The 72089-nt window shown below is 37.6% G+C and overlaps 2 protein-coding genes across 10 annotated transcripts; one reads left to right on the forward strand and one right to left on the reverse strand.

Moving 5' to 3' along the window:
- Window positions 1-16712: 16712 nt before the first annotated feature.
- Window positions 16713-32594, reverse strand: CEP44 (centrosomal protein 44). Of its 6 annotated transcripts, XM_075028274.1 has the most exons (12): window positions 32288-32429; window positions 30974-31108; window positions 28948-29094; window positions 28186-28333; window positions 27050-27196; window positions 25984-26091; window positions 24415-24546; window positions 23829-24038; window positions 20136-20205; window positions 18063-18190; window positions 17766-17803; window positions 16714-16966 (listed from the first exon to the last, which is right to left on the reverse strand). In XM_075028274.1, exons 3-12 carry the CDS (start codon window positions 29034-29036, stop codon window positions 16909-16911), a joined length of 1128 nt encoding a protein of 375 aa, XP_074884375.1. In that variant the 5' UTR covers window positions 29037-29094; window positions 30974-31108; window positions 32288-32429; the 3' UTR covers window positions 16714-16908. The 6 variants fall into 6 exon arrangements, with proteins under 6 accessions (XP_074884393.1, XP_074884375.1, XP_074884384.1 ...); XM_075028292.1 differs by lacking the exon at window positions 30974-31108 and having other exon boundaries at window positions 16713-16966; window positions 24415-24543; window positions 32288-32443; XM_075028283.1 differs by lacking the exons at window positions 30974-31108; window positions 32288-32429 and adding an exon at window positions 32487-32594.
- Window positions 32507-51178, forward strand: FBXO8 (F-box protein 8). 4 transcript variants are annotated; one of them, XM_075028324.1, is made up of 6 exons: window positions 32507-32670; window positions 37595-37934; window positions 40175-40301; window positions 47840-47958; window positions 49572-49768; window positions 50530-51178. In XM_075028324.1, exons 2-6 carry the CDS (start codon window positions 37606-37608, stop codon window positions 50715-50717), a joined length of 960 nt encoding a protein of 319 aa, XP_074884425.1. In that variant the 5' UTR covers window positions 32507-32670; window positions 37595-37605; the 3' UTR covers window positions 50718-51178. The 4 variants fall into 4 exon arrangements, with proteins under 4 accessions (XP_074884425.1, XP_074884433.1, XP_074884452.1 ...); XM_075028332.1 differs by having other exon boundaries at window positions 37598-37934; XM_075028351.1 differs by lacking the exon at window positions 32507-32670 and adding an exon at window positions 32878-33257.
- Window positions 51179-72089: the final 20911 nt, after the last annotated feature.

Raw genomic sequence — 72089 nt, forward strand, 5'->3', positions numbered from 1 at the left:
ATATAACTTTATTAACATGTGTGAGGAAGATGACAAAACTTACATGTTACTAAACTTAGGTACTGTGCATCAGCAAATATAACTGCACCATCTATAGGAACAGCCAGTCAAAAAAGAAGTTTGCCAGACACATCCCAGTTGTGAACTATTTTATTTTCTGAATATAAGGGAGACATGCAGTAGCTTTTATGTCGTTAGGAAGCAAGTCAGTGAATGCTAGCAAATTTTTAACAACAACCCAGTATAAGAGGTCACTGTTTAAGTAAGGGTTGGCATAGTTCAAACTACTTCATCAATAGCACAACATTGCAAAGCCCCTCAGCACACAGAAGTACAATTTGTATGTAGTTGAAATCTCATGTAGCTTTCAAGAACAAAAGCCATACAGAAAACCTAATTAAAATTACAGTGAAGCCAAAAGCCTACATAAAATCCAGGGGTTTTTTTAAACAATTTTAGAATTCGTTAAAAACAACAAACAAACAAAAAAAAAAACCACAGACCAACCACAACTTGGGTACATCTTACAGTGTACCTCAGGTTGTTACCAGAAGTCATAGTCACACATGCTAAGAAGGGTTAAGATAACGTAAAACAATACCTGGAGATATGAAAAAAGGAATGTAGAGTTAAAGGCATTGAAAAAAAAAAATAATCATCTATCTACACACAGTTAAGTCAACAATTCTTAGGGTCACTTCTGCATCAGGGCTTCAGAACCAAGAATATGGCCCTGCTGTAGCCAACTGCCCTTCAAACATGGAAGAAACATCTTAATGTGGATACACATTTAAAAAAATCCTTGGAATGGTCAGGTATTACTCAGTGTTACACAAGATCTTCCACACCAACTAACCACTCTCCACCTACAAAAACTTTCTACACCTTCATGAGGAAAATGACAGTTTTATTTAAGACAGCTAATCCTGATTCTAGTTTCATCAGGATTTCTCACTACAAGGTTGAAAAATTAAGGACTCCGGTTGTATATACGCACTTTCCAAAAAATATCCTGCCTTGTGATACCACAGGAGATTCACTCCTTGAACTGTTCTCAACAGTTTCTAGAGTTTGAAACAAAGAACCAGGGATCCCTACAGGAAGGCTACAAAAGAGAAAATGCAGAGGTTTTTTGCCATGTAAGAAATCCATAAAAGTCAAATTTGAACAGTAAAATGAATAGCAGTGTAAAAAATATCTTCATGTTCAGCAATAGCTTTAACTATTAGGTATTTAAGCTTAACAGTAAGACCATTTAAAAGTAGGAAAAAAAAAAAGAGGAGACAGATCCTGTTCTCTGTGGGATTCAGACTTTCTGCCGCCCCCCTCCCCCCCCAGACAACACTAAGCTTCAGGTTAATTACTACTATTCTACTAGTAACTATAAGATGCTGTCTTGTTAATGGCCTTTCTTATGCTTTTTCCAAGTAAATGAACTATCCCATCTCTAGTCGGCAGCAGCAGTTAAACTCTCTACTGAAGTGACAACGATTATCCACTGTTTTGTTAAAAACAGCCTTTCACCTTCCCCCTTTTACCCCATTTGGAAATGCAATGTGAAATCTTAGTTTTATTTAGCTCTCAACTTTCAGATGACCCTGAGCTTTGAAAAACCTCTGGAAGCATCCGAGTACCTAAAAAGAAGGTGAATCTAAAGGAAACAAACACAGCCCTTTGATATGAGGTTGGAATAGCAAGTACGCACATTAAAACAAAGCAGAGGAAGAAGCCACAGGGAATATTATGGATACATAGTGGAATATTTAGCATTTTATAAAAGGAAGTGGGTTCTGCTGTCTTGCTTACAGGACAGGGATATGGAAAGGAGATCAGAAGGCTTCTGCTTATCTCAGAAGTTATGAAATACTTCATTGTTTTACAAGTAAAAACTAGCACAGCAAGTTTGAGCAGTTTTAAAGAAAGACACAATACATTTGGATGCAGAGCATTTTAAGAATCTGAAGATAAATAACAAAGTAGCATAATGAAGAAAAGTTAAACAGATTGCATAAATTATGTTGGACAGATTATTTCTAGAAAACTATATTGTCACAAATGTGACCTACCTATACATCAAAGAAGTGCTGAAGCCTCACTTAAGCAGAAGCAGTTTGGACCAGCTGTCCTTCATTATGGGTTTCTAGCTTAGCTGAGGGTTAGAACCTCAAGTCTCTGCTGACAGATGTTTGAGTAATACTTTATTTGGTTGCTTTTGCAAGAAAGGGCTGAAATGATTGCCTTTGCTGACAGGAATCTTAACAGTAACTTGAATTTGCAGCGGTACCTGTTTCTCACAGGTCATCTGATGCAATTTTAGCTATGTAAGTAAGTAGCTTTGAATCTTCCTCAATTTCATCGGAGACTTCTGAGTAGCCTTAAGGTCTCAGGCAGACAAGTTGTTAAAGCTTAGTACCAGAGGGCCTCAGAAACCCAAAAGAGGAAAAAATGCATAAAGTCTTTCATACTAAACAGACACCATGGTTAAGTGAGCTGAGTGGTCAGTTTAAAGGTATTTATCTTTTTAATGGGAGTTTAAATGTAAAATCATTACCCCTAAGTTAAAGTTGTTATTAAGTACCAAGCAATAAGTTATGTTACACCACTGACAGTATGAAATTAAGTTCCCTTTGAAGGGTGCTGCACTCAGTTTAAAGTTGCAGTTTCTGCAATTATGCGAGAGGTACACCCATTCCTGAGAATCCATCAAGTTTATCTATATTGTCTTTTTGCACTTTTCCATGACAAATGTCTAATTTTCTTCACATCATATAAACATTAGATATGAAATGCCCTCAAAGGACTCAAAAGGAGAAGCAGAAGCCTTCTTCAGCATCTTAATTTTAAAAGGATATTTAGGTGAGAATTTCTGTGTAATACTATGCTTCCAATATTCTCCATTAAGGAGTTCACATAGAGCTAACATGCCAAAAAGAACCCAATGTTTGACCTAAGAAAGGTAAAAAGGAAGTGAAAAGATAAAATTGTTTTGCCTAAATCAGGGGGAACAGGTAAAGAAATAGAAATATATGGATATACAAGGCTGTAGTTTGGAAAAGATTCTGAAGATAATAGACATTCCTGAATTTGGAGAATTTTTCTTTCAGACAATTCTCTGAAATTTCTAGAATGACATTTTGTTAAGGGTCAGACAACAAAAAGCTGAAGTAAACTTATAAGGCTGTTAGGACTGTTCTTTTCACAGAGTTAACTGAGCAGCTACAGCTAGAAAGAAGAAATATCAAATGCAAATCTATTCACAGATGTTCTGGAAGAGGTGATTATCTTGTGATAAGGTAATTTTTGCTGATAATATTCAGGTTGTTAAGATTAGAAATAATCAAAGAAATATTTACTAAAAATACTGCCTGAGTGAAAAAAATTGCTGACAAATTTCAATGCTGACAAACATAAGATATATGACAACTCTAACTTTGCAGTGAAGGGTTCTGTGTTGATTATTCCTATCCAAAAGTGAGATACTGGATGTACAGATGGGTCTAAGATGCAAAATAGCCCCTTTTAAAAACCTCCGAGACATTACATTTTGCTTTGAAGAATCCAGGTCTCAAAGAAAAATTGAAGATGAGAATATGATTTATACAGAATCCCAGACTAACACTTACCTCTTCAAATAACACTGGAAATACTCATGCTAGTTTCCCACTGACCTATTTATGTTTACACAAGCATTGTTTTCATACTTCAAGTTTATTGTCTATGTATTTTGTCTCTACTGTTTCTCTCCAGTCATGCAATTTATACAAACATAGTCACAATTTTACTAGTATGCTTAACTACAGCTTCTCTGGGATATTTCCCAGCTTTACCTTTTCTAGACCATCATGTCTCTCATGGTTCACATTCTGCAAGAGCCTGCAGAAAGTCCATAGCAGTCTCCCTTTTCTGAAGTATATCCTAAGTGATGTAGAATCTCTACCAATACAATAGGATGAGGTAACAAGAGCAGCACTTTTGCCATGGTACTTGACTGATCCTGTTTATTAACTCCCTGTATTTCTTGTAGATTCACTGGAACAAAAAACCCATCACAGTAACAGCTGTCTCATTCTGAAATTCAAGGCATAAAAGAAAGTATTGGCAAGCAAAATAATCACACATTCACCTCATACAGTAATAAACACCACTAATTTCTTCCTTACTGAAGTAGAGAAAAATGGATCAGCTTAAGTGCAATGTTATTCTGAGATGATAATGCAAGGGCTTAAAGGAATAGGTATGCTCAAAGCCATATTAGAATAACATGGCTGGAAACAGTATTTCTGGCATTTCTTAAAGCTCTTGCTTTTGGATTCTTTTTCTTTCAAATAATCACAGAGTAAGTTCTGTTTATCCTAAAATATGGGCAGTGTTCATCTTTCTTTTTTCATTTTCAACCACAGGAAATATGAAGATAAAACTAGAAAGGAGAATCAGCTTTAGTATTGGTAGCAGAAGCAATAAGCTTGCTCTTCTCTCTTCTCCCAGATATGTATTCCAGGCATTAAATGCAAGAAGCACTTTCTGAAACAGAAAAGCATAGCTTCAATTTGTAAAGAAGGAAAACATCAGCAGGCCGGGAATGAAGAAAGTAGAGGAACTATGGAGAGAGGGGAGTAAAACTTCCTTTCAGCTACAAAAATAGTTCTAACTGAACTTACGATATGGACTACGTGACGTACTTGCTAATAATGATAAGAGAGCTGGAACTAACTGGGCCTATCCACAGTTATGTGCCATTATGTATTTGTCATTGACATCATGAAAATCTTATTGAAGGAGTAGGTATGCATTTAGAGATGCGAGAAATGCAAAACAGCAATTTCTATAGAGATTTTTTAAAATATTCTTGAGTATCTTCTCTTAAAAGTTAGAAAAAATAGATTATAGGGATTATATCTGCAACACAGGCTCAGTGTTACAAATAAGGGCTCACATGAAGGATAAAAAGTGAACATAAAATTGAATTTCTCTTAAAAAGAAAACCACACGATTTTGAAATATTCTCTATATTGCAGACAGCTTTATGGTTTTAAAGTTTAAGAACTAAAGCTTTTTAAAATAACCTGTATAATTTAACATGTTTATCTGAAGTTCACATTTCTAAGCTATTGAGAATTTTTATGCAGAAAAAAGGGCTGATTTTGTCAGCCTATAGGGAAGTTCTTCAGTCTTTAATCTTTTCCCAAACACAAAGGCCTTGCTGTGAACTCGTACCATCGCTCCATTATTCAAAGCTGTTCTTATCTTCTCTATGACTTACAGAACTGCAGCTAACCTTTTTCCTGATAAGACAACATTGGCTACTGTTATCTGGAAAAAGCAGCAAATGTCAATCTTTTATGAAAAAAACATAGCTTAAAGACTAAACTGTTTATATTATAGTAGACAAGTCTGTCTACATTTGCCAATACACTAAACTGAAATAGAAAATATGTATCATAATGCATATGCTTTATTTAGATGACCATGCTACAGGTTCTAACTGCAGTAAGAGTCAACTTTTTATTTTGTATAATGACTAACACTGGAGCAACAAAAAAGGAATGATCTCCTAGTAAATTATCTGACTTAAAGTTCAGATCTAAAAGCATTATTTTTGCATGAAGTGCAGGTTTACTTTACATGGAACAGGATATTATTCCTTAAATCACTCCAAATACAACTTCAATTTTTAACAGGAAAGCACTGACCCCATTTTAAAATAGAAATCTTGAGTTCAGGTAACTTCAAGCTTAGCAAAAACTTGTTAGTTTTAAGGTGTTATGAAAAAACCTCAAAGGTAAGCAAGGATTATTCGTTACTCGATTTTACCATTTCTGTTAAAAACTAATATTAACTAAGTTATGTTTTGAACCTTTTTATTAATATTTTTAAACATATTTTTCCCTTTAGTTCCCACAAGAAAGCACATTAAAATACACATAATAACAATCATTGTGGGATACATGGGATATCACAACTGCGTAACATGAACTACTGAGAACACCATTTAACTTTAGATCCCACATTCAGTTAATGATGTATATGTTGCTGTCCAAGTTGTTAAGACTAGAGTTATCAAATTAGCCTGGTTATCAGCAGGAGCACAGTTAGTGCAACAGAGATTGGTGTGTTCTGCCCAACAGACTTCCTGGGTCTCACAGTCTGTGCTGACCTCGACATTATAGCCCTGGTAACAAGTCAGGACCTGAGCTACTCAATTCACTGATAACTTAGGTATGCTTACATAGGCTACAGTTACAATTTTATTTAAATGGATTTAGAGTGAAAAGACCAAAGATTACCTGAGCGAGCTTACGCTGCTGAGTACACCTGGGGTTTAAGGGTCCACATTAAAGCTCGCTCAGGTAGACAACAAAAAACCTCCAATCATTCTTCCCCACCCTTCAAACATTAAATACATAAGCATAACAGAAATAAATAGTCAGCATACCTGATGGGACTCACACTGTGAGAAAAATGCAGAGGAGACTGCAAAAGAAGAAAGAGCTAAATGAGTAATCAAGACAAATTAACTGAGGTAGATTTCTTTAAAGTTAGCCATGTGCTAAAGTGTGCTGCTGGAAGTCAGCAGAGGTCTGAAAGGTCTATTACCTAAAGCCCAAAAATCCTCTCTGACATCTATGCAATTTTAAATAACCTGTCAAATTAAATCGAGTCCTCTCATTTACAGGTCTGCGACTTGTACAAGATTCAAGATACCAGCTGTCACATTCTGTCCTCACATAGACTAAAGGTCTATGAATCATTTGCTGAAGCAATATTACTATCTTAGTACTGGGACAGTACATGTTAAATAACCTGTAGCACTTCAAAAGCCTGCAATACAGAAACAGACTTACACAGTAGATAAGGTTGGAGTAGAATAAAGTATACAAACAATGATATCTGATAACGAGAAGACACACAACAGGTTCACTGAGAAGCTGCAGCAATGTAGTTTGACTATCTAGTAAAGCAATCTGGTCCTGGTCCTGCTGCTTTTCTCAGGGAACTCCTGCCATTCCTGCATAGGTGCTTGGCCGTAATGGTTCCCTGTAGGGTCAAAACACTTGCTTTAAAGATGAAACATGGAACTCTGGAACAGTTCTCCTGTGGTGAGAAAATGCTTAGGAGAGTGAGTGAAATCTCTTGGGAGACTGAGTGAAAGCTTGAAGTCAACAGTGGGGAAAGCACTAGGATCTTTAAGCATCAGTTCAACCATACAGCCACAAGCACCTAAATAAGGAATGGCTGGAACTCCTTTTACTGTACTTCAGAGGCTTGAAAATAATTCATTTTGTGTACTACTCACTATTTTAGCTGTGAGCTTCTTACTGTGCCAGTGTTTGGTTTTCCTTAACAATCTGTTTATTTCTCCTTTTTCACCCCATTACAAAATGAAATAGTTTAGAAAGCATCGGAAGGTATTTAAAGACTAATGAAAGTAACCAAATGTTACTAATTCACTGATCAAAGGAGAGTGTTTTGTGTCCTTTATAGAGCTAGGAACAATGACAGTATTTATTAATTGTTACAGTTACTACTACAATGTTTTATCATTACACAGCCATGTAGTCATGGCTGTCATCTTAAGAGAGGGAAAAAAAAAAAAATATAGACATATACTGGAACACACAACTCCAGCTAGCCAGCAACACCTAAAAAACCCAACCACCACACCCCACACCCCCAAACCCAAACAATACCTTAGTTTTCACTATATTCAAGGTGACTGTGATATCTGTGCTACTAGGCCTGACCTCACATATATCCTAAATGTTACAGCACTCGAAAAATCACCATAGCAGACCTAAAGTAGGCTGGGAAGAGCTTCTCTGAGGAGATACTATAATAGGAGACAACGTACCGAAGTATTCACTCACCTCATAAATCGTCTATCTAATGAAGCAATCTAATAAGAAGACAGACCTTAGTAGTGAAAGGATTTTTAGTCCCCAGAAAACCAAGGGTGATGTACAACAAATATCATAATGCAACAATATCATGGCCTGTTACTGCCAAAGAGGATACTTACCCCAAGCTCACTTCTGGGTACCCCCAACTGCTTACTCCTGTCTTCATCTGGTGTTGCCATGACTTTGTGCCTAACCAACTCAGTTTGACTGAAATCTGCTTCTCTTGCATCTGATCTCCCTCCAGCTGAACTGATCCAGTACACGCTGTTCTGTGTGCACAGCTTCCTGACAGATAAGCCAATTCACTAAGAGGGACAGACACAGGGTCAGGGCAGAACCTCATGGGAAAGAGGAGGGCTGCTGCTTTTGGCTTATCAGAAATTATGTGCCTCCAACAAGCTTCTACAATGGTGGTTGTCTGATTATCTGAGATATGCCCAAACAAGGCTAGAAAGCAAAAATCAACTTCATGCAGCGGAGAAAGTAAAGTTCCCAAGAACTTTGACACTCCATCTGTGAGTCAGAGGGGACCCAGACCCTGAATAGCTGTCCATATGGCTGTCAAGGGAGGAAAAACATACCAATATAGAATTTATATTAAATTTTGCATTAAATTTGTATTGAAATATTAGCATAAATTAATATTAGCAATGAACATTCAATCATATATTTTTTTAGACAAACAAAAATCCCATTCCATCCCCCACTAGCCCTCGATACACCTCAACAATCATGTATGCACTGGACACAAATTCCTCTTGACCTTGATGACTATATTCTGAAGCATGAGATTGATATTTTTGTTTTAACAGACAGTCAAAAGTGTTCTGATGAAAACATGGAGAATGCAGAGGGGATTACCTAAATCCTGGAAGCAGAACAACAACAAAAGGGCTTTGAACAGAAACACCAATTCAGATTCCAAGACGAACCACCTCCCTCCAGAGGGATAAAACCTCATTTTTTTTCCTCAAGTACAAAACAGAACTATGACAAACATTTTCATTTTTACACCACTGTTCACCACTCTCCCAGTTTCAGAGGGGCTCCTAGGAGGAAAGTTTTCTGAACTTCTGAGGAGTCTAAGAGTCTGAACTATCTCTTCTCTTTCTGCACATCAACTTTGAAGATTAAAAAAAAATTGTAATCATCATGTTGCCTTCATCATGAAAGTGCTATTCCATTGTATTATCAGTATGACCATAGTACTACAGTGAATTTCCCTACTCGTTTGAGATGCTTTAATTTCAAATGGTTCTCAATTATTAGTATACTTTTAGTTAAATGCACCCCCTTTTTATTTCATGTTGCTTGATTGTCAGACACATTACATTATGAACCTAACTTTTTAAGCATTATTTAAAAATATGTCCTGCTGACACCTGTTTTTGGTTCATCCAGAGCCTTTTTCGTGCTTCCCTTGTAGTTCCTTTTTTATCTCATCCAGAACAATCTCCTGGTATGTGGACCTCATTACAATAACCAGAAAAGACCTCCATATTCTGGGCATACACTTTTCAAGGCCACAAACGTCTCTAGGACTTGAGTTTGCTCTTTACTCAACACAGCTTCTCTCCTTAAGAAGTGATTCATGGATCATGATTATTTATCTAATTTGTTGCTAAGGTGAAACTGTACCTGTACAGCAAACCTCACAAACTTTCCCAGAACACCTACAGAACATCACAGCTTCCTGTTTTTCTAGATCAGTATTAGTTAGTACATATATACATCAGTCTTCTAAGTTGGGGGCAAGACAATCAGAAAGCTCACTAAATCAAAGCCATGCCTGTAAAAAATACTTTCACTCAAGGCCAAAGTCATGAAATCAACTGTGAAATAACTAAAGACATTAATCTCTTTCAGTGCCTCCCAATCACTAGAACAATTGGGTTTTTTTCTGTGCTAAAATAACATAACAATTGTTATCCCTTCCCTCTGTAGAGGTAAGAAGATATTTTATACTGAAGACAGTTTATGATCAGTGCATCAACACAGTATTATGCAAGTCAAAGTCAGCTTCAAATGAAAAGTTTTAACAGTTTTTAATATGATATTCAATCACAAAATACTTAGAGCAATAAATGTTTGTTGGTACATCTTCATTAAAAAGTCTATGTAATACAGAGAATACAGAAATGTTCCAACAGTGATGCATGAAAAAACCTACAGAAAACTTGAGTCACTGGTCTTAAATTGTTATATCACAGCTTAAAAAGGAATTTGATGAAGTATTCAGGCTAGCAATCTCCCACAATATCAGCACCTATTTTTCTGTAGTTCACACAAGAGCACAACTACTTTATCTGAAATTATCACAGCTGTCAACTACTTTTATAACTACAAGAAGCTGGAGCTTAAGTTACTACTAATACATAAGCTCAAGTAAGTTCATGAACTTACCCTTTAGTTCCTTCCATAGGTTCCAATGGAATGGTTTCAATTAAGAGAACTCTTAAAACCAGACTACGTTTTTTTCCATCAGCTTTTTTCCTAGCAATTCTTAAAGTGGGCATACACAATGAACCAAACCGCATAATACTCTCAGGAGGAAAACAAAGAGAATCACTTAATTTTACAGTTGGAGAAAGCAGACATAAAGAAGTTACTATGACTTATGCAACAACATAGGGATAAAGACTCTATGTAATCCCAGATCGTAAGTCAGTATGACAGGAAAGGCATAGCACGTTCAACTTGATCACCTGTGAAACAAATGAACATGCACTGTTAAAAATAACTGGAGTCTTCAAGTGTATTAAAACTCACTTATATTGATAGTAATGAAATGCTGTGAACTACATTAATTATATTGTCTAGCTTCTCACTTTACAGTTAAACTAAGGTTGAAAGGAGGACTTGTTTCACATTTTTATAATAAAGTGTGATCACCAATACGAAATACTATTTTAAATGCCTTACATGTGCATACATGTTTATAACACAATACGAAAGGTTTCCAAACACGTTCCCTGAGGACTGGGTTTGCATTTGCCTGTACAGTTTATGGTCATTTTACATAGCCACAGGGACAAATATATTTATTTATTTATATTTTAGAACACATTAAAAATATGCCTCTAAATCCACAAAAATAGGCTGGGGGGGGGGGGGGGAATGGGGGGGAATGGGGAGAAATCAGAAGCACGTGTAATAAATAGAGCTATTTTAACACATGAAAACTGACCCAATTCCAAAATTATGTAGATTCCCCTGAATCCTATTTTCCATGTTTTTTCAGACACACATTTGCCCTTTCACTCAGTCAATTCAAAATAAATTAAACAAACATGCAATAAAAAAGTTTTCATGAATACATACGTTGGGACTTTGCATAGGACCTTCACTTCTAGCTCACTATGGGCTCAGAGAAAAAAAAATTCTTCAGCAGTAAAACATTAACTTGACCCATTCTCCTGCTGTCCAGTTACTTGTTGACACCATAGCATGCTGCTCCAACTTAAAGTTCAGACACAACTGTTTGTATGCTATGTCATAAGCTGGATCACAGAGCTGATGTGGATGGAAAAAAAAAAAAAAAAACAAAAAAACCTCCCAACCAATACCCCTCACAATGTATTTTCAGAAGAGTATACTTAGGTCACACCAGTTACAAAATGCAGTTCATAGCATAGTCAGATGGGAATGAACAGCAGTGGGAGGAAATCCCTTAAGCTGCCAAAAACTTCAGCTTTGTGATAGTATCCTCAGCATTCATGGAAAGTATTCAAGGCTCTCTAACTGCAGTTCTCTTAATCCTAGTTCATATTTCAACATGCACTCAATGAAGTGCAGCAACAACAGTTGATGAGAATAGATATACAAGTGTGAAAGTTTCTGAAGACCTTGCAGTATGTTTTAGAAATATAATTGTGTCTTTGATTATAATACCCTAAGGCATAACATTCTTTGGTATAGCTTATGATAAACATTAATCATTATAAACCTAACATTGGCAAAATTATATTTCTGCTGATTTCAGAGCCTATCATCAAAAGTTATTTTGCTTTATGGCATATGACTCTTCCTTTACAATAACTGGAAAGGTAAAGTGGAAGGGAAAACCAACACACATCGCTGTATTAGAACATCAGTGCTCCATACTACTGCTTATTGTTGTTAACCTATAATTAGAGCAGTTTTCTCCCAGATAGTAAAAAGCCTCACTACTTCCAAATCAAGCATCTGCTCTGGATAGAGTCTAAACAGGATGAGTTTCATAACCATAGATATAGCATCTTTCTCTCTTAGATAAGGCCACATTGCATAAACAGAGCTACTAAGTTTACTACACCCCATGAAATAAGCTGTAGGATGCTCAAAGGAAGGAGTATCACAGTTTTAGTATGACTTTTCCCCATATGGAACACTCAAGTCACAAGTGTTTTAACTTGTACCCTTGTATTGATTGCTTGTCTGACATAGCTGACAGACTGCATCAACCAAAGTATCCTACTAAGAACACAACACAGACCTCCATCACAGAGAAATCTGCCTAGATACAACAGAAGCAATATACTATCTTTAAACAATTTTTGCAGATTTAATACCTTTCCTGAAGAAGCATATTCTGCTGTCTGAGGATTGTAAGTGAACTACTTAGGATTTTCACCACAGAGTTAAAAAAAGATCCTAGAAAGAAACTGAGAAGAAACTATAGGTGGCACAAAGTGTTTGGAAAGATAACTGTAATGCCAAATAAATAATTTTACAGTGGAATATATTACAACTGCGACTGTTCAAAATGATGGCTAACTTCCAATGTCAAAACAAGCAGCTGAGAGAAAAAGCTGTTTTAACCCCTGTTCACTGATGATTAGTAAAGAATTTTAAGCATCTCTAAGAAAAAGTAACTAAGTAAATTCCACAAATATTAGTAGCTTCTCACACATTTTGATTATCTTACTTTTCTCTTTCTCCAGAAAAACTAACCTTTAAAAGAATGTACTTCTCAAACTTCACTATGTCCATATCCTTGATTTTAGCTTTTCATTACTATAATAAAATAAAAATAGATAAAATAGATCAAACACAAAAATCAATGAGCAAAGAAGGGGAAAAAAAAGAAAAAAAAAGGAACAATATAACCATTAGAAAAAAATTGGGTTTAGTATGAGCAATAGGCTTATAGGCTGGTTCTATCAGAGGCTGTAATAGCAACTTCAGCAACACATAAAATTTGCTGTGAAGCCATATGGGCACCAGACAGCTATCCCCACAACTCAACACATACTCTTGTTTAAGAAATTAAAAAGAACAGCTTATTTGAAAGAACTATCACCCATCTTCCATGGGGAGAGAAGAAAACTGCCACTTTTGTCAGGAATAGCTAAATTGAAGTCACAACACTACATGCTAACAGCAGCTTAAGCAAAAAAAAAAAAAAAATTAATAATTTAATATATATGCAATATTTTTCACATTGGAATATTTCTTAAAAACACTATAATAAATATGCCACACTACAAGAAAAAAGGAGCAACAAAATTATTTTTATATTAGAATTCAAACGAGGTGGCTCTATTAATCACTAGACTGACAGGGAAGGAAAAACAAGAAACCTCCTTCCCCACAGAGTCTAGACTGCAGTTCTGCAAATTCCATGAGAGATTTTCTCCTTAATGGAACTGATTTCAAGACAGCAAGTATTCTGTATCAGGCAAATTTAAAAGAAAGTAAAACTTTAACAAACATTTTCAGTCCAGGTTTCTTCTGCACCCTGTTTACTGTTGGACTAGAAATTGAATTGAGCCTGACATGGGATACAAGAATAAACCATGACAGAAACACATAAAAGAATTCCCAAGAATAAGCATAAGAAAATTGGATATACGTACAAGGAAAAAGGACACACTTAGTAATTAAGGCTTTGAATACACTTCTGATGATGCAAAACAATTCCAAGTTAGGCATAAACACCAGGATATAACCAGAGACTGTCTTGTACTTAGGTACAACCAAACTTGAGTGATCTACAATATAATTTAAGTATCAGGTCTGAAGCATCAAAAGTAACATCATAAAGAATATATTCTAGTGTCATAACTGCAATAATTTTCTTAGTATTTATGACTCAGAGCACTAGAATTCCACAACATGTAGCAGTATATACACAAACTGAAAATATAACTAAAAGAGGTTATCAGACTGCTTTTCAATATTACAGATTTGGGGTGAGAGGATTCTTATGTTTTCTATAGCATGTTTTCATTTCAATAAATGAATTAAAGTGCATACTGATGTTAGATAAGGCAGAGTAAAAACAATAAAAAATCTTAATGGAAATCCTGTAAATTTTAATAGATTTAGAATCTTGCTAAAAAAATTAAGTTTAAAAGTATATTTTTTTGTAGAAGCTTCAGTTTTAGCATTCTACTTTAATGCAATTATGCTTCATTATCCCACATATGCATAAATACTTTCAGTTATATAAGGTGGAATTGTTCTATTGATGTTTAAGAAAACAGAGTTGTCAAAACAATTCTTAAGTATAAAATTAATAATATATATTCTTAAACTAATAATTATATTCAGTAACTTTAAGAAACAGCAGTAGTTAAATTAATGATTTATAATCATAGAACACATATCTTTAACAGCAGCAATTTTTTCCAAGTCACTGTAGAGAGCCAGGCATGATAGAAACTATAGTGAGGAATATTCTCTGGATTTATTTAATATGTGTTTAGGAAAGTATCTAACATTTCCTGTCACTCAGCAAGATCCACCCATGCAACTGTTTGCACATGTACAATGTCAACTCTGACTGTCGTGACAGTGCTCAAAGCACTGCATCAGTAATTATTCAAAAACTGTTGCTATTTTCAGTCATTACATGTATTTCCTAGCATTGCACTGCTTTGGTGAAGTTTTACTGTGACATATACCATTACTAGTACTGTTTCCACTGATAGAACAGAATAAAATAAAAAAAAACAAACAAGCAAAAAAAACCCCAAATCAAACATGTAAAGAGGGTTTGAATGCACTATGAATATTTCCCTTTCAGAAGATGGCACTATCCTCCAAAACCAAGTTTCATTTAAAAAAAGAACGCAAATGTCAGAGAAAGACCTTTAGAAAAACAGCTCCACTGCCCTAACAGTGAAACACCCTTGGCTTCAGTTTGATCAAAGTGAGCCCCTGCTTGGTCCTGAAAAACAGGAGAAGCAAAGCCTTTAATTACAAAGGCTAAATCCCATTGTGCAAAGTACTGCATTTAAGCTTCTGGAAAAAGGAAATAGTTGAACAACTCTGGACTTTCAATTTTGCAATACTAAATAGAGATGATATTAAATTGCACAGTTACAGAAAGACCTTTTTTAACACTTCCTGCATCAATCAGATGCATTCAATGATAAATCCCTGTAACTTGAATCATTTATATTGACTAACACTTCTCATCTTTGTCATAACATGAACAAACAAGATTCATTGTTCTGGTTCTTGCCACACACTATCAATATTATACAGAATAATTATCTTACTTAACATAAAAGCCTCTGATTCCAAGGTACTGAGGAAAAATTCAAGAAAGGTAATACTTCAAAATATTATCATTATAGGTTTAAAGCCATAACTTTAACTATAGGAATATACCTTTTTCCTCCTTTTGTAATTACTTCGTGTAAAGATTTCCACAAGATGGCGCTGTAGTCCCATTTTAGAAAATATCACCTATTTTCTGTTGAATTGGTCTAACGTTTAGAAGAAAAACTCATTTCATTGTCAGGATAATGAACAGTGATTTGCAAGATCTATTTTCACTTAAGGAGCAAAACATGTTCAGGTCATCTAACTTTCCAGATTTTTTAATTTTTTTTTTTTTTTTTTGAAACAACTGGAAAAGTAAGTTCTATTGCAAAAGTCCAGTTTAGCCCAGCTAAAGTTTATATAACATAATGGATCACTGTATGTTCTTCTGTTTGCATGTAAAATAAAGTCAACTTATATTCCATATGGTTATAGAAAAAAATCATAATTATTGTTAAAACATATAAATCACTTTTAACAGCATAATGTCAAACAGCTGCTTTCACCTTCATTTGCAAACTCTGCCAAAAAAAATCCACTGGTTTCACGATATCAAACTCCAAAAATCTTTTAAAGTGAAGTGAGTATTATAGCACAAAGAGACCTTGATATCATAGGCTACCAATTTACAAAGAGTAATAAATAAATCTATCAATCTTATCAAACCTCACACATCTTTGGTTTGATTACATAATGGTTTTGGAAGTCTTACATCTACTTACGTCTCTGAAGAGAAATTTTAATACAGCTTCAAATCATAAAAAAGTTGTGTATCTTTGTATACTGGATGGTCTCCATCTGTGCTGCTGGTCTTAAAATGTGTTGGGTAAGAGCTCTAAAACACTCAACACATCTCTTGCAGTCAAGTCTGTGGACTTAGTTGCACATTTTAGTGTTTAGGATCAAACTGACCCTCACTTTGTCAGTGTTAATGGAAACCATAATGTGTTGGTGCTCTCTGGCTCAGCATGAAAATTTATATTAAAAAAAAAAAACAGCAAAAAAGGTACATATTTGAAATTGTGTATTTAAGTTTTCATTAAGACTTATTCAACAGTACAGATGGTAAGATGGTATGTAAGAAAGCCTCTTGGGTGTAATATGCAAGTCCCAGCTGGAATGTTTCCAACAGGATGTAAACCACAGTCCTCAAGCCTGCACTTTAAAACACATATTACTTAGCACACTGCTAACAAATGTCAACACAAAAATACACTGCTGTAATTACTTCACTTTACAAAAGCAAGGGGAGGGGGGCAGAGAAGAAGCTATTCGAACAGTTTTTAAAATAAAAAATTGGGGCCAGGGGGAGGAAAATCAATACACAGATGCATTAGAGAAAAATATTTATTCAAAGGAATAAAAGGACTGGTGATCATAACAAATTTGATATATTAAAAATTTAACGCTGTACAAACATACATATTAGTTCTGATATCCATAAGTCTACAGGGACCAGGTCTGAAAACCTGTGCTTTCAGGTCTTCTCAGAGGTGTTGCTTGATGTTTTCAACAATTCTGAGGTTTCTTCAATTCTGAAAATAAATTTTGTTTACACACACACACTTACTAAAATACAGTAAGAAATAGCTGACTTGCCTTTAACTTTCTAATGAATCCAAAATACTAACAAGCAGCATGAAACCTTAAGCTTCCTCTCATCCCCCCTTTTCCTCTGCAATTGGTTTGCATTTTAAACGTCTACCACATATCAAAAAACCCATATCAAGTAACCCACACAACAGAATTAAATCACAAAAAAGACTACAGCTTTTTTCAGACCAGGTACTTATGAAATAGAAATCTCTTGCTAAAGAAACATTATACAGGAATGCATTTCTCTTCAAGTGTAATAAAAATATTTCTTACATAAAAAACTTTCATTACAGATTGCAGGACTAGTATCAAATATACTTTAATACAGTTATCACAATGATTAGGCTGAAATTGGTTTAACCTTTCCTTAAACAATAAACAACAGAGTTAAGCTACTGTAGTTATTTTTCGGGAAGAAAAGTTGCAAGTACCAGGGAATTCCTATCAGAAGATAAATAATATCCCTATTCCTTGTCAACCAGATTCTAAACACTCTTTAATCTCTAGTTAATACTATTAAGAATGCTTTCTATTGCCTTTTAGAAACCAAAACAGTGACTCATCCCACAAATACAGAACTGTAAGTGGATTTATTATCCAGTGGAGTCATAAGGAAATGCCACACCTGATGTAGAGACCTTTGAGGTTTGGAACACATATGTACGTTCTCTATATGCCTTAGTCCAGTACGACTCCCTCCTGGGAAATGAATTCCTGCTGCCCTCTCCTATTACTTACATTTTACTTATCCTTTCCATTCTTTGTCTTGTTGTCTCCTGCAATTTAAAAGCAACAAAGTTAGTGAACTCTTCAAAGCTAACATTCTTCAGATGGACTTTCAACCTGAAAAATTCATAGAGAAAATGTGACTTTAAGCACTGTTTACATATCAAAAGGATTTTTATGAGACAGGCCTAGATGTAGTTTTGCAGTTTCCTTGTTTTTCACTAGTAGTATAAACAACTAAAACTAATGCTTACTTGTTCTTTTGACCTCAGAAAGGAAATCACCTAAGCATTTGCCAGTTTTACTTACCTTTGAAACATCTGTCAGATCATGAGAATTAATGGTCATGGCTTTCGGAGATGGGTCTGTGGATAATAGTGAACTGTATCCAGACCGCTGATGAAGACTCTCTGGCATCTCCTCCTTCCTCTCTGTACCTATGGAGAAATACTCATTTTTGTGCCACCTTTGCCTTTTTGCTCTTTTATTGCAAGGTCAGCTATCAAATAGCTTGATTTACAGTATGTAATAACAGAATAGAATGCATTGTTTAGAGAGGGAAAAAGAAAAGCTACTGGTGAGGGTCCAAAATAGGTTTCTCATTTTCTTAAAACAAGGTAAGTACAGTATACTATGTATAACAGACTGGGTCAAATATGTAATAATAATTTCAAGTAGTTTACATTATTTTTATTGTAAACTGCCTGTTCAAACATGTCTTTAATTTGTGCTAAGTAACCTGTCTTATAAGCAGCAGAAATATAAACAAAATCATCACCTTCTTGCTTAGCTTAAAATTTGTGTCAATCTCTTGCTGTTTCCCTAATTCTCCTCCTGTTGGGACAGGTTTAGCATCCATTCAGCAGAAACAGACTTTTCTTTTACTTTGGGAGGGCTTTGATATTCTTTGCAATTTTAGAGTACTATTGTCAGGGAAGAGAATTTAATACTTAGAAAAAAAGTGTTCCCATACCCTTATTTTTAGTAAGGCCACCTTTGGAACATGTTTAGCTACACTATTCTGTACATAAAACCATATTAGATTATTTTTACTCAATTAAAATTAAAAATTGTTTCTTCTGTACAGCTCTGATTCCTGAAGAGCACTACAATCAAAAAGAGCATCAAAGCATTCTGAGTAGTGTACATCTCAGACAGAAGAGTTAAGACTGGCCACGTAACTTGTATGCCTAAAATTTCCTGACTCATATTTTAGAAAAACAGGAATAACAAATTCAGAAGAATTCTAGAAGTCTGAAAATATGAAAATTCTCTTTTAAAGACCATCAGCCTGCTTATTGACTATGAAGTCCTCAAGTGTCAGTAACATACCACTAAATTTATGAAGGGAAGTAAACATGTTGCAAGCTTTCTAAGGTCTGTAAAAAGAAGGTCCCATTTCTGAGACTTCAAAATTAAAACAAACTTTGACATAACCAAGAAACTGCCTTCCTAATTTCCGTGGAAACTGGATTACTGAGATTCACTTTTAATTTCAATACATCAGCCCAACACTGGACAAAAATGCCTAATAAGTGAGAATAGGAAATAGAATATCCTCCTTACTACTGGTGGTAGGAATAACAGCTGCCATAGGGGAAACAGGTCAAATTAATAAAGAGAATGATACAAGGTAAGGGCTAAAGAGCTACCATTGATGAAGACAGAAGAATTACTTATGGCCTGAGGAATGTTTTTAATTTCTTTCCCACTTAAGGCGGTTTCATTTACTACTTGTGTGTTATCAAAATTAAGTTGGAAATGGAAGAAAAAGATTTTCGTCTTGTTCTTCAAAATAAGAAAGCTTAGCAAAAATGCTAGACGTATAGCTGCTAACTGCTTCAAAACGGATGAAACTACAGAAGTTGTTCAGCAGTGATGCGAAAAACAAAATGGATTATAACGAAAAAGCCCTGATTTGTCCTGAGCACCATTGTAAAAGTAAAAAAACATCGTAAATGTGATACTATTTTGATTATAACAAACCTGTAACAGCAAATATAATTCCTTTTGTGCTTATGAATAGCTTATTTTTAAAACATAGCTTTTTAAAGTGCAGATAACATTGTTTTTCACAGCTTTAGCTATAGCACCTTAATTAAATTTGCATCTTTGAGATTTTTAGTAGTTATTTGTAACTATTAATTACTATGCTATATATTTTCATTAATGCTTTAAAAACTATTTCAGTAAAGTAAAGCTTCTAAAGGATAAATTACAAACATGAAATAACTAGCAGGTTAACTTCTAATTTGCAGTATGCATTTAAACTCAGAGGTCACTAAATTGCAATTCTCTACATAAAAACCCTGATTTTAATCAAGATCATCAAGAAGTGTTTAGCATATGATGTTAATTAAAAAGAAAATCATTAATACCCACCAGGAGAAACTGGAATCCTACTAGAAGTACATTCTTGACTTACATTGCCGAACTCTGTAGGTAAGTCTCTCTGAAATACAAGTTTACTGCATTTTAGCCATACATACTGTTTAAATCATCTTGACTGAAGAAAAGTATATTTAAGTACAATTATGTATGTATTTGCTACACCATCCAGGTATGTTGGCACTGCACAAATGTCTACAGGACTAAAAAAATCCAAAATTTCCATACATATGTCGCATTAAAAAACTAGTCCATTTAATGAGGCCTTTTTTAACATCAATATTGCATTTGTAAACAGCTCAAAACCAGGTCCAAATATAGTGCATATAACTTAGGTATGAGTAGAATGAACAATCAGTCTGTTCTTGGCCTGTGCTAACAATTACATCTTGACATTGGCTGCCATTACCCTAACAAAATAAGCATGCCTTCTACTCCTGGTTGATATTCAGGAATGCAGCTCCTCAGTCCTAGAAAAATTACCCTATAGATGAACTGAAATTAATTCCACTTAAATGCTTAGAATTCAAAAGCCTATTTTAAGCTAGTTTCTCAGGCTCCTAAATGAGAGAGGGCTCTTTTAAGAAAGGTTCTCAGTTTAACTCAATCTAGCTTAGAATAGGCTGTTCATAAACAAGGAAAAAAAATTAATATTGTACTAACAATAAATGGTTTTGAGTGCAATTTTCTAATTTCAAATTAAAAAAAAACAACACTCAAACACCTAGACTTTTTTCACCAATGAGCTATCGTTATGATCTGAAATCTCAGCCTCTGATAAAGTATATCACTGTATATACTGGAGTAACTATATCAGTTAACAAGGGAATATTATACCCAAATAAGTGAATGAGGGAGAAATAGTAGGTATTGTGTGGGAAGAAGCTGGAAAAAACTGTAATAATGGATGCCTCTTAAAAAAAAAAAAAGTTATGTGCACTGACTACTTCTGCTCAATTCCTTTCATTGAAATGGATTTGGTAGCTTTCAGACTTTCCCAGAGCTAAATGCACAGCTGCTGCTACTTTGGCAGCAGTGCAAGACAGATCTTAGAGTGCTCCTGCTATGTTGGCTAGATGCCAAAAGTTTCCTGAAAAATGCAAGAGTAAGAAGAAAGGAGTAATTCTGAATTTCTTCTCTATCTGTGAAGCACAACTTGGATGGAATCTCATGAAACAAAGCAGCAGCAATTCTCTGGCCTAAAGGATTATTTCTTTGTGGTTTTCAAGTGCCTACTGCAAAAAAGTTAGGGTTTTGAAGACTTCAATATATAAAAACCAGCTTATTTTGCTTTGAAAAAAGACCAGCAACAATGCCACACACAAACTACATTCAAACTTGTCTCTGCAGATGACTGCTTTTAGTAACATGCAGCACAGAAATATAATTACCTTACTGGAAATATTTGAGTGATATTAATGTTAAGTATTTTCCAAACACTATTCCAAACCTTTGAAGAACAGCAATAAACATGTTACTGAAATAATAATAAACCAAATTTACAGAAATAAAAGCAGCAGCGTAGTCTGAAACACAAGCTTTCCCATGCTGCTACCGTCACAAATGCAACAACGATCTCTTGAAGAGAATATACTTGAAAGAGGAAGAAAATTGTCTATGGCTGTTCAGCTGAAGGCCTCTTGAGACTGCTAGCAGAAGAAAACAGTATCATTGGTGGTGTTATTTGGATACATGTCCATTGATAATTAAATTACAATATCCATAAGAAATTGATTTCAAATGGTAAATCACTCGAGCCATTACTGACCTGAAACTGTTTAAAAAAAAGTGATTAAGAATGTCAATCCTTATCATTTGAGCTACAGCCTTTATAAATAACCTCGTGATCAGTCTGAACACTTCTCCATTTCAAGACTTTGCATAACTAGCACACTTTCAAGGCACACAGAAAAAAACATCTTGTATACAAGTATCAGTGACATTTTCAAATTTGCAGGGTGTGCTGGTTTTGGCTGGGTAATGTTAATTTTCTTTATAGTAGCTGGTATGGGGCTATGTTTTGGATTTGTGCTGAAAACAGTGTTGATAGTACTGAGATGTTTTCATTACAGCTGAGCAGAGCTTACATAGAGCCAAGGCCTTTTCTGCTTCTCACCCCACCCCATCACCAAGTAGGCTGGCAGTGCACAAGAAGTTGGGAGGCGACACAGCTGGGACAGCTGACCCCAACTGACCCAAGGGATGTTCCAGATCGTATGATGTCATGCTCAGCATATAAAGCTGGGGGAAGAATGAGGAAGGGAGAGGACAATTGAAGTGACAGCATTTGTCTTCCCAAGTCACCGTTACATGTGATGGAGCCCTGCTTTCCTGGAGATGGCTGAACACCTGCCTGCTGATGGGAATTGGTGCAAGAATTCCTTGTTTTGCTTTGCTTGCATGTGCAGCTTTTGCTTTACCTATTAAACTGTCCTTATCTCAACTCAGGAGTTTTCTCACTTTTACTCTTCTGATTCTCTCCCCCATCCCACCAGGGGTGAGGGTGGGGGAGTGAGCAAGCGGCTATGCAGTGCTTAGTTGCTGGCTGGGGTCAAACCACAACACAAGGCCAGCCACACACACAAAGCTCCTCGTTACAAGTAAATTCAACATTTTCACAACTACAGAGAAAAATGCAACACTGATCAACTATTTTCCACAAGAGTTTTCAACTTCTGGAAAGCATCTGACAGCATTTGAAGGATACACAAGATACACATGCAAATACACTTTGTAATTAAGCATGTGATCACAGAACTGATGCTATGGTTCACTGCATCTCAAAATATTTACATGTGTACATACGTGAAATGATACAATGTGTATACAAGGACCTTTCAACAGCATGAAAAATAGCACAAAGTCTTAATGCAACAAAATACTTGATTTACTCTGACAAATACAACAAATGTAGCCACATCACAACTGTAGCACTTTCACACATTTAAAAATGCAACTAATGTCATGGACAAGAAATAGGAAGGGGAGGGGACTGCAAAAAGGAGAAAGACCATTGATTAGGCTAGAAATTTCAAAGAGCCACAAACTAAGAATAGGACTAAAATAAGAATCAACTTTTCCATTCACCTTGTATTTTCCATTGAGCTAGCCATTATTTGTGTCAACGATAGTTATACAGAATGAAGACTTAGTCTTTCAAGGGGAATATCCAAATCTGATTAGAGTTTGGAGAATTAAAAAAAATAGATATTCAACTGTATCAACAGCAACAACATTTACAGACCAGTATAAGAAATCCAGAATAATGCAGACCAGAATAAGGAAACCCTTAAACGTGTCACTAGCATCATGAAACTTGCAATTAGAGAAACATTACACTTTCAAAGACAGCATAATTAAGAGTCTTCAGAAGCTTCCTTCTACAAGTTTGCTAGGAAATAAAAACACACACAGTCATTACGAATGAAAATAGACTTAGCTATACCTGCTGCACCTGCAAGAAAACAATTTCCAATTGAGAGCTTTGCTTCATAGAGCATGAGAAAAAACCCAGAACTTAACAGTTAAGAGAAAAATACCACCAACTCCATAAACAGCAATTCCATCAGATCACGCCTTTAAAAATAGTGAAAAATTATACATCAGGAGGCAGGAAGAGCAGAAACAGGCTGACAACATTGTGTCTGGGCAACTTTTCTTAGAGAAGAAAAACAGAAGTCAACATACCTTTTTGGATTGCAACAAAAGTTCTGTTTCAAGAAGCAAAACTCGACTCAACAAGTTATTCCAGTCCTTCTCATCTATGATCACCTTTCCTTTCAGTTTCTCTTCTAGAACACATAGTTTATCTTCCATCCAATCTAGCTTATGAAGCTTTTCCTGGCAATCAGCAAGCTGACTCTTTAGGAACTCAATCTGAGAATTATCTTCTATGACCTGAAAATATGGTTAAGAACACATTTCCTCTAATTTCAAAACAGATATAATTTATCATTTGATCAATGAAATTAAGTGTAATCTTCCTCAAGTTCAGTAACCACATTCTGCTATATTAGAAAATTATTTTTCTTTCAGAATTGCCATAATATGCCTGTTCATGGAACTCAGCTTTTAAAAGAAACTGTTGACAGAACTGGCTCTTGAAAGGACAGTACAATTTAACTGACTTTTTTTCAACTTTTTCAATATATTTATTACATATCAATTAGTTATACTTAAGGAGCAGCTATCTTCTTAAAACCTTTATCCCTTTAGAAAAGCCCTGTAAGAAAAGTTAAGAATACAGACAGCATCTTAAAATAAAAGTTCTTACTTGTTCACATTTAACTTCTACAACATCACGATCTAGGTACAATTCTTCTTCATTACCTCCCTGTGCTGGAAGGGGTAGTGGATGAAGGTCACCATTAACTTCATTTCCTGAGTGCCGTTCTACTTGAGGCTTCTTTTGAGTATGTTAAAAAAATAAATAAATAAATCACTGGTGTTATTCATTACAAGAACATTTCAATTCATCAGCCAAGTAACTGACACAAAAGACCTATCATTTTAGTATTTATTTATACCTGACAATCTTATCCCAACTAGCTGCAAAACACAGAAAGCAACAGCAGGTAGCTTAATTTAAAAAAATCACATAGACAAGAAAGAGCTGTAAAACAAATATGCACACACTTTACCATATGTACTGTGTACCTTGGTTCCCTTCCATAAACAGTAATGAAGGTATTAATGTCCTCTCTTATTGTAAGCATTGTTAGATTTCTAAGTGTGGTTCAGGAGGTATGAATCTCACTGCATGTTTTAACATATGTATAGACATCAAAACCACCACTCAAACATTGAGAAACAAAAGTTTAACTAGGAAGATTAGAACTCTCTCTTTTCCTTGACAACTGTCAGCAAAATAGCCCTACTAGCTACACATTTAATTTCCTTTGAATGCTTCCCTTAGAGAGAACAAAGTATGAAACAAATTTTGCCTTTCTTTCCACATGGATCAAGTTCTATGGTCACTACCTGCCACAAAACAAAATAAATTACCTAATGATTAAGAACCCACAATTACTAGTTTTGTGCAGCACCTTAAACACTTCCAGATTCCTAGACATTTTAGTGAAGCTAAAACTCTCCTCTTCTAGAGAATTAATACACTCACATATATCCCCATTCAGTTCTACTATTCAACAACCAGAAGCGCCAGATAAATCATTCCAAATATTTTCTTTATGAAGTTTTCCTCACTGCTACAAGCAGCATTTTCCTTCTAAATAGAAGTCACCAACATTTAATGGGCAGTCACAGTCCTAAAAGTTTTGTGCAATTTTAGTTCGCAACCTTTTAGCAGAAAAATACTAGGAAAGCCGTGACCTCCACAGGTCAAGAGTAGCATAGCACATAAAATCAAGTGTTACTCTTGTAAAACCAAAGCCAAGAGGAATACTATGTTAAGAAATCTTTGTTGAACACATTCAGACAAAATAACAAAAAGCTTTTCGAAAGCTATGTTGAAAGCACTGCAATGTTAGGCCAAACACACTTCAATCTCCAAACAGGATGTATATGCTTTTTCCAATTGTATCTTCATTTTCATTGCTGCCCTCTGTTTGATACAATTCAAACAGCAAACAACAGTACTAGATCATTACCACCAAGACTTTGAGATCAGCTACTCGGAAAAGAGAGAAGCAATATCCTTTGTATTTCAGCTATTATTTCCGTCAACCACACGTTGGGAGAAAAAAAAAACCCACAAAACAAAACACAAACCTAGTCTGATCAAGCATTAAAACCTAAATGAAAGCACATATTCCAGAAAGAGCCTGACTTGCTACAAATGAGATTAACCTTTAGACACAAAACATAAAAACTATTTTCATACCTGTTTGGAATTCAGACCACTGCCACTAGGATCAGCAAGGACATTATCACAATTTGACCATACTTCATATTTAAAAGATCTGAGTTTTTTCCTCGTTTGGGATTTAACCTTCCAAGTGAAGAAAAAAAAAAATAATTATGCTTCTAGCACATGAATATTGGGGGGGGGGGGGTGCAGAGATGGACAACAAGGGGACAGGATGACACACCCCATTCCTGCCATCATTAACAGGCAGGAATATTGCATGGGACAAACACATTTAAACCTCTGCAGTACAATAATGTAAAAAAAAAAAAAATTAAGTATGACCCTAATTTACAGAAAAAACAGATCTGTAAGTTAATGCCATATTCATAAACTCATTAATGCCTACGCAAGGGTGCATCAAAGCTGGTCAAAAATAGAAAAGACAAGTTGCACCAGAGTTGAAAGACAAATACGAAAAATACGTAGTTATGCCGCCAAAAGTGACAAATGAAATATACAGAAGTCCTGAAGACTTGTTATAAACTCAAACGAAACAAAATCCTGTAAAATATGAAGACTGAAAATTCCTTCTATTAAAGCACAGATTGATACACAGAATAAACCAATAAAAAAAATGCCTTAACAATGTAAAACAAATATGATTAATGAAAACAACCAGATTTGAGATGTATACCACCGAAACACAAACAAGTGTCATGTTTAAATTAAATGTTACCAGAACTTCAACATATCAAGGAGTTTGCTTTGTTTTTAAATCTACCTGCAAAGTCTATTGAGTTAAATAAACATTCACTATGTCAAGAAGTGTAAAAGAAAACTTATCACTTATGTAAAGATACCAAATACCAGATTTATCTTCATTCTATTTTTTTGTTTATACTATGAAGCATTTGCAGCTTCGTGTCTTTTGTGTACCTGATAGTACTCAAGCATCTTACAATGGAACTTCATACTAACTTCCCCTTATTTTGACCATCAGCAATGCTGCGTCTTCAAATAAACTGGTCTTCAGCTTCTACCTGCAGCAAGCACGTCAAAAGAAACTTATCTTATAATAAAGTTACCATTTAATCAGTACCTTATTTGAGTTACTTAATTCTTTATGTTTTTTCACCACACAGTTGATAATGTCACAAACAATCTGCATTTTTCTTTCTGCAAAGCCAAACTGAAGAAACTGCTGCTTTGTTAAAATTGGTTTATATTGAAATTGATCTCGAAGAAGCTGCAACAAAGTAAGAGTTTATTTCACTTTCAAAAATCACCAGGCAATTTGCTGTAGAAATGGCATGCTCACGTTATTTTTCTACAATCTTTTCTTTCATTCTGCACTTCAGCAGTTAAACCTTTTCTCATTTGGTTATTCATATACTCTCAGCTGGTTCTTCTAACTAGACTTTAAACATACCTCATCTAGAAACATTTCATTCACATCACTCTTGTAAAGTTTAACTCACAGTCTTAAGATTCATGAAATAAATGACTGTAGACATTAATATTTAAAAAGTTAAACAAAAACTTTCCAAAGTGAACACACAATAAAACAGTTGTATTAATCTCAGCAAACGCATCAGAAGGCTAAGTAAGGCTCCCAAAGACCCTCTTTGTAAACGAGCCTCTGTCTTCCTCAGATGGAAAACTAGTCTGAATAAGCTAGTATTCATTAATACATCAACCTACCTTTTATAAAAATGTGCTTATGGATATTTTTAAGGATAGCTCAAGATTATTTTCATTCAGTTAAGAATTTTATTCCAATTCATCAACTGTTAAGTATTGGACTTTATACATTGATATGGCATAGAGTTTTAAAATAGCTGTATTTCTTAATTGTGCTTTCATTACAATTATTAAAGTTTGCTGCGATTTTTTTTTTTTTGCTGCTTATGATTTCTTAAGGTCACTTCTATAACACTTACTGGGTAATAAATATTTTGGTATTCTTCAAAACTAACATAAAACAATAATATTACTGTTTCTGCAATTGTTTCAAAATTGAGATTTGGCTAAAAACATCCATCCTTATTTTCATTAAAATCTAAAGACTTGCCACACAGTTGCCTACTACTCATCTTAAATCCTAACAGAATTACAATTCATGTTCATTGCCAAAAATTTTTGGCACTTTCTAGTAAAACTCAAACTAAATGCTTAATTTTTATGAGGCCATACTCAAAACTGTGTCTCTTCTGCAAAGAACATGAAGACACATACCTTATAAATAGCTTCAATAAAACGCAAGTCACTCTTTGCTGTGAGTTCCACGTTGCACTTTACCAGAAGTTCTGCTATGTAAGTTGAAAAAGATGTAAAAGAATAGCTGATGATAGGTAAAAATGCAGCTGGATCACCCTTTACTAACCTATTGAGAAACAAAAGTATTTTACACAGCAGAAAATAACAAAAGCCTTTCATCCCATGAATTCAAACATCTAACTTGAAAGGTATTTTAATATAGCCAGCATATTATATCCAAGTATCTCCTTCATTTTATGGGTTTTTTTCCAGGCATATCTCATTCAGCAGTCTTGACCGTTATCTGTAAAATGCTCAAAACAACACTTTTGTGATCCTAATATAATTTTAACATTGTCAGGTCTAAAGCCCACCAGCATTCCCATCTCAACATTCAACATCTTGGGTTTTTTAATCTTTACAGGATGAAATTTCCAAAGAAAGTTTTGCTAGCACTTACAAAGAAATTATAAAGGTGAGAGATTAATCAAAGAAAAGAGAAAAACAGCAGAAGAAAGAAGAACAAGATAGCGATACACTTCAGGATTATTGCAAGGATTGCTCAGAACAGCAAAACTGCATCCTTTTATCTTCCAGTTCGCATGTATCAAACCCCAACTTCCCACAGACATATACTTTGCTTACTCATCACTGGGTGCAATGCTAATATTTATACATATCTTGTTTACATATCCTGCTGTCATCATGTATTAGCATAAATTTAGTCACACTGCCGCTTACACTGTATAATCCACATCTCTTGGATAATTTAACAAGCGAAGTCCTTGTTCCATTTTTCTTAAACTTCCTTTTAGGTCTCCTGTTGCCATTATTCCAACAGCTATTCTTCTTTCAGATTATGAAATAAATGTAATATAGTACATTCTCCTTAAAAAAAAAAAAAAAAATAATTATGTACATAAAAGTTACAAAATGCAATAGAATTATCACTGAAATTCAAAGGTTTCTGCTCCTGTTTTCTAGACACTACTATTTCCAAAGTGTTACAACACAGCACAGAGCTACAGCTCGATGCCAGTTAATATCAGCCATCATCTTCGTGCATTCTAAATAGGATCAAGTAGTAATCCTCAATCTGATCAACTACTAAAGATCTTTAAAGATAAAGATATCTGAAAGCATATTAAGAATTTAGGTCTGGCTAAATCCACTAAAACTGAGTGAAAACAAGTTTCTTCACTGTTTCAAAGGAGCAGAGACTCTGTAAGCAGTGAAAACTGCTGCTTATTCTTTTCTTCACCTGGCCCCAATCTCACTGACCAAAAGAACAACGTTTGGATGTGTAAACATCAGAAGACAGGACTAGCAACTCATCACAGACAATACTTCTCTATTTAGACAATCCATTAAATACACTTAAAATTGTTTAGGGGGAGGGGATAACAGACTGCCTAGATTTTTCAAAATAGGTGCAAGTTTATTGGGATGATAACCAAAAGGTCCCTGTTTAACTTCTACATTGTAACACATAAGTTGGGAGCCTGCTTTTTACTTATTGAGGGCTTTGCTTCACAGAAGAAAGAGACTCATCTAGGGACTCAGTATAAACTACAAAAAGGTGACTTTCTCCCTGCAGAACTATCCTGCAAGGAAAAGGAAACTGAAGATTGCAAGAAAGAAAGAAAAAAAAAATAAAGGGGAGGGGGAAGAAAACAAAAGAGAATCAGCAAAGCATGAAATCACCATCATCCAAACCAGTTTTTAGATCTATCAAGGGGATAAGTAAGTACAGGAAGCTCACACTTTTAATACGTTTTACCACACAGAACTGATTAGTAAATTCTCAAATGGAGGAAGAATACTGGCAACTCCACCTGGCTGGCAGACAGTAAAATGAAACACCTGAAACAGTACCTTCAAATATCAGTACTAGCAATTATCTTAAAAAACCTTGTCCCTCACTCCATTGCTTAAAAACACCTTTATATTTAGACACAGCTTATAAGCACTATTTGCTGTATCTTGCAACTGTTTGTTTATAAACAACCAATATTAGCTTTTCTCCAGCACAAGACTTTAAAAGTGCAGACCAGATGATAGCCAAGCTCTTAAGTCACAACTGAAGACAAATGGCTTGCATCTTAGCAATCTGGACTGACCAATAAAACTTTAGAAAGTCTATTAGCAAACAGCCAAACTCAGTGGTTTTTGAACAGTTTAGAGAAAAACCAAGGCAAAAAAAGAAAAAAAAGAGTTAGTTAAAATACAGAAGTACAGAAAGTTGACACCTCACAAAAACAGTTCTCCTTCCTCACATCCTTGAGATCTGCTTGTGACTGGCTTAATCCTCTACAGTACTTCCCTCAAAATCCTCAGAAAAAGTAATGATTTCAGCTATAAAGCCTTAGAACAGAAACTTACTGTTGAATTTTCCACTAGAACTTAGAAGATAATTGCCTGCCACTGTCTTCTTACCAGAAAACAAATACTTGGAAGCCTACCAATCCAAGCAGTGAAAAGGCATTGTCTGACAGCCTATACATGAAGAGATATTCTCAAAATACAGACTTCTATATCATTTCTCTTGCTGACACGAGATTCAGACTAAAAGACCAAACACTCCAAAGAGATTATGTCTAGCATTGTCAGAAATTAACTCTGACGGATACTCCAGTTTGCAGCTTTGTTATTTGGTCCTACTCATTAAAGCAATGAGTCTTCTTGAAGGGAACTTCTTGACCACAAAGTTCACTTATAGTAAAAAAAAAAAAAAGAAAAAGAAAATACAGTTAAAGCTTGCACTCACAATTATCTGGGTTTGGTTTTTGTTGGTTTTTTTTTTTCTTTCTTTTCTCTTGTGCCTCTATGGTGTTTAAATCAGCTATCTTCAAGGAGATGAAGATCTTCACATGTGTTCTGCCCTTGTTAAAGTATTTTCTTCCTATTTAATTATAAGGTTCTTCCTCTTTAATCATTAGGTTCTGGGTTATTAGTCATGCTAAACATAACTACACAACACTCATTGTTAAAGGCTAGAGACAATTTAACCTCCGGTATTTGGAAACTGAGGCAGCTATTCTTCCTGCATGGCCTTACAAAGTGATCCACCCTATGGTTTTGCCAATTTAACCAGATCTCAAGACAAGTCTCAAAGAGTCTGACATAAAACTGAAGCTCTAATCTGCAGTGCAAATACTTATAGAAGACACTCTCACAGGAATTCATTTAATCATATAGGCAGTTTCCCAAAAGTATCATCAATCCTTTCTACACCAGACCTCTGGATGTAAAAACTGGCAACTACTGTCACTACAAACGGACTAGCTCAAGAGATCATAAAAATAACAGAGTTAAGTTGGTAGAAACTACTTTAACATCTTGGGAAGGTGAACACTATAAAAAAGTGGCACACAGCTTTTGCCTGTGGGAATTCATGACGAAACACTTACAGAACATTGGCTATCCAGAATCAAAACGGGTATAACAAAGCATTAAGAGACGATAACACAGAACTGCAAGTGGTTTAAAGAACTACTCTCAAAATTGCATATGGTATTCAAAGAACTAATGAATGTCAAAAAAAAAAAAAAAACCAAAACAAACACCCCACCACCAAAAAAACCCATACAAGTTACCAAGTATCTTAACACTGTAAACACTGTCTTTAAAACGCCTAACAAAAAAGTCTTCTAATTTCTTCTAATTGTATTTAGACTCTTCTTTACACGCGGCGGGGACGGGGGGGGGGGGAATCACACCATTACGCAGAGATGCAAAAACGTCAAGGACAAACACTTGGAAACGAGCGACCCGCGCAAGGAACTGCGCGTGGCGGGCCGGTTGCCCTGGGCGCCACCGAAACACCGGCGGAAAAAAAAAAAAAAAAAAAAAAAAAAAAGCAAGCCCTGGCTGCCGACCCGGGGCCGCGCCGGCGCCCTGAGGCGAACTCGCAAGAGCGGGACCGGGGCCGGCTCGCCACCGGCCCTTCCTCGCCCCTAGACCAGCCGGAGACCGGGCTTCCCCCGCTCCGCCCCGGGGCTCGCCGTCCCTGAGGAGACGGGTGGCCCTGGGCTCGGAGCTGTGCCCAAACCCCCGCCCCCAGAGACGTCCTGACGCTCACCCGCGCCAGCCGCCGCTGCGGGAACCCTCTTCCCGGCCGCCCCGGAGCGGCGGGCGCACCCGCGGCCTCCCCTCAGGAACCCGCCGACCGGCGGCGGGCGCAGACTGAATCTGCCGCCGCCAGACCCGACGGCCGCTTCCGCTTCCCGCGCGTCCCTCCGCGGTGACGTCACTTCCAGCAACAACAGCAAACGTCAAACCTGCCAGGCGAGGAGAAGGGGCGGCGGCGGCCTCCCTGCGTGCCGGAGGGGCCTGCCTGGCTCCCGCCACCTCTCCGCCGCCGCCGCCGCCGGGGGCTGCTCGGCCCCTTCCTGCCCGGCGAGGCTCACGCACCGACTCGGGCCGGGCTCGTCGCGGCGGCGGTTGGGACCCGAGCTCGCACAGGTAGGGGCCCCGCGGATTTCCCTCAGCGGGGCAGGCGGCGGCGGATGGACGGGCGCCGCGTCCAATCGAGAGCCGGGGCCGTCGGAGCGGCCCAATGGCGCGCGGGGGCGGCACCCGCCGGGCCTGGCTCGCCGGTGTCCGCCGAGACGGGGGGCGGCGGTGCCCCGGCCCGCCCCGGCCGACGTCCCGGCCCCGGTCCCGGCCCCCCTTTGCGGGGAGAAGCGCCACTCGGCGAGGCGGCGAGCAGGGCGGCCGCGCAGCTGCGCGGGACGCGGGGCGGCGGGCGGGCAGCCGCGGCCCTCGGCGAAGGGGGCTCCCCGGGGCGGTCCCCTCAGCTGGGGCGGCCTTGGGCGTGAGGGCCCGGCCGTGCCTCGGGAGCCGCCAGCGTAGGTGCCTGGAGTCAGGTTTGGCAGGCCCTCGCGTTAGGGGGATCGGCAGGCCTCGGTGACGAGCGCAGCTGCGAAGGGCGAAGCTTCGGCTTCGGTAACATCGAAGGAAGGAACGTTTCCCGGTCGGATAATTGTGGTCGCAAAGCAGCAGCTGTAGAGCTCGGTTGCTATAAAGCGGAGGGGGTTTATGTCGAGAGCGTATGTTGGTTTTTATTTAATATAGCAGAAGCCAGTACCAATACAGCATTAATCTAGCTTCTGTTTAGCTTTTAATATCCCGTCACACTCTTCAACGCTGCAAAAGAATTTATTATGCAGGAGCAAAGTAACGTGAAGAAGACATGATTAAAATTGAAGTCAGTCTCTGATAGATATCAGACAGAGCTAGAGAGGATCAGCAGTCTGTGAACAAGCTTGGTGTTCTTTTAACTGTGGTAGTCATTACGGCCAAGCTATCAAGAGGTTTCAATTATTAGATAAAGTTACATAATTGGAAGTTTGGAACCATACATTTGAGTGAATCTGGAGACTGAAAATGTATGTTCAAAATAATTTTAAAATATGGTTCTGGACACCATTACTTTAAAGGCTTTATAATAATAATAATGAGTTTACCCCATCTTGCTTTATGAGTGCGTTCTCAAAGCATTAATCCTGGATTACTAAAAAGCTGAAAGTAATTGTACAATGGAGAAAACAAAATGTGATCTAACAAATGGCATATAGGCTGCTGAATAGCTACGCATATTGAAGCTTGTGGATTTCTGGTAGCTGGTTCTAGAATGGTTTAAATTGTCTCACTTTGTTTCTTCTCTGAAATTTCTCCGGTTGGTACTTAAAATAGCAAATATATGAATTTTTTATCATTTTTTACATTTATGATTTCTGCACTGACATCTTCTGTATAAGCATAGGAGTACATTATAAGAAGGCTAGTTCCTTGAATGGCACAGTATTTTTTTTTTCTGTCTTGGAGCCACTTGTAGTGTTAAATAATTTAGAAATTATTATGTTGTTGGTGATGTATAGCAAGTAGCTTTTGTGTGGGGAGAAAAACCCTGTGAGCACCAGCAAGAACTGTCAGTATTCTTGTTAGCTCAGTATTCCTCAATAGAATGTATTTTGTGAACAGGAACTTCTAGCTGAATATTGCAATAAAGTTACTAAACTAGCAACTAAAATTTGGATATTTGATTTAGGGCTGAGTAGGAAAACTTGATCCTCTGTGACCACTACCAAATTCTTTACAAGTAGTGCATATAGAACAGAAAGATAATCTGACTTTGAAGAGGTTTGAAAGCTATTGTAAAACTGCCAGATGCTTACCTGATAGCACTTCACTTGATAATTGACTGGGTACAGCCTTGCTATGAGCTGTTTCTGATAATGCTGCTGGTCTTTCTCGTCTTCCTGGTGTATTATGATTATGAAACTTGTCACGGTATGATTCCTAATGATCTTCAGAGCCTTGAACTCCCTGTTAATCCTTTTTTCTTTTTCTTTCTTTTATCTAAACTATGCTCAAATAATTAGTATTTTTGGAAGGTTTTTAACAGTTGGGAGTTAACAGATGTGTATAGAAATGTGGCTTTGTTATAAAGGTACAAACTAATATCAGAAAAGATGGCAAAATACTATCAAAATAATTTCCTTAATTTGTCTTACAAAAAGTTACCTCAACAGATTCCTGCTTTTAACAGAACTTTCCTTTCTTTCTATTTGACATACACAGTTTACATAGAATAGGTTCTCTCATTTCATCTTTTGTGAAATATAAGGTTTAATATTGCAATCTTGTCATATTTTTTTCTTGCTGACTTCTATTGCCTTTGTGGTTAAGGGCTTGAAATAATAATGAGGAATTACAACCCCTCGCTCCTGGTTCTCTCTGTCCCTGAAACTAGTATTTTGCTGTTTGACTATTTTATCATTTTGTTTGGAGTCAATGCTATATTTTCAGGCAGACTTTATTTTTGTTTTTACGTGAAGAGCTACACTGAGAAAGTGTGCAGATTATATTTGAGTTGCATCTACGTGTCTGTGAATACATTCACCTCTATCAAAACCCTAAATTTTTTACATAATTGAATTGAAAGATCATTTTTATTCAGTCATTCAGGTCATCTGATATCTTCTGAGAGTGAACACAGCCTCTGAATTTAGCATCTGCATATTTGAAAGCGTAATGCCTTGTTGGCAGCGTTCAATTTACTCGCAGGGCTAAGGTCAAGAATTGGTTGAAGCCTCCCAAGGTATTTAGAGACATCTAAGTACTGTACTTAAGTAATTAACAAGCTTATATACAGTGCCTAGCAAAACAGGAACTTTATATTAATTGAATCCTCTAGCACGGTGATAGTAGCTCCTTTTGAAATGTTGTATTTGCTCAGAAATATTCCTTCTCTCCTCTTTTCATCCCTTAGGAAAGTCTCCTCTCCTCCTTCTAGCCCTTGGCTGTTACTGCCTACCCACACAAACTGGTTTTTAGCTTGGTTCTTCACTGCAAATCACTGTATGCTCTGCCTGCTCGGCAGGGGCAATAGCAGCAGCAGCTGGAGTTGGAGCTGCAGGCAATTTGATGGGTCTGTGCTTGTAGTCCCAAATGCCAGTTCTGGCACACCTACTGCCAATTCATTTAATAGCTCTTGATTTTGTTGTAATAGTGCTTGGTGATTCTGCTGTGGGGTGAAGGTTAGTAACTTCCTTCTTGGAGAGATTTAGTTGTTCAAAACCAGAAAAAGGTGGCACTGAGCAACTGCAGCTCTGGCAATGTTTCTTTTAAAAAAGTTGCTACCTCTTATTATTAGGCAATGAAAAATAAAGGCAGGTTCTTCATCTTGTGAAGAAATGTGTTTATTTTACAGCTAGAAGTTTCATAAATTAAATGCAAACACCAGCATGAATTACTAAGGCCCACTTTCATCAGACCGCTCATCCTTGTGTTGCCACATTTTAAATGGCAGATTGTGGTATAGCTTTCTCTGATGAAGCAACTTTACCAGTAGCCTGAAGGACTTTTTAAAAATTTTATGCTGGTCTCAAGAAAATGAGAATACCTTCTTTATGCATACATTCTTGCAGCCAGTTGCATATCCTATTTATGGTGTGATTCAGCTTTTTTTTTTTTAAACTTGCCTGATAAGTTATAGTAGTTGATCATGGTTTAACCTGCCTCTGTCTGATAAAAAATTAAGCCAAATATGTAACTGTAAAAGAAATGAGAATAAAATTAATGATGAATTTATGTAAAACCTTGCATATTACTAAATTGAATATAATACATATTGACTACAGTTTCTTCACAACTGTGGCTTTATCTAGAAATAAAATCTTGAACTTCTCCTGAATGGATGCTTATATAGGTAACTACTTCACCAGCCAGCTGAACCTGTCTTTTGTCTACTTCCATCTTGGTTATGTTTTTTTTCTGTAATTTCTCTAATTTCTCCATTTTTCTCCCATAATCACTCATTGCATCCATGGCTTGTTTCTTTCTGCTTACATAGAACAGTTTCCATTCATGTCCAACCTTTAACAGTATTAAAGCCCCATTTTTACCTCCTCGTGCTAATAGAATATACATAATTTCAAATACACGTGAGATCCTACCAGACCAGGCCATAAGTGTTTCTTTTTTGAAAGTCAGCATTGGGAACCTGCAGATTACTAGCGTGATCGCTTTAGTGATCTGTCATCATAGCAAAGGTTGAAAAATAAGATAGATCACCATATATACACTACTTGTGCTGGGATTAAGACAACATTCTCATACTGAATTAGTATGATTTATTTTACTTTTAATTTTCTCTCTTGGTAAATACAGGTTACTGAAATTTGAGTTGTGGCACTTGGAAATCTTGATAACTGACTAACATTCAGGATCTGTTCTCTTTATTACCATCTGCAGCAAAGTTTGACAAAAAATAACAAACAGTGATTAGTAAGATATAGAAGCCTTATCCTGAAGCTTTTATACTACTGTGCAAGAAAGCGTGAAAAGATACTCTTGGTGCTCAGAAACGAGAAACTGAATCCTTAATGCATTATCATTGAAGCCATTAAGCTTTGTCTTAATGTCAGTCACGGTCTAATTTTGTGTGCTACCCACTACTCAAGACATTTTTTGTTTCTCCTTACATGTTACAGCACTACGTTGACCCTAAATAAGGTATTTTTATTAAATTTTAAAGGAAGTCTGGAGATAATAATTCCAAATGTTCTTATGGTAAGGCTTCTTAACTTGCATAGGACATAGATAATGTTTGGTACTGTTTGCAGAAGCTTATTGTTAATTTTGTAACTCTTCAAGCATAGAAGTTTTTGAAAAAATCTTCTAGTTTTTTTGTGGGTTTTGTTTTCAATATTTATTCAGTTGCTTCATTGGAGACAGATTACATCATCAGCATAACTTTGACAAAACTCACTTTTTTTCTATTCAGATCAGTCCTACAATTTTATTTTTCCAGTGTGTGCTGAGTCTATCTTACAAATATTTATAAATAGCTGTCAACATTTAATTTGGATTTTATGTCCAGCAGGCTCGCAGATGGGTCAAGGACTCTGGAGAGTTGCTAGGAACCAGCAACTGCAACACCAAGGGTACAGTGGACAAGGCTATCTTACCAGAGAACATGGTAGGAGAATAGCTACTAACAGTGTTTCCAATACAAGTCATCGCAAACAAGCCCAAGGAGGCATTGACATCTACCACCTGTTGAAGACAAGAAAATCTAAAGAACAAGAAGGATTCATTAACCTGGAAATGCTGCCACCAGAGCTTAGTTTTACCATTTTGTCATACCTGAATGCAACTGATCTCTGTCTAGCTTCATGCGTCTGGCAGGATCTTGCTAATGATGAGCTTCTCTGGCAAGGGTAAGCAAAAAAAAAAAAACAAAAAAAAACAACCAAACCCTATCAACTGGACATAGTAAAAATAATTATTAGATTTTAAATTTGTCTCAGTGTGTGCTTTTTGTCATTCTAACCTTAGCAAAGTTATCTTAAGTTAAATGAGATTTGACATAGGGGAAACATGAATGTGGTTTAAAAATGTGTTATTCTGGATTTCTAATTACTATCAGGTGTTAGTGGAGATTACTACATACACAAGTGTGCTTGGTACAAGTATACATGTGTATTACTACACACCTGTTGTTTGATATATCATGGGGGAAAAAAACCAAGGACTTGTCTTCACTTTTGTATTAGCTCAAAGCACATCTCAAATGTTTGTATTATTACTTCTCTGAACTTCAAACAAATACCTAGCTTGAGCAAGCAAACCTATTCTGCTGAAGCTCCAGATAGAAAGGATTGAGAACTCATCTATATAATTGTCTTAGAGCAACTTAAGTGTATGTTTTTGGAAGATGAGTGATGGAATGGGGAAAGAAAAGGTCAGTTCTGCACATGCATCAAGTGGAATTTCTGCAGTCTAACAGTTGAAACACATTTATATAACATATACAGAGTTTGTATGTCCAGAAAATAAATAAATAAAGGAACATTCTATTAAATAAAATAGTATAAGATCAAAATTTAATTTAAAATATTTTCTTTGATATTTGGTGTTTTACAACGCCAGGAAAGACTCATGAAATCATACTTATCTTTAGAGTAGTCAGTGAGCAGAACTTGTACCTTCTTTCACAACATATTCTTACCCCTTAACAGACAGTAAGTGGTATTACTGTAATAGTTGCGTTGTTGTTCAGGTTCTGTTTCTTCTCCTTTCATTGTGCTCTACATCTCTTCCTTCACTCAACTGTTTCTTTGCCTCTCTGCATTTGAATTAAGCAGCTTTACTTCCTATCACGCTTTATGAACTCAGCAGTGGGATAATGCAATTTTAACTTCTTAGTCACAATTGTTCTGCTTTGGGGACTGTTGTCTTGGCAGGAAACCGGAATTCTAGTGAAGATCCTGCTAAGTTTCTAAGTTTATGTATATCAGTATGCATTGTATTGTACTCGGTTCTTAGTATCAAAACCACACTAAATACAAATAAATTCCCTGGACCAAAGCTTGAAGATATTATAACTTCTTGATTGTACGCAGTATGTAGTCTTAACATACAGTATTTTTCTCAGAGTTCATCCTGAGAAATAGCTCAATCAATTTTAGTGAAATCTTCCCAAATAATACTCAGTTCAAAGTATACACTTCGGTAGTCAAAATGTGTCCTGATTTAGAAAATTAATAAAAATTAATAAAAACCTTAATTTGCATAATCTCTATAGACATCTTAGTCTTCAATGCTCTGCATGTATTGGATGTGTTTGAGTTTAGGCTTTGGCAGGTCCTGTGGCTGCAGTTCTGAACTCAGTCCAAATAAGATCCAGGTTTCTGAACTGAAAACAAAGTTTCTGTGATGTCCTCAGTGGCTACCTGCTGGGTCCTAAGCATTGTGCCTAATTATTTACAAAACAGATGTGTTGAAGCAGAACTACCAGTTCAATAACAAATCTAGATAACAAAGTGCCTAGAAAGTGAAAGTTCAAGGGAAATGTAGGTGGTGTCTTCAAGGACACTGGGATGAGGGACAGAATGAGATATGGAGTCAGAGTGGGGTAGAAGGGAGAGAAACTGAGAAGTGATGGAAGATACAGAGGAATGGGCCTAGATGAAATAATCAAGACTGGAAAGTGACAGTCAGGTGGAAAAGGACAGATGGGGAAAGCAGTGAGTTAATGGCATAATTTTGTGCAGATGTGTCCCACTCACTGCACAACTGAGGCACAAGAAAAGAAACACAATTTTTTAATGTCACACTGCTGCAGGAGAACTTGTCACAGTTATCCAGTGATCCGATACTAGGAGTGCCGCAGGTCTCAGCTGTGTGGATGTCATTATGATGCCACCTACTGGGGTATGTTTTGAGATTGCATTCAAATACACCAAAACCTGGGTGAGAAGAAAATGATAATCATATAATTGAAGACTTTAGCAACACACGTGCAAAAGACTTAATAACTAAGTGTTACAAGCAACCTATTTCTAACTTTTCCTACAGTTTGAGTATTTGGCTTTGCAGTGTTGATTACATTTTGCTTCTGTAATATACTTGAAATACGGAAAGGAATTTTGATAATAGACTAATTCTATTTTCATAGGTTGTGCAAATCCACTTGGGGTCACTGTTCTATATACAATAAGAATCCGCCTCTAGGATTTTCTTTTAGAAAATTGTATATGCAGCTAGATGAGGGCAGTCTCACCTTTAATGCCAACCCTGATGAGGTAAGTGAACTGTTGCTGACAGTAATAAACAGTTAAAATAATTGTGATTGTTTTATAATTATAGCCATATTAAAAGCCAAGTTTTAATAGGTGTTTGTTTTACTGTAGGAATGTTTAACACTTAGTTACAGCCCTATCCTGATCTTTTTTGCGTATGGTACCTGTGCACATCATTTACATGGCTTGCCTTTTTAAGTGCTCTGTACAGCGGTCTGACCTATGGATGCCAGAAATTCATAACTGCGTATTGACTTAGGGATGAGGCAGAGATCCTAACTGAAGAGACAATGGTGAATTTAAAAAGGATAATAATATGCTTACATAAATTAAAATGCTAAAATGCTTCTGCAGAGTATGAGTTTGATCCCACTTCAGTGAAAACAGGATGAGGTATAAAGTAACACCAATTGCTTCTATGACAATTATGGTTTCTTGTAAGGGATTTTTAAATATTTCCACTATCAAGGGGTAAATCTTGAAATACTATGAAAAAGATGTACTGCTGAACTATCCTAAAGATCGATTTGATTTTATTTCTATGGATGTTTGTTATGCATAAAGATAATCTTTCTTTATAGCGTATAGCAACATATATTTATTTTCAAAAAATATCGCGTGTCAAACTAAAAGATTTCCATTTATTAATTCATGTAACTAACTGGAAAAGTCAGTTTCTGCTTTCACTCTGTCACCTTTCAGAGAAGAGTTTGAGAGTAGACAGCATTTGCCTGGGAGATATGCAGTTAATGCCCAAGTGACAAAGGGTCTCTTTTGTGTATGAAACCAGACTCCTGCTTCCTGTTTCCTAGGAAAAGAAGGTACACAGTACTGAACAAAAAGTAGTATTAACTTCCTGCATATGTTTATACATACACAAGGAAGTGGTAATTGAATAAATCCAAAGTAGGAAAAGGATTAAGAGAAATGAAAAGATACACTTCTAGGAGCCAATAGTTTCCTCTGCTGATATGATACAGAAGGCATGAACTTGTGACCAAGGGGTGAAATAAATCAAGAAATTGTATGAATCATTACAATAATGTGATTTTGTTTAAATTCTTGCTTTATCTCATATTCTGCTTGATAAAGAAACCCACTACTTCTATTAGTCACAAATTACAGTATTTTGTAATGTCTCTGGTAGAGCTCTGCCTTGAACTGTGATACGCAGTGCTAAGACATCTTATCAGCACCTTGCCACTCAAGTAATTAGCATTGATTTTCAGCAGGATTTTGGTGAATTTTCTAATAAATGTAAAGCTTTTCAAATGAAATGCAATATTTAGGTAACTTAAATGTGTTTTCAAGAATATATCAAGTTTTAATTGGTAACAGCTTTGTCCACCCAAATTTTTCTTTGTCTTTCAATTTGTTTTAACATAATTTTTCACTTACTATCTTAGTTTATAATATGCTGTTATATTCCAACCTAATTTAAAGTAATCTTGGTAGGTTTAAAGCATGCGGAGCCTTCACAAAAGGCACTGAATAAAAAATTCATTATTCTTAAAGGAAATTAAGATCTGCAAATTAGAACTACCTTATAGTATACCTGAATTAGGTATTAAATTTATTATGACACACTTACTTCTTCTGGGTTCATTATGGTTGTATTGTACAATTGTAGTACAAACAGTCCGTTTCAGGCCTAGTGAGAGACAAGAACCTCAGGATATCTCCTAAGGGCTTCTGTTCCTCTCTCCCTGTGGAGCACCGTAGCCTGGCAGGAATCATTCAGGGCCTGAGTTTCAGGAGAATTCACAAATACTCTTGCTTTTATTGTTTACGACTGTGATATTGGCAGAATTATTATTATAAGGACACTGTGACTGGAATATATGATGTGACATTCCACTATTACAAATTGTGTCTCCGAATTTCCTGCCAAACTCTGCTTTACATTTGATAACAGACCTGATCAAATTACTATAAAAATAGGAATACTTACAGCCACAGGAGCAAGATTCTCCAAAGGACACCGCCCATGTCATGAAAATGGGTAACCAGGCTCCACAGCAACAGCTCCAGAGCTAGCGGTGGCTCACGGGGTAGGGAAGAGCATCTACACACTTTGTGGTAGGATTCTCTGGTTAGCCATTGTTGTGTGCATGGTGTTGTGATACCTGCTGTAATTTAATGTACTGATTGTGTGCATGAGCTTGTATAATTCATAGCAGGTGCTCACATTCTGCTGGAAGGATGTGCCTAATCACGTTACACATAATCTGAAAAAAAAAACCCTCCAGTGCATGTTTGATTTCTCCCTTTTTCCTTTTTTTGGTGGTGTTTTTTTTTGTTGGTGGTGGTTTTTTGGTGTTTTTTTTTCATATGGCAGCACCATTGTAGCCAAGATTTTGGAACTTGGGTTTTGTTTCTTTGGGGAGAGGGGGAGGTTTAGTGTTAGTATTAACACTTGAATATGAATATTATGTTGTTTAATCTGCCTACATGGTCTCTGCTATATTTTTTTCTAAAGAGTGTGTGGTGTATGTAAAATGTTTCTCATGCAGTGCTCATTTCATATTTCATACGCTTATGACTCAGAATTTGTAAGCAACCAAAAGTTATTTCCCACTGTTTTGTATATTGTTCCTAACTCCCTACAAAGTATTTTGTCAAGTTTATTACATGGAGCTATGCTATGTAGTTAAAATTGGAACTGAAGGTGGAAAAGAGAATCCTTTGATCAGGAAAGAAGATCTAATTTTTGTTTCATTCTTAATGATAACGATTCTAACTGATTCTGTTCAATGGCATTTATTTTTATGTATCTATTGGAATCTGGACTGTATTGAAACTCTCAGACTTTAATGAGATTGGGATTTCCTTTATGTAGCATAATAACCATAAAGTACAGTAAGACAGTGCTTATACTAAGCCTCGCTTTCCACTCTTCTGATTGTCTCATTCATTACCTACTTCCCTTAGTTTTTGCCAGGGACGTCAGTTTTCTGACCTTTTCTTGCTTATAAATGAATTGTTAGCCACTTGCGTAAAGCTACGTTACCTGACTTTAATTATAGATAGTCTGTAGATGATTAAATATTTACTGTGCTGTATATTTCTAACCAAAATTTTTGAAAACTTACATGATTTCATAGTGATCTACTAAGCAAGCCAATTTTGAGATGAATTGATTTATCTGTCCTAAGAATATTAAAAGTATGTGTATGTCGTAGAGGGCAGAAATTCTTTTGTGTGATTCATCTAAAAAGTTAGAACGGACCAGACACCTGAAACCTTTTGAAAACTCTACATTAAGTTAGAGAACTTTAATCTTGTAAATATTAGTTATAGATTCTGTGTAACATGAAAAATATTTCTACGTTCTACTTGTGATTTCTGCCATCATAAGTGTGTATCACTAAGACTGTATTTTAAAGTCATACAAAGAAAGAGACACTGTTTGTCTATATTGTGTTCACATTTGTCACCAAATTACTTGATTCATAACTTAGGAAAAAAAAAATATATTAGAAAATATAGCATCAGTACTGTGCATTTTGTTCCAGAAGATTCACCATGAAATATATTAAGATACTGCATTTCTGTAGAAAAATGGGAATAATAACACCATACATGTCTAATTATTATTTACTAATAATGTTCGTGTTACCTAGAAGCCCCAATTAGAAATTGAGGCCCTACTACGCCAGATACTGTATATACAGAATAAAATGACAGTCACTACCCCCAAAGAATTTATCTAAATAATTAAGCTAGTATTTAAACTTGAATTCCTATATTTCCTCAGCTATTATTTAAGAATATTTTAATTTGGTTGGTGATCAAAATTGTCTTCTTTTAATACAGTACAGACTAGAAGGAAATCAGTATTTTACATAGATACTTATGTAATCCTACCAAAATGGAAAAGCATATAACTCACAGAATTATAAATCACCTAAAAATATTAATGTTAACATGCTACTAGTGATTTCCTTAGTCACATTTTAAAACTATTTAAGCTAAACAAATAGAGCATGTGTACAACAATTTATGTGAAATCTGAAATTTCAAATATTAAGTGAAATTTGTTTTTATTGACAAATGTATTTGTCATATATTTTCCTGCACTACTTTTAAATGCACCTTAGGTAAAAAGTTTCATTGTCTCCCAACTCTGACTTTGCAAACAACTCCATTTAAATATTAAAAAGAGAAATCATGTATATGTGTTGAAAAATACTGATTTCAAGATTTCTATGCCGTTAACTTAGAATATGTCTGGTTTGTTTTGTATGCATATCTAAACAGAGATGGTAAAGGCAACTACAAAAGTTTTAATGTTGACTGCTCTACTGAAATGTTCTGAAAGTACTCTTGGCAGAGAAGAAAATCAATGCAGAAATGAAACCAGTACTGAAAAAGAAAACTTTTAGATATCCTATGTGGATATAAATGAATAGAAAGACTCTTGGAAACAGGTAGAAAGCAAGCAATGAGTGTCAGTGCTGTAATAGAATAGGTTGGTAAAACAAGCATCGAGTGACTAGAAAGAAAGGAACAACTGTGGAAAATAACATACTGAAATACAACAAATGACTTTTGTTGTTACAGTTAGTCTGTAGTTATGATGGTTATTTGCATATATAATTTAAACCAACACTTTCATACATTGAGATTTTATCCTGAGCTGTCTGAAATTCAGTGGTAACATTCTTGCCACAGAGGCAAGGTATCCTTAAGGCAACTTTCCTAATTCTCTAATGCTAAGAACATTATAGTGACAAGCAGACTCCTCATATAAGTTAGGCAGACACAGTGCTATGGGAAATCTTGGCTGTTGTACTGTTCACCTAACTACTCTTCCACTAAATCAGAATTAGAAGAACATATCGCGTATGCTCATCCTGCAGTGTTTCCCAAGTGTTAAAAAGACCTCTTCTGACCTGATAGATAGTGGAGCAGGTCTGCCTACCTGACTTCAGTCAAATGTTTCCTAAAAAGAATCACCAGATGACTGATAAATAATCTTAGCATAGATCTTAATAGTTTATAGAACTACTTCTTTCAGCTAGTATACCTGCCACAAGCAACCATTTTAGCTACCAAAAGTCCTTTATTTGAAGTATGGGTTCTGAGAGGAATTCAAGGCAGTGTTTACAACGTTACAAAAAGCAGATTTGATGACATGCCGTAAATCTTGTAAATAAATTTCATTTGCTTTGAGCCAAAATTTAAGAACTTTAAAGAGAAATGGGGTTTCTATTGTTGCAAAGTATTTGCGGTTGCTTAGGAAGAAATAAAAAGCAACTAAAAATGATGGCATGTGCAGAAGTATATTTTATTTATACCCTGTTTTTTTATGAAGAAGATGAGGAAAAGGAATAATGAGACTGCATTCACAGAGGAAGATATTGTCAACCATGATGTGTGCTGGGGGGGGGGGGGGGGGATGGATGGAATTAGAGACAGGGAATAAAAATGCTTTGCAAAGACTTTGTAGCCTATCAGGTGAAGAGCCTATCTTGAGTTGAAATCTAGTGCATGAAAGAAATTACTCATGGTGTTTACTGCCACAGAGAAACCAACCCTTTGTCTGTCTTAAAGGAGGTGTTATTTTCATCCTGCCTCACCTGTAATGTGCCAGGTCATTTTCTGGATACGTTGCAGAAGTGTTTGTTAAATAATTGCAGCAGGAATACTACTGAGACTTCTTCGTCAGGCTTCAGTTTGTATTACCTTGAGCAAATACTTATTACTGAAGCAAATGCGTAAGTCTCATTAGGTCAGGATAAATGTAAAGGAGATGTTCTGCGCTAGCATTGTATAAATTGCCAAAATACTTGGAGAATTAGTACGCAGTTGATGTTTTGATCTCCCATTTTTAGTTTCCTATTTAGCTCTAATTCAAGAAAGTACTTAACCTTATGTCGTCCACTCATATTATGGACAAACTTAAATATGATCTAATTTGGACTTAAATGCAAGCTTATAGTGCAATACATGTTTCATTATGGTCCTAAATACAGATTCTTCTTAAAATCGGGGCCTAAAATTGCTAGGAATAATTTTTTTTCTTACCTGTATAAAACCTTTATATTTTTATTTATTTTATAAAACATTCTTTAAAAAAAAAGTATGACGATTAACTGCTATTTTCTATAACTATATAAGAAAAAATTATGGCATGGTAAAAACAGCTAGATAATATTACAGGTGTTTGTTGGCTTTTCACTTCTGTTATCAATATCTTAAGCATATGTTCTAATTTCTTTTTTGCTTGATATGACTGAGACTTTGCTTGACTAACCCACTTCATAAAACAACTTTCCAAACCTGCACTCAGTCCTTTATTTCTTTTTTAAGCAAAATTGAAAAGTACTGGGAAGTTAGTTTACACACTGAGTGACAGGTTACCCCTACATCTTTATAGATGTAATGGAAACTGAAGGGGCAGACTTGCAAAATATTGTGAAGTCTGATATCAGAAGATTTATGAAAAAAAATTTCAGAAGTATTTTAAAGGTGATTTAGATTATGGCCTTGGTACATTATCCTACGCAGAAATGCACTGTCATACACATTTAACATTATTTCAACATTATGGTATAGTCAAGAGATACTGTACTTAAGTATTTTAAGACTTCTCTGCAACAAATGCTCAGAACCACTCCCAGCCCCTGCCAAATTGAATTGAAACTAGTTGGTTAGTTATTCTCAGGTTTAGATTTTTGTTGTTGAAAAATGTGAACGTTTTTTAAATCCATTAGGTTGGTTTTGATTTCTGAGATCATAAGGAAAATAGTTTTATGCTTTGGGATATTTCGATGAACAGAAAGAATCCAGAATATCACTGAAATATTTTTAAATTAAATTTGGCATGTGTATTCTATACAAAATGTGTGCTTGGCAAAGTGTGGAAAATTCTGGAAATCAGAATATAAAATAAACATAATTGTTCTATCTTTTTAAACTTTTTTTTTTACGTTAGGCACAGTGTTCTTATTTATGTGTATGCATATTTATATATGTTGATATTTACCTATGCTTTGAAATCAGCGTGCTTGTGTTTATTTGCATTATTACACATTTAAACAAATGCATTTAATGCATCTATTTGAATGTGATACATCGTATACATGTGAGAACATTAATGTTTTAATGAAAGATACTAAAGACTAAACACATTATGGCTAAGATTTTCTTATTTACAAAAGTTATGAAATCAAAAGTTATGGTCCCCACAGCATTTTCAACACAATTACAAAAGTATGAAAACCAAAATACTAGTCTACACTGTGAAGAAATTATTGAAGAACCATCATGCTCATTATGGGGTTCATAATTTTAAATTTCCTACTGTGAGTATATGTAAAATCTCAACCATAACAGTAAATTGTTTCCTTGCATTTGATTTATAATATTAGAGCGTATTGTGCATGTTGAAATGTGATTTAGAGGAAGAGGAATCATTCTGAAAAACAAACCAACTAATTAGTAGGATTATGTTCCTACATTGCTAAGTACCATACTTGTTCCTAAACTCATTAGGAAGATTAAACATATTTAAACATATATGTATTTTATCTTAGGGAGTCAACTACTTTATGTCCAAGGGCATACTAGACGATTCACCGAAAGAAATAGCTAAGTTTATCTTTTGCACAAGAACACTAAACTGGAAGAAGCTGAGAATCTACCTTGATGAAAGGTAATTTGAATTTCTCTTGAGACATTTCCTATTCATTTTAAATGTACAGCACCATTCAACAGTATTTTTGCTTGTATTGATGTAATTTTGAAGATGTAAAAATGCAAGAAAATGCAACTAAGTAATGCTGCTGCTAAATCTGAACAGTTATTCAGTTCAAGTATTTATGTGACTGTAACACTTTATAAGAACCCCTGAAAATACCACCTATAACTAGTAAATCTCATATCCTGTGCTTTTTCTGCATTTTTGCAGTTCTGGGCATAAATTGCTTTGAAGTTATAGTGAGCATTTAAACTGCATTTGTGCTGTATGAAATTCAGATTTTATAGATATTTTGCTGCTTTTTTTTGACTTGAGGTTTCTTTTTTTCCTATCTAGTATGGGTGTTAATCAGAAAAAGCAGTTACCATTTTACCAGGTGATAGCTTTTAAACTAATGTTGAATCATCTAACCATTATTTGGTTGTCTGATATGTCTGGAATGGAGGTCACACCCACCCCCTAAGATGCAATAGAGCATGCTCCTGGAGACAGCATAAGCTGCAGTAGGGAACACTATCCCTGCTGTAGCACGCTCTTCTACCTCCACAAGGCTTTCTGTTGCCCTTTAGGTTGGCGTAGTGCAGTATCAGGAAAGAGGAGCACCAACACATTCAAAGGAAGTTAGAAGAGGAGGAGAATAATAACTGGACCTAAATAGGAAGAGCAGAGGAACAGCAGCGCTTCTAGCAGGAGCCATCTCCTGCTTCTCATCCTCCTCAGCCTGTACCACTAAAGGAATAAAAGGAGTCATTCTGTAGTGTTATCACCACTGACAGTGCTGTGCTGTAAAGCTTCAGATTATCAATTTTTTTGGCAATAGAAAAAATACAAAACCACTTACCAGATGAGATTGCAAGTTAATATTAGCAACCTCTACTGCCATTCATCTTCCCTTCGTAAACAGAATGTGTAATCAGGCACTAAAAATAAAAAATAGGTTTCTAAATGTTGAAACTCCCCTCTTAGTACTGAAACATTTAACAGAATGAATAAACATATGAGAATATTCTTTGGTTCATTTCAAATTTGTGTCCGAATTTCCTTCAGATGTCTTTTGCACAGCTGTTCATGTAGGCTGGTCTGAATCCTTTAGATGTTTCTGTCTTCAGTGGAAAACGCTTGAGAGCATCACACCCTGATGGACTTAGACTTTAAAGGAGCAAATTTTATCTAACTTAAGCCTGGTTTTAAGATACTCCTGTAACAGCTTCTACTTAGGAACCAAAATGTGTGACACACATGAATCTATTCCCTTTACTGTCTTTTTTAATGGCTTTATCAGACAGTTTAAAGGAAGCAAAGCCTTTATGTAGACTATGATTACATATGCATGTAAAGAAACTTAGAATTCTGATTAACATATATTTTTGTAGTATTTAGCTACTATTGTAAATGTCTGAAGAATATGTGTTTATATTATCTTTGTGCTGTTAGTGATACTTTTCTTTCAGCAAAAAACAAAGCTCATAAACTATTCTAAAGCTTCATTTTTATTTTTAAAACCTACATTTTCATATTTAAACAGTTAAAAGAAATTTCTCTAATTATGTGGGATTTTATTCTACCAGGCGAGATGTTTTGGATGACCTTGTGACACTGCACAACTTCAGAAATCAGTTCTTGCCAAATGCACTGAGAGAGTTCTTCAGACACATTCATGCTCCTGAGGAGCGTGGGGAGTACCTTGAGACTCTCATAACAAAGTTCTCTCACAGATTCTGTGCTTGTAACCCTGATTTGATGAGAGAGCTTGGCCTTAGCCCTGGTAAGAAAAAAGAGCTTTGATTCAATGAATCAGTATTTATATTTCTGGATGATGCTACTGTTTATGACAGTTTTAAAATCGGCACCTAAACAAGTATTTCTGAAAGTACAAACTTGGCTTGGGAGGGTTCAGTATACAGGCATCCTCCCTCTCAGGTTAAAAAAAAAACAAAAATAACATACAGATTGTTTTCTTAGACCTAGCTGATACATGCATTTTATTTTCATGTTATCTTTCCTTCACTTTTGTCTGTGCTTAAGCTCTGTACTATCTTTAAGTTTCCTCTTGCAAAGACATACACTTAACATTTTACCTTGTGGATAGTCCCACAGAAATGAGAGGAAATTTTGGGCCTCACTCAAGTTAACAAGCATTTCTAATTGGTTGGGGCGAGCCAGTTTTCAGCAGTGGTACTGCTTACATATTTAAAGATAAGCTTTAGCAGGATGTTGGCCTTAGTATACAAAAACTTCAAGACTCTGTTTAAATGAATGTGCATAAAGCCCTTAGTGACTTTTGGATAATGTAGAAATATTAAGAGATTTGTAAATCTTCATCTGGCAATGTGCTGACATTATTACTTTGGAAATTGCTATATTAAATTTTATTTTACTGGGATACCCTTTTAAGTTGTTATATATGTGTGTGTATATGTAATTATAAGCCCAGGTGATGAAGACTGTAAAGTTCTTGGATAGGGAACGGTATTTTTAATGATCACAATTTCCTTTTTAATTTTTTTTTTATTCTCTCTTGTCTAGATGCAGTTTATGTGCTGTGTTACTCTTTAATTCTACTTTCCATTGATCTAACAAGCCCTCATGTGAAGAACAAAATGTCAAAGAGGGAATTCATCCGAAATACACGACGAGCTGCACAGAATATTAGTGAAGATTTTGTAGGGCACCTTTATGACAACATCTACCTTATTGGCCATGTGGCTGCCTAAAAGCACAATTTGTTAGCACTTAAAATTTGTAATTTTCAAAAACTACATCAATTCAAGAAATTAATTATTTTGTAGAGATGGGGGTTATTTTAGTGCTGGTCATTCTAACCTCTGTATGCAATCGAAGTTTGTGTGTGTAAGTGTGTGTATGTGTAAACTACCTTTTCTATCTATTTACCACGGGAACGGGAGGATTTGGAGATTTGTTTTTCATAGGTTTTTTTAGCTTTGCACAAAACAATGCCATTAGTCTGACACAGCCATTTACGAATGTTAAACTGACATTACAGTCTAAGCTGACAAAGTGGTGAATTTGTGCATTAGATCTGCTTGAAACTTTAATAAGTTTGTTCTTTTTAGAATACCATGTAATGTGTATATATTTAACTAAAGAGATTTATAATCATAATTATTTTATTGTAAAATATTTTAACTAAAATGTCTCCTTTTATCTCTTATAAGTGTTGTACTTCTTTCTTTTGCATTTTTTTACAATACTGACTACCTCAGATACGTGTTAGAGAAATATTGGTCTGAATACTACAACGTTTACTCTCAGAGATGCCAGAACACTTGTAAAATATCTAAACTGATACTTAATACTAAATTGACTAACTTGAATTAGCATATTGCCAATCTGCTATTCACTCAATTTTAAAGATTACAACCTCTATTTTAGATAAACCCTGATGTCATACAGGGATAGCCTAGGGAAATTGCACAGTTTACATAGAGAGAGCTAACCTGTATTACAGACACTAGCTATTCAGGACATAGGACAACTACAATCATCTATTCAGCACGGTAGGCAAGGAAAAAAATCTCAACAGGGAAAGTGGTAGGGGCAGCTAACATGTTGCTGCTTTCAACTGCTTCCCTCAGTCTAGGAGTGTCAATGATGGAAGCGCCTAGGCAGATACATACCAGATGATTCATTGCTAAAGCTGTTAAAAACTGACTGTGCAAGATTAGAGTAGTGACTGTGCAGGATTGGAGAGCCATTTTAGACTCAAATACCGAATTATTCTTTCTAAATCTGTCATGTAGCTAGATTTTAAATAGTTCTAGATTTCTGAAAATAATAGTTCAAAAATGGTTTCGGTCAGATTGTGTCTTGCATCTTCTAAAGTGTGTAGAATATTAGCAGTGCAACTACCGTACACGTGCAGGAATTGAATGAGGATTTGCCTGTTTTTTGTTCAGATAACTCATAGAGCAGTGCTTTTCTTCAGTTGACATAACACTAGTTGAAATCAGAGCTGTTCCTGATTATGTTTGTTTACATAATATTCAGCTATCACTAGCATCTGGATTCATCATGGTAACAAGAAGGTTTATTCTTTTTCCCTACCCCACCATGAGGTGAGGTCAGAAAATATTCTTAGTTCTGTTTTACAGATGAATCTGGGGGTTTTTTGTGTAGGAAGCCTGTGGCAGAGCCAGGAATTGAATGCAGGTCATACTTCTCATGGACATGCACTTTGCCCACACTGCTGCTTTCCATTTGGCACGTAGGGGGTGTTACATTTGTCTTAGATTTGAGAAGAGCGATGACAATGACAGTCCGCATAAGGGCTACATAAATGACAGGGAGAAAAAAATGTAGCTACTGCTGCTGTTTCAAGTGTTTAGTACATTTTGTTTATAGCACTGGTCCACAAGCAAAAATACACCCAGAAAAAGTTGGGGTTTTTTTATTACATTACCTTTAATCAAGTGTAAATGCAGTTTGTATTTGTGTAGCATACACAGCCAAAGCCAGGAGCCAGCAGTATTGCAGCTATCTTCCAGACAGGTTTTACGGTATCACTCCCCTCTCTCAGGATAACTTCTCATCACTCATCACTTCACCCTGTGTCATTTCATATATTTCAGAAAGCCCAAGGATGCATTCTGCAGTGGTCAATTAATCTCAAAGACAAATAAAGAGTATACAGTACATTGGGGAGCTTTGTTTAAGGCACAGGTATCTGGTCCTGTAAAAAAAAAAAAAGATGACAACAAATTGGAAAACTTTTAAGATTTTAACACAATCTGTAAAACCAACAATAAAAGATAAGTGTTTCTGTGCTCCTTAAAGTGATCTTGTGTGAAGACTGCAGAAAACTCCTGAGGAGTTATACACTTTAAAAAGAAGAAATCAGTGAATTTTGAAACTACAACTAATCAGGAAATGTTTTCTTCTCAAAGCAGAAGTGCGGAACGAGGCCTAATTCTCTTCTGAACGGTATTGATGTTGACATCAGTGATACCGGTTTTGATTTTGCACTGATAGAAGAGTACGAATTGTTCGTCTGCATTTCTCTTAATTTCCAGGTACTGTCAGTTCCCATCCTCAAACAGATAGAAAACAAAGCCTCCAGGCAGACAAAATGTGTTTTTTCTGGAATAGATGAGTACATCTATTAACAAGGTTTAGAAAGCTTCAAGGCCAGTGTAACAGCCAAGAAGATAAATTAGAAACAGGATGATAAGGTTAAAATTTCCATAAGACACAAGTCCAGGGGAGAAGAAAAAAAAACCCTAATCACATACCGATAACAGTATTTGATCTTCACAATAGGCTTTTGAACAGTGTTAGATGGTTAGCGCCCAACTCATGCTGTGTGTTACGTTACTAACTCAGAGTGGAACAGAAAACAGCAAACAACATGTCAAGTGTGAATTCCCTTAGAGGTAACCAAGAAGCAAAAAATGACAATAGACATTTCTTCTGTCCTTTTTTCTTTTGAAGTTTGAGTCTTGCTCCAGAGTGGTGGAGAGGTAATTTTTTTTGCATTTTAAGAATCTAGACTTTTCATGAAGTTAGGCAATTTTCAGTCTTAAAAGAAAAAAAAAATCTTAAGCAGGTGTAACAATACTCTTTCTTAGAAAGTGAGAAAGATAAAGCTTGAATTGTCTTTGTCATCTTCCAAGAGCCCTGTAAAAACTAAGTTTTGGGCAGTGTCTTCTTCAATGCACTATCGGTGTCTCCACATACCTTTTAAAAGAAAATAGTGATAGATACTTCATTGATCCAGGTGTCACTAAATGATGTGATGTGGAAATAGCTACTTGATCAAGCACTTCAGAAGACTTAGAGGATCCCAAGCCTAATCACATGAGCATAATCATACACATAATTGCAAAGTGATTCCCACGCTATTGTGATTCCACCACTGCATGTCCTTTGAACTTTGGCCATGCGATGTTGCCTTCACACTAACTGTACGCGGCACTGAAGGAAGAATTGAGCCCGCAGCCCATCCCCCTGCAAACGCTAGTTATTCTGGTCCTAAATGACACTGAAGTTGTGTTCTGAATGGCCGTTTCTGAAATTTTGCTAACTTTAGCGTACACAAATGTGACAGAAGGACAACTGGCTTTTGTTCATGTAGGGGAAATGAGTGTACCTGTGTCTATGTGAAGTGTCACATAACACAGCTCATTTTTGCCTGCATTCGTTTCTGAGGCTCTCGTTGCATTTAATCAAAGAATACGGCATATATTACATATTCATGTGGTTTAGTTATAGACAGTGTCTGATATTCTACATTTTCTCAAAACTATTTCTGTCTTGAACACTTTCCATTCATACTGTAAACAACAGATTTATATAGCTTTGGCTTTTTAAAATAAATCAAAGCTGCTTCAACATACAAAAGCCCAAACAATTGTAAGTTAGAGACAGGTTTGTCAATTTTGAAGTGGGCAAGAAATTCACATTCAGGAAAAAAAAATTCAATTTATTCTCCTCAACCTTTCCCTCCCACCCCCCACACTGGAAAAAGAAAAATTATAAACAGTTTCAAAATACAGGTTTAGGAAAATAAACTGTCTAGCTGAGCAAATGTTGCTATTTCCTCTTCAGTATGCTGCAGTTTATTAATGTTCTTTACATAAACAAATTTATTAACAGGAATAGCTCTTTTTTGAAGGGGTAATAGTTTTGTTCTCTGTAAGGTTGTCATTGTGCAATCTGATATTTTTTATAGTTCTGGTTTTAGAAAGCAAGTATTAAATTATTTTAAGTACTTAAGCAAAATTGAGGTATACCTACTTGATCACGTTAAAATGTCAAAATAACAATATGAATTATTTAGAAAAGTCAGATTTACTTGCCTTATATTGGATTGAGATTTTTTTTCTTTTCACATATTTCATATAAGTATCAAAACTAATAAACATTAAGGCTGATGACTTGTTCTCTGCCATTGTAAAATCCACCACTCTAATCTCCAAAGCGCTATTAAAACAGACAAAGGACAGACTTAAAGGATTTCCTGTGTCTCCCATAGGCATATTATGGTTTCATTTTGCCTTAAAGAGAAATAATATACAAACTTTTATAATCTACATATAACAGTGATTTTAGTAAGATAAAATTTTATGTGATCTTCTAATATTATTTATCAGATGTTAAAAGTTAATACTTAACATATGATGTGTGAAATTAAATCATAACCAGATAGCTAGGATTAGTTACAGAAATGAACGTGTATGTAAAAAGCTTTAAAGAGATCCCATTGCTCCTTCATCACTATAGTGCTTTTGCTGACGATGTTGGTAGATTTGCAGTTTTCCTTTCTTATTCATACAAACAAGCTTAGAGAAGAGATGGATTAGAAAATAGTTACACAGAATACTTCCATTCCTTATGTGAAATTTACTTGCATGAAAAAGGAACTTTCTGTATTTGCTTTATGTTTAAAAAGGCAAAAAACTACAATTCATTGAAAGAATGAAGAGGCTCTACTCATAGCACCTAATACAGAAAACAAGAAAAAAGCACTTTTCAGATTTCTAGCAATCCAACAAATCAAAAATCATTTTTTAAGCTTAAAATTACTACTTATTGAGTATGTGTACATGACAGAAATCAAGCATATTTATGTGAAAGCAACATGCTCAGGATACCAGTTCTTTTCAGAGAGTGTATTCATTTGTAAAAGTTAGCTTTCTTCTTGGCAGTGTTGGAGAGGAATGTTGGATTTAATTTAAAATGATTAATGAGATTTTGTCAGACTCCCTGCCTTTACCACCACTGCAGTTTGTCAGCACAACAACCTGGGAAACCCGGACGCCACTCTGTCGCCCAAAACAGCTTTCCAGGAAAAAATAAACCTGAGTAACTAGTGCCAGGTACATGTCAATGGTATTGTCTTTCAGCTGTTGAAAGTTTAACTCCAAGTTGGGACATTTACACATTCTGAGGAAGTGAACCTCATTCGTTATTTCAATAGTCTGATTTTGACAGTGGACACCAGTATAAACTTAAGTTTTCAGAGCAGGCGTAGCCTTTATTATTAACCTTATGGAAAATCCTATAATCCATGCAGACAAGAAATTCTTTAGAAGGAAAAAAAAAAAAAAAAAATCAAAGCTTGTTCAGGTAAGTTTTTCTGGAGAAAGACCATCTATGCAATCTGTCTTATTTTTGGCTGTATTCCGTTAGGAGGATCTGAGCACTATGCACACGAATAGGCTGCCGAGTGGCAAGAAATGCTCGCTTGGACTCGAGGCAGACACATCTGTGTGCACACGTATGCTAACAGCCAAAACCTAACAAGTTTGCAATACTTTTCGTATGTAACCATAACATAAGAAAACGAGCCGTTCTTGCGAACTGTAAGGTAGATTTTGAAAATTATTTAAGATATGTCTTTTTTGCTTTCCTTGTGGAAATTTATTCTGTTGGGGCACAGCTTGAGCATTGTGTTCTCCTTACGCGTGAAATAATACACAAAAACTGAAAAGACAACTTTAATTTCAGAAGCAGCCTTCCCCTTCCAAGAAAACATATGTCTGCCTGTGCTGCACAAGTCTTTCTGCAGTCACGTAACCCTTTATCAACAAACTGACCTTCTGTTCACTCCTGTGGACCCCTTTAAACACCAGTTCTATCCACTAACTCGGCAGGCCAAAAATCCCGTGAGGCTTCACAGAGATGTAGGTGGTGAAAAAAGACTTAGTACAGCTCTGCTATACCAGGCAGAACATACTCTATGGGCCATGATGCCGCAGGTATTCTTTGCGTGACTTTTATCTTCGCTATTTCTTACGTGTTAAAAAAAGTATTTTCACAACTGCTCTTTCCCTGTCTTCACGTCTAGAATTCAGACTAATTGTCCTAATTACATGTAACACAACTGAATTGAAATACACTTTTATAACTGGAGAACTTCTTAAGCTTAGTTGCCTTCTGCAGCATTAATCACCTGCATGACAAAATAAGCAAGGAAATTACAGAACTACTTTAGAAGTGCTAGAGAAGTGCACCTCTCCGTGTGCTTCTTAGGGACAATCAAGATCCTGTATTTTTTCACATTAAATGTAACTTCTTATTTCTATATTCCTCTTAGGAAGCTATGTCAATAAATGTATTTGTTACTGTTCCATGCTGTCTAAAGTCTGACAGTACCATTTCTGATTTGTACTAGCAAAAGCTAGTTTTGTTGGGGTTTTTTTTCTCCCTGGCATAACAGCAAAAGTTACAGTAGATACACAACGTTCATCTATCATAGTAAAAATATGATTAAAAATTCTTGAATCATTTTTCCCTATATATAAGGTTTAGATATGTAATAAAATGCAGAAGTCACATGATTAGTAATCAGCTTCTGTTAAAACTTTTTTTCAGCTTTTTAAAAATAAATGTATTAATATATTATTTCCTTTTCTTGGTATTAAGTCTTCACGATATACATTGTGCTGCATAACATATACTGAAAATCACAGCACTTAAAGGCCTAATTTAAATAGTACATAGACATTGTGCTGACTTCCTATATAAAGTAGGTTTTATTTAAAATCATAAAGACCTTGAAATGTATCGAGAATTCTTTTAAATGGGTAATATTTAGTAATATTAAGTTAAATTGTTAAACATAGATCAAGATTTATGGTCTGGGTCTAAAGACACAAATGAGTAAAAGGGGAGGAAAGCCAAAGGAAGACATCTTCTTTGATAAGACTTTTCACTAAAGGTTTTCTTAAAACTAAAATTTTGTTGGGTTTAATGCAGATGGAGACGGAAGTTTCGAAGAGGTGAGATTAGTGGTTTCTGTAAGAGGCTACCCGGTCCCAGATGTATTCATACCTCATCCTCCCTCTTTCCTGCGGTAACGTAACAGCCTGCCTGCCCTGTCCAAGCGTGCTCCTCTCCACAGCTGTCCGCAGTGAGGCTGAGCAGAGTCTGCCTTTGCAGCCCGCTCTTCTCTTCCCCAAAAATTCGAAAATGGACTGTGCGTCATCTTGTTATTTTTAAAATATAAAGTGTTCTCTGTAATTTTTCTTAGCACCGGTTAAATAACAGAAACAAAAGAAATTAGTAGTTAAAATGTACTCTCAGTTGAGTGTTGATACTTTTTAAGAACAGACAGTTCTTCTATTAAACCAAAGAAAGGGAAAAGGAAGCCCATGTTGCCAATCATACAGCTTTATGTCAATATCTTCAATCTCATAATTCAAAAATTGTCCTCAGATTAATTCCACGAATGCTGATTAACAATCCTTAGTCTATTTTAGAAGTTGTTCACTACATACCTGAACTAAGCAGAATTTTACATAGAATATGAGATAACACTTGAAGGGCTTAATCTGCATTACCCTTACAACACACCTAACAAGATACACCCTAGTAAAATTCTGGCCCCACCACTGTCAAAAGCAAATGGTAACTCATGGGAGTAGAGTCAGGACATCATTATGGTTTGGAAAAAGCAAAAGCTTAGAAGTGTCTTTAATGCCTCGCCTTCTGATGACTCATGGTCTCAGCACACTGTTTAAGCTGATAAATGTCACTGTGTTGCCAATTGTGACATAGCAGTATTCTCAAATGTTTTTGGATAACCTATTCCCAATAAAGAAAAGAAACAAAAGCAGGTTGACTCTCTGGAGGCTGCAAGTAGCTACTTGCACTACAAGCAGTGCAAGTAATACTTAATACAAGTAATGCTTTAGTCAAAAAGCATTTAACCTCAGAGAAAAGAGAAATAGTAAAATTCAATGCCTGTTGTTGCATAGGAGTTCTGTAAAATAAATATCAGAGTCCCACCTGTACAGGCATAGCAGAATATTGGTCATAAGAAAAGGTGTCTCAGGTTTAGTAAACTATAATCTGATTTTCTCAAGCGGTGATTAAGTGCCCTTTTGGTTTCACTCTCTTTTTAGCCAGTTCTCATGGTACAGGTGTGCCACGTAATCTAGCAAAGGAGAATGTGTGTGTTCATTGGCTGATGAATAGTATTCTGTCTGCTCTGGCTGGCACTTCTCACAAACAGTCTTTGGTGAATCGGTAACATTGTCTTTAGAAGTAAAATCTCCCAGAAAGAGGTTTGTCACTTGCCATATCACAAAGTTTAGAAGGTATGTTCAAAGGCTGAGGAAAGCCAGGTTGGTTGGTGAGGTGGGGTTTTATACTGTCAGGTATGTGTATTGTATACTTTTCTCCCCCTTTCCTCCTTTTTCACTTTCTTCATTTCCAAAAAAGCTTGTTTATATCATTCTTAGGAGGGGCGGGGAGAAAGACTGTGAATCTTTGAGGGTAAAAAAAATGTGTGAACTTTCACAGTTTTTCCATAACATTAAAATACCATTCCTGTGGTTGCCAAGAATTTTTGTGAATAAAGATTGTGAACTTCGTGTAAGCCCAAACTGATCCACTGGTATCTGAGAGCAGAAGAGAGTCGCCTTACAGTTACCACCCCAGAAGGTTAGAACGTGGAATTGGTGTTACCGTGCTTACAAAAATATCACTTACATCAAACTTATTAAATATTTACAGAATCTTCACCTACTATTTTAATTATTGTTATTTATTTCATGCACTATTTTAACTGGAAGTTGTCAATTAATACTTGTATCCCTCATTGTGTCCTTCTTGTCTACTACAGATCAAGACAAGTTTCTGTGAAAGGACTCCATAATACATTGCTATGGAAAATGATACATCAGATTCACAAGAATAAAGCTTTGACTGATGAAGCTCTCACTTACATGGTGACAAGTATAAATTGCTATATAAAAATGAAATTGTCCTTTAAGCAAGCAAGTGATCCAATCCATTTTAAACACAAGTCCTTAAGGGGGGCGGGGGGGGTGTCTTAGATGTAAGCAGATGAATAACCCAATCCCTATTCTGCTGATGATACACATCTTTAAACAAGTTTCTGAGAAGCCAATGAAACCAACTTTCCATACTATTTATGTCTGTAAGACCCAGCCAGCTTGGAAGGGCAGCACCAACAACGCCTCTCCTGACATAAGTAGTATTTGGCTCAGGCTCCTTATATGATTTATTTTAACAGATGACAACCATGGAGCAAAAGTGAGTTTAATATCAAGTTTGTTCTTGATAGGAAAACTTGCACAACAAATGCAGTAATGGCAACAAAAGAAAAATATGCTTGACAATGGCTCCATAGAGGCAATGCGGTCGCAAGCTGTCTCCTGAGCAAAACCAACATTCTGGTCCCCAATTTTACAAGCTTCTTTGGCAGGTTTCACCAGGTGGAAAAAGCTCCCCTTGATAGTCTCTGCCAAAGCACAGCTTCTGCTCTCTGAGCATCATTCCCCCACTGAGCCAAGGCAGCCCAGGGCTTTCGTTGATGCTCACTATCCAGAAGAAGGGGCCACAGTTTCACATCATGGCAACATAAGAACAACCCACCATTTCTGCGGCACCAGCCACTTCTCCGTTTCAGTGAAACTCCTAATTTACACCAGCTCAGAATCTGCCCTTCTCTTTTACATCCTTAAACTTGATTTTCTCCTACCTTGGTATGTAACTATCCTCTCTGCATTACTGGGATGCTTCAGGTCTGTTGGGCTCTTCTTGCCATGGATTCCTTGGTCACACACGTCCTTCTGCAAGCAGAAGACTCAGTGTCAGAAAGAGAGAGCACAAACTCCATGCTGTGCAGAGCTCTTATTATCAATAGATAATTAAAAAAAAAAAATACAGTGCATTTGCAAGGACCTATCCCTGGATACAAATATGTTTCAAATTAAAGTAAGAGTAGAAATGACTGCAACATAAAGAATACTTTGCTGACTAGAAAATCTGGTAAACTCATGTATTTTCCAGGTATATCTATTGCATTGTATTTTAAAATGACCAGGTTTCATGTTTTTCAGCCCCGTATTCTTGAAATTGTGTCCCTGGCTGTGAGCATAATGGGAATTTTTTTAAGTCTTCAACTTGCTTAGACACTTTTTTCATTCTCTTTTCTAACATTTCCCTTGCTGGTATTAAAACATACAATGTAACTCAACTTCCTAACAATACCTCCTACTTTTTCCCTGTGATTATCCTGAATTTGTTGGGATCTTTCTAGATACAGTTTCTTTTAGAAAGTCTTGGGGGGAAAGGGGGGAAAAGGGGGGGAAAAGGGGGGGAAAAGGGGGGGAAAAGGGGGGGAAAAGGGGGGGGAAAAGGGGGGGGAAAAGGGTGTAAATACTACAAAGTTGACAGGGTTTATATGTATATATTTATGCCTTGTATATATCCTAGGCTCCTGGTTTGCTTGCTTGCCAGTATGATTGATTGACTGCGTCCCGAAAGATGTTTATAAAACCCGGCAGGTCCCGTATTTGTACAGATCTGCAACCACCCAAATTAAACCGAGCGCCTGCTGATCTCGCGGTTGGCTCTATTCCTGCAGCCACCGACGGGACTATTGTTCCGCGGTGGTTATAGCTAATCCCGCCGACGAACTGAGCTGAGCTGCCCTTCTTCTTCCTCCTCCTCCTCCTCCTCCTCGTCCTCCAGCGGAGCCCCTGCAGCCGGAGGGATTTGCGCGGTCGCCGGCCGCGGATCGCGGCAGAGTGAAGCGACCCTCGGGGATTGCGAGGGCGACCCGAGAAAATTAATCACCTCGTCCTTGCTCAGGCTCCGAGGAGGCGGGGGATGGCGGGGGGCGGGGGAAGACAGCGGCGTTTGGGGTTTTTTCCTCCCCCGTTTCGGGAAGGTCCCCTGTCACCTCAGGGTGACAACCGGGTCACTTTACAGCCGCGTGGCTTGGAGAAAAATAAAATAATAAAAGAAAAAATAAGATACCCACGGATTAGGGAGCCTTACCCCAGTGCTTTTTTTTTTTTTTTTTTTTTTTTAATATTAAAACCCCCAGCCCAGCTCCGCCCCGCCGGGCTCCACCTGCCAGGGCGCAGGGCCCGGAGGATCCCCCTGCCCTAACCCCCCCGCCCAGGGTCTTTTCCATGTGGATCCCATTATCATCATTTGCTCCTAGTATAAGGGGGATTAAAGCGATTAGAATGAAAATAATTAAACGATCTTTCAATTTACCCCTTCGTACTGGTTGCAAGTGGAAAGGGAGAGGGGACTTTACCTAGAGACAGGGTTTGTGATTTCTTTTTGAAGGGATTTATTTTGAAAGAAACGGGGCGGGGAACAACAACAACCCCTCGCAACCGTCAACTGTTTTCCAACCACTAGATTAATGCTGGCCAGTCCTTTGTCGTAACGTGACCCTACTTTTTTCAAATGTGTTTTCCAACCTGTAATCGTTTGTTAAGTCTCAGCGTTGAATAACGAAAGCAAAATAAAAACCAAATATGCTCGGATGCTCTGGGGTTTTGTGGTTGTTTTGGAGGTGGGAAGGTGGAGAAAATAGTTTGGGGGTTGGTTTGTTTGGGTTTTTTTTCCTGGGACAGGCAAAATCCCTATATTTCATCATTTGGGATAAAGCCATAATCCTGACGAAAGGATCTGAACATTTAAAAACACAGACGGATTTTAATCTGATGAAGGTATAACCGTTTCTTCAACCTCTTTTCTTTTTCAAGGAAAGCGCTCCGAACAAGTGACAAAACTGCTTATACATATGCGCACACACCCACACTACAGCTACGTGTTCATTTATGTATCTCTGTGAATCCGGACTTCAATCTTTACTGCTTTCGTTTGCACAGCTAAAATTAAGAGTTTAGAACCGTGTCCGAGAAAAGGTGAAAATTCAAAGGTCCGTTAGTCACAAGTGACTTCACTTTCTTCTTTTTTTTTTTTTTAAGTAAAATTAACATTATGGGAGCATTAATTAATATATAGGGGCCCACTGGGGGAATTTCCATGACAGAAGAAGGGAGCCTTCCCAAAGACTGTGGAAGCCGCGCTCATTGACGCCCAATCTGATTTTCCCAGCAGTGCTCCCCAGTGAATCCCAGCGCTGCCACCGGGGCGGGCCGGGAGGCGGTGGGAAGGCAGAGCGGGAGGGCTGCCGGCAGCGCTGCCTCCTCGCAGCCTCTGGCCAAGTCACCGGACCCGGTCTCTTCGTTTTAAATGGGCCGAGGTGGCCACATAACCCACCCCTTCACAACTGACTAACACCGACCTAAAGTCAAATTTTTAAACCCCCTGAAAGGTCCGGTGCTGCTGGAGGAGGAAGATGAGCCGGAGACGGTCAGTTTATAGCCGTAATGCCTCTGCTACCTGAAGGCACAGCGCCGGAGCGGGTAATTCCTTTTACTAATTACTTCGTCTGACAACAAGCAGATCAAAAAGAAAATCTTGTAGGAAGAGCTTCAGGAGCTGCGGGGGAGAAAAACGTTTCTGTGCTCCCTGCATACGCGAAAATCCTAGCAAAAATGCTGGGGATGCTCCGCTCCCAACGGCGCTGAGCGTACGCGTCTGCCACAGGCAACGCCTCCGTTTGGTTTGGGTTAGAAGGTTCTTCTAAAGCTGAGAAATTGCCCTGCGGGGGGGCTGTTGTTTTTTCAAATAGTAGATCTTTCAGGGCGAAATTTAAGTATAGAAGTTTCTTTGATTCGACGAGGAGGGCAAATCCCATTTGTTGTCAGAAGTTAATTTTCAGCTACTGGAGAAGTTACTGACTTCAAATATTTTCTTTCCTCTGTAAAAGTTATTGGCCTGCTTTCAGACTTACGAAAAAGTTTCTCCGGCAGCTCGAAGCCTCAATCCCGGCATTCGTTTGGCACTAACTCCTTCAGTAAATACTTGTTAGTACCGCTCAGCGCCCTTTGCCCGGCGGGTCTCGCCCACAAGCCAGGCAGCGTGATGCCCGCCCGAGTGGAAGCGGTCATTAATGCCCAACCTGCGGGTGCGAGCCGCTTCTCCATTACCGACAAAACCTTCACGGCGGCTCCACCGAAAGCGGCTTTGGGGAGCAGGCTTCTTACGCGGCGCGGTGCCCCGGGCGCCCGTTTCCTCTAACGCCTCCTTTCCCGATCTTACGACCGGCCGCTCCCGTTTTACCCTCCACTGACAAGAAAAGGTCCCGCCCGCCCCGCTCGGGGCCGCGGGGCTCCCGGGGCCGGGCTCTGCCCCGGGCAGGGCGCGGGGGAGCCGCGGGAAAGAGCAGGTGGCCGCTCCAGACCATTTTTTTTTTTTTTTTCCCCCGTTTTAATGCAAAATAGGCAAACCCTCGGCTTTGCTCCCACCTCCCCCCAGCCCCTCCGTTTCTTCACGGAAGAAAGGGAAGGAGCCTCGGCGGGGGAGATGCGCCTCCTTCCGCGGCATCGCCGCGGCCCAGGGGTACCGGTACCGGTAGAGCGGACGGGCGGCAAAGCAAGGGCCTGGCCGGGCAGCCCTCCCTCCCGCCGGGGCTGGGCCGAAGCGGGAGGCGGAGGGGCGGCCGGGCAGGGCAGGCAGCGCCTGCCGGACGGGGCCCTTCGCGTCTCCGCGCTCCTTCCCCCGCCGGCGCGGAGCCGGCCGTGTCCGCCTCCCGGGGGGGACGGACGGGGGACGGGACGGGACGGGACGGGACAGAACAGAGAGCTGCCGGGGACACCCCCGACACCCACTGCCCGGGGGTGCCAAAGCCGCTTCGCCCCCGGCAGGCCCTCGGGAAACGCCGAGGGGAGGGAAAAAAGGAGAAAGAAGAAAAACAAAACAAAACAAAACAACAAAAAAAACCCCTAAAAAATCCCAAAGCGAACCACACAAAAACCGCAAACCAAAACACAAACCTCACACCAACACCAACAAAAAAAGCCCCCCCAACCTATAGAGGCCAAATCGGATTTACCTTCCGCGGCCGGGGGGTGCCATTACTCTCCCTTCTGGCGGGACGGGCTCTCCTCAGAGATGCCCCGTCCCCTCCGGCAGCCGCTCCCTCTGTCACCCACCTAGAATGATACACAACCGCGTGTAACACGCGGCAGCTCCCACTCCCACACGCTCCCCCACGGCTTGGGCTCGGCGCCTCGCAGCCGTGCCCGGGGCGGACCCCCTCATTCCTCCCCAATTCCCCCCCCCCTCCCGCCATATAAGGCTCTCCGGGAAAGCCCCGGAGGACCCGCCGGTGCCAAGCACTGTCCCCGCCGCCTCGGGTCACCCCAGCCCGCCTCAGCCCCTTAAACGGGGGGAAATCCTCCTGCTCCAACCATACCCTCGTGGGTTTAGTATTTGGTTTTGGTTGGGGTTTTTTTGTTGTTGTTGTTACTTTGGGTTTTGGTTGGTTTGGGTTTTGTTGTTGGTTTGATTTTTTGGTGCGGTTTTGTTTTTTTTTCTTTTTCCTGAGGGGACGTACTGCGGCCAGGCTCGGCGTGGCCGCCCACCCAGCTGGGGCTCCTCGGGCACCCCCCCGAGCGGCGGGGAGCCCCCGGCCCTGCCGAGGCGGGGGTCAGGCGCTGGGCCGGAGCCCTCATCTGCCCCGACAGCTCATTAAAAGCCGCTCCGCCACCCGCACGCTGCGGCCGGAGCGGCGGAGAGCCGGCCGCTGATTTTAGGAGTCAGGCTGGACCGAGTCCTCCCCGGCACGGACATTTGATTTAAAACTGCCTCCGGAGAAATACAAATAAATAACTTCTTCGGGGAGAGGGGAAAAAAAAAAAACCAAACCAAATCCAAAGCTGACAGGAGCTACAAACACTAAATACGTGTAGGGACGGGAGAAAGAGCAAAAGTAAATAAATCTCGGTTACCTAATTGAACGGCAGAAGCGAGCCCTTTGTGTACACAGTGCTTCAGGGAGAGGAAAGCCAGAGCGCGGGGGGCGCGGGGGGGCTCCCCTTGCCCGCGCCGTCGGCGGGAGATTTGCCTTCGCCTTCAGCTCCAGCCCAGCCGTCTCCCCCACCCGAGGAAGGAAAAAAAAGGGGGGGAAGAGTATTAGGAGGAGTCCGGTAACAAGGGAGAAAGGGTGGGAGGCACGGAAAGGTTCCCCAGGGTTATTTATTTGACAGGGTAAAGAGGGACGCGGTGGCGACACGGAGACGTGAGAGCGGGCCGCTCCTGAAACACGAGTGGGAAACGTGCAGGAAGGCTGAAAAGGTGCAAATAAAAGCCGATGAAAGGAAATACTTTTTTTTTTTTTTTTGGTATTTTCCTTTTTTTTCATCTGCAAATAGCCTGTGCTGCTCGAGGAGTGCAGTGAGACTAAGGAAAGAACACGGCCTTTTAGCTGGGTAAAAAACCCTTCCAACAGCGTTATTTGGTTTTCTTTTTAAACTAAGTGCTTTGGCAAGTGTATTCGTACTCATGTTCCCCTGCACAGAAGCCAAAGGATCAAACAAGGTCCCCAAAATCAGTTACATCTTAATCATTTGGGGCAAATTCAAAGCCGTCTAATTCTGAGCTAATATGATAAAGGACTGCAAACAAATCTCAGGACAAGGCTTTTTGGTGTCTCTCACACCCACCCACAAGTTTTTCTCCCTGAGTTTATAATCATGCCCAATAATTCCCCAAACGTAGGGGATGACACATACGACCAAACCCTTTCACTGGAACTGTGAAGTTATTCACACCATGCTTGTTTGAAGAATTAGTCTCTTGCTCTTCAGCTTGAGAGGGAGCGTAACACCAAAGGATGCTCTGGATACACGCTTTCAGACTGCAAATCAATCTTATTCCTTCCTGTAATCCCTTCTACACCCACAGTAATTAATAACAACTGCAATTAGCAGCTTCAATTTAATGTCTCAGTGTTCTCCACATGAAAATATACTGACGATCTGCAGTTTGCAGACTTCAGTGTTACTACCATATGCAGAACAACTTTCAAACATTTATTTTGTTAAACGTGACCTGCCAGGTACCCCTCTTCGGGCTATCAAGGGGAGCCTTTCCCTACCAGTGCCAAAATGGTTTGCAACGATTTGGCCTCTTCACAAGTCAGCCTCTCCCTGGACACTGATTCCAGCACCGTTTCCTTTAAAAGCAGCAGGCTGGTGACTCCAAAGACAGTACAACCAGTTCCATTCAGCTGTTTCAGTTAAGAAGAAAATCAGTCTGTTTTATCAGACCTGTGCTAAAACTGTATTAATGTGCACCTATACAGATTTCTAACAAATATCAGTACTTTTTCTGATACCTCTCCTGTATATTGTGGATGCAGTCAGAAGTGTCTTTACAACTGGCATATAATATTCTTGATATGCAGGTGCATATTTGGGTTTACCAGGAACAGGGATGTTGAAAAGGGCCTGTTTAGTGTCAACAACACTACCTAGTGTCATGCATACACTCCTAATCAGATGGTGCAACTGCAGAAGAGCAATGGCCTCTCACCTTACTGCAGGCCATTGTAACTGTGACTGTAGAAAGTCCTAAGAAAAACAGCTATCACCTTCATCTACTGTCATCATTTCCTACTGTCTCAATTTTCCAACTACCAGAAATAGTGTTTTGAAAATGTGGGTTTCATGTAGAATTGAAAAGCTGAACAGAAAAAAAGTAAAGCTAATTTATTTTTTTAAAGTTGTAACCATTTGTGAGGTGTGGAAATGAAAACATTTAAGGTGATTGCTTCAAAAAAAAATTTAAAAAAAATCTTCTTACCCAGGTTCTCAAATTCCCACTTTTAAAATAAAAGTGTACATTTAATTTACAAGTTCACTTCTAAGGTTTAGTTATGGAAATGTTAGTGGATTATTTGCTGTACAGGCAATTATAGACCTTTTAAAAGGGAATTTTACTCCAAGAGATCCCACTGGTGACTTCCAGTCCTCCGAACAGAGCACCACGGCTGTTGTTCAGTAGTTAGCAGCATTAATCAGAAGTCTACGTCCCATAGTTTAAAGCAGTGAATGGGTAAGGTAAACAGCTATAAATCCTTATGTCTTAGAGAGAAATCCTGCATTAGTCTATCACACGAGAGGGTAAAAAAGAAGAAGAAGAGAGCTCTTTCCAGCGCTGTTGTCAATATGGAAAGTTTCCACACTAGTTCCAGCACCAGGTGAGAGACTGGCTGACGCACTGGCTGGTGTGGGGGCGAATTAGATCTTCAGGCAAATGAAAATGGCAAGGTCAGCAGTTTGCTCCCAGGACAAATGCCGTGCCTCAGGAACAAGTCAAGAGAGAAACAACTACTTGTAGGCAATTATAGCGTTGGTCCGGCTATTCAAAATACTTTGGTTCCCTTCCTATTTTTCTGAGTCCAGACAGACAGACCTTGAGTCCCCCCAAGTGGTCTCAGGTGTTGCTTACTGCTTTGTGCAGTGCAATGGCAAATCTAGGCACAGGACACTGTGGGAGGTTTCCCAAAGGCTCATGCAAGAACAGGAGTGGTTTTTACTGCCTGTGACCCTCTACTGAGGCATTTCTCAGAGAAACCTGCTGCAGTGTTCTGATCTGCTTCCTCACCTTCTGGGGTGGGACCGTCGTGATTTCTCCTCTTGCATCTGCTCTACTAGAATATACAGAGAAAGAGGGATGCAAATTTTAGAATAAGCATGAAAGCCATTTCCATGGCTGGACACTCATCTATCAGATTCCTATATTCCTGCTTTTACAGACTTTGGAAAATCCTGTGGGTGTTGGCATGAGAGAGATGGTGAGCTGTTACACAAAGGGTCGTATAAGGAGCCAGGGCTCCTGAAGAACTATCCTGGTACTAGACCAAGAAGAGCTGGGAGGATGGTGCAGTGATGTGAGCTGGTTTGTAGAGGCAGCACGGATATCCAGAAGCAGCGTGTCTCCATTTGCCCGAGCCAACAACCCTGCCAAACAGCTCGTGAGCCCTGTGGTGGAAGTTGTCCATCTTATTATTCAGGCAATGCTTATTACTTTGGCTATCTTGCAAATTGTGGTTAGGCTGCTTTCAGAAAGTCACTATGCGCCTGTCAAGAATAGAAGGGAATAACACGCATACAAAATTGCACAATTGTATGCTGAGCTTTATTTACTTTCCTCCCTGAAGATCAGCTCAGTGTATACAAATCTAGGAATGTATCCCTGATGGCGAGATGACATTCGGACAAAACAGGGCACAGCTGAAATGGAGTTGCTTTTTAAAGAACTGGGTTTCTTTTGGTGTGTATGTTGTGGGTTTTTTTTTAAGAAAACAGCATGAGTACTGCCTTACTGCCAAAAACTAGATACTTCATTGTTACAAATTCATAAACACCATTAAAGATAATCTATGTCCTAAAGAGCCTCAGGTTTCAGCTCTATTTCACTTAAAAATGACTGATACGAGATACATACACCCTTTCAAAGAAGTGTCTACGTGCCAAAGCCCTGCCTTGAACTAGACTTCCTGTTCAGGGCTCTCTGTCCTGTTAGAGAATCCCAAACTCAACCACAGTTCAAAGTATTCAGACATTTCAGCTATTCTTTTTCCTGGGATAGCTTGACCTTGCTATTTTACCCTGACTACCAGAGGGCCCTGGCAAGGAAGTGAGGACAAGAACAAACCACTGAACTTTTCTTTTCCCACAATGAAGTAGCAGAGTACACTGTATAAGAGATGCTCCAGAACACATACTCTAGATAAATTAGCATTTTTCTCATCTTCCTGAAGTCAGAAAACCTCTTGATTTCATACAGCGCTTACTACCTAGATACTAAAGGGCTGATTCCTAGGATGGTTACATAAGAATTTACAAAACCACTAAATTTTTCATGATTTGTTTATGACTGCTGAAACCTTCCTATGGGGACAAAAACTAAAAGCCACAACTATGGATTAAGCACAATAAAACCTTTAAGATTTATGAATCACAGTTTGGGACTCAGATATTTAATTCTGCTTTCAGTTTGCGTTCATGTTACTTAAATTCCATAACTCTGTGCTTTCTGATTCTAAAGTTTCCTGTGTACCTTCAGTTTGACTCTGAATAATCACAACTAAACCCTGAGCCCGTCTAGGACCCAGAAAGTATACATTTCTCTGCAGAAATTCCCTGAGGTGCCTCATCCAAAGGACGTCTTCTCACAATACCTTCTGGTAATCGCTGGATCAAATTCCTTATCATCTGCAATTATATTTACTCTAAATAAAAAAGAACTGCACATGGTTGAATTAATTGTTACTCAGCTTAGTCGGACACCGAGGAAATGGAAGATAGAGACTTGGTACCTTTTAAAACCTGAAGGGGCTAGAATACCTTTTTTTCTTTTCTTTTTTTTTTTTTTTTTCTTTTAAGGAGAAACCACAATTTCTGTATTTAAAAGAAATTTAAGAAATGGACTAGAATTCAAAGGATGCATGGAGTTACCTTGCCTCTCCATGGAGTATTTTGGCTCACAAATCATTAAAAATGGAGCAATTTTGTCCATCCCTAAGAAAGGCAAGTGGAAATAGGTGGGGTTAAAGACACAGCCCTGCCCTCCATGTTTCTGCTGGCGAGAGAGTGTTTTTTGATCATCTAACTGCATCCCTGCGCTGGACCCTTGCTCTCTGCTCCAGGGGGCAGGCACCAAAATTTCTTAGCTGAACCAAGACCCAGGCGAATAGCTGCTCATTACCTGACATAATCTCACCCAGAAACCCAGAGGCAGCTATTACGTGTTGCAGCATGCGAATTGAAAAAACCAGAGCATTACGAAGCCGGGCTATGTATGCCAGAGGAGGACTGAGGCACCCCGTGAGCGGTGTGGAGCTGTGTGAAGGCTTAGGCAGCACTGACAGCAGCTGGAGAAACAATTGCAGCCCTACTTTTGGAAAGAAAAGGCAGAGTGCCAGATGGCAGCCGACCAGAAGAGCCGAGGTCTAAACAAAAGCCTTAAAAAAAAAAAAATAGAAAAGAAGGAAAAAAAAAAGAAGGAAAAAAAAAAAGAAGGAAAAAAAAAAGAAGGAAAAAAAAAGAAGGAAAAAAAAAGAAGCCCAAACCCTAAACAGGGAACTAGTCTTTTGGGGCAATACAGATTTCAAAAAAAAAGTTGTCCATGCTGTCTGTTGCTTTTCCAGAGGGCACATTTTCTCAGATACCTGCACCAAAATATCACAAAACGTTACCTAGCTTATTCGTAAGTCAGAAAGCCACTAAGAAAAAAAAAAAAGGGCTTTCTTCAAGGGGAGTTTGATGTGCTGTTTAGCCTGCTCTGTCATTTTTCTTGTCTCTCTTCATAATCCCTATGTAACCCAGAAACGGCCAGTAAAAAAGAGAGTCCCTCTGCTTGTTTAATTACTTCCTGAAAATTTGACAACTACTACTTCGGTCTCATTGGATAATCTACTTTTAAATTGCCTAGTCTTTCAAAGACAGCATAATTATTTGAGTACACTTACTTCCCTAGCTATACATCATGCCTATCAAAATTAAATGCTTCCAACATACCATTGCAGTGTTTTAACATTTCACTTCTGTAATACATTTAACAGTAAATTGATCCTATACTTCCTTTTTAACAAATTTTCATACCTTTAGTAGTAAAGCACAGTTAGAAGTTGGATCTTTTTACTCTGATGAGGGAATAAAGTTATTTAAAGTATGATAAAGAGACTTATAAAATGCAAATCTTGGTGGCAACATTCATGATGTATAAAAATTATTTCCTTTATTTCCGCTTAAAAAAAAAGACTATTTCATTAGTACAACTAATTTCTGAATAAAATATGTAAGTAGACATGACTTCATGAGTTTACAGTTTTGCTCTACATATAACTGGGATAATAAATGTTATCTCAAAGGAATTAATGTGATTTTCCTCTGAAACTTTGTGAAGATTTTTTTTCAGAACAATAAAATGATTTACAAAAATGAAGAATCAACAATTTAATGTAGTCATTTAGCACACTATCCCACTGACATTTTAACTGGTTAATATGTCAATTTTTAGAAATACTGTTTTTCTGCGACCCATACGATTATTTCTGCTTCTATATCAACAGAAAACCAAAAACGCTCTTAACAACACGTATTGATTCATCATCAAAATATGCACTAAGCACGAATTCAGGGCGCAGACACTGCAATGGGTGTGTGTGTTTTTCAAAGCTGAAAGACTACCCCACGCAGTACTAGGATTTTTCCTGTGGAGAAACGGGAAGCTAAAAGCAGTCACGAACACAGACATCTCTCCCAGATATTAGCATCGCTTTTAAGCATTCCTCTCTCAGGATATGCTGAATTTGAGGTTGGGTTTTTTTGTTTGTAGTGAGACATGTCAATAAGCCACATTTTCAAAAGAGAGAGCAGTTTTATTTGCAGGAATGCATGCCGACTCTCATGGTGGATCCTGTTGGTAGATGC

Source organism: Buteo buteo, chromosome 1 (assembly GCF_964188355.1).
Source record: "Buteo buteo chromosome 1, bButBut1.hap1.1, whole genome shotgun sequence".
NCBI lineage: Eukaryota > Metazoa > Chordata > Aves > Accipitriformes > Accipitridae > Buteo > Buteo buteo.

What these genes read in the sequence shown, in the direction of transcription:
- CEP44 (XM_075028283.1), bottom strand. Translation starts at nt 29,036, where the DNA reads ATGGCAACAGGAGACCTAAAAGGAAGTTTAAGAAAAATGGAACAAGGA. An exon ending in TAGAAGTTAAATGTGAACAA is followed by an intron (nt 24,039 to 24,414) that starts GTAAGAACTTTT and finishes CCATATTTTCAG; the next exon opens with GTCATAGAAGATAATTCTCA. An exon ending in ATGGAAAGGATAAGTAAAAT is followed by an intron (nt 16,967 to 17,765) that starts GTAAGTAATAGG and finishes ATTTATTTTCAG; the next exon opens with AATTGAAGAAACCTCAGAAT.
- FBXO8 (XM_075028324.1), top strand. Translation starts at nt 37,606, where the DNA reads ATGGGTCAAGGACTCTGGAGAGTTGCTAGGAACCAGCAACTGCAACAC. An exon ending in GATGAGCTTCTCTGGCAAGG is followed by an intron (nt 37,935 to 40,174) that starts GTAAGCAAAAAA and finishes CTATTTTCATAG; the next exon opens with GTTGTGCAAATCCACTTGGG. An exon ending in TTAATGCCAACCCTGATGAG is followed by an intron (nt 40,302 to 47,839) that starts GTAAGTGAACTG and finishes ATTTTATCTTAG; the next exon opens with GGAGTCAACTACTTTATGTC.